Source organism: Anabrus simplex, chromosome 1, assembly GCF_040414725.1.
Source record: "Anabrus simplex isolate iqAnaSimp1 chromosome 1, ASM4041472v1, whole genome shotgun sequence".
Classification (NCBI taxonomy): domain Eukaryota; kingdom Metazoa; phylum Arthropoda; class Insecta; order Orthoptera; family Tettigoniidae; genus Anabrus; species Anabrus simplex.
In genome coordinates this window covers 1,709,180,169-1,709,252,257 of record NC_090265.1, presented here as the reverse complement: position 1 = coordinate 1,709,252,257, position 72,089 = coordinate 1,709,180,169, and positions in this window count along the sequence as shown.

The window sequence follows — 72,089 nt, the reverse complement described above, 5'->3', positions numbered from 1 at the left end:
TACGAGTGCAACCCACTATCTCCCGAATGCAAGATCACAGCTGCACGACCCTAACCACGCAGCCAAATTTCTCCGTAGTGCACGTTTGTGAGGTAACTGACGGATGATTCGTTTGCCATACAATTTCCGCAGTTTCAGCTCTTAATGTGCACTCTTTTGTGATGTGTTTGCTGCACTCTGGGAAGGGTAATTTCTGCCAGTACATCAGTTGAGCACATCGTCCTAGATCAGTTCTTATTCTGTTTACAAACACCTGTGTTCTTGGAAACCTGGGTGACATTGTGTAATTCTATGCATTGAAGAGTACAATCGCTTCCAGTCGTATATGAGACTACAATTCTCGGCCAGCTGTTGCAAGTGATGATGGCCTGCAACGAAGCGAGTTAATCTAAACTTCTTTATTGTCTCATTGTTTTGGAAAGTCTTGATTATGCATCATTTTCTTGTACTCCCACAGATGTGAATTTCTCCATTGTATCTCTGGTGGAGATATATGACTCAGAACAGAGAGAAACACGGTGATATTGAGCGTTGACTCGGTTAATTGCCTGTCCGCCAGTATTACATGAGTACTGTTAAGCCAAACAGGAGAGAAGTACTCAAGGCCTAATGCTGAGAATCGCAGAGATCAATTACTACTGATCTGCGTTTAGGACAGTGCCCAGGTGGCAGATTCCCTATCTGTTGTTTACCTAGACTTTTCTTAAATAATGGCAAATAATTTGCGAATATATTGAACATCTTCCTTGTTAAATAATTCCAATCCCTAACTCCCTTTCCTATAAACGAATATTTGCCCCAATTTGTCCTCTTTAATTCCAAATTCATCTTCATAGTGTGATCTTTCGTACTTTTAAAAATACCTCTTAAACTTATCCTTCCACTAATGTCATTCCACGCCATCTCTCCACTGACAGCTCGGAACATACCACTTAGTCGAGCAGCTCGTCTCCTTTCTCCCAAGTCATCCTAGTCCATTTACGTAATGCTACTCTTTTGTCGCGAATCACCCAGATCAAATCGAGCTTCTTTTCTTCGGATATTTTCCAGTTCCCGAATCAAATAATCCTGGTGAGGATCCCATACACTGGAACCATACTCCGATTGGAGTCTTGCCACAGGCTTATGTGACCTCTCCTTTACATCCTTACTACAACCCCTAAATACTCTCATAACCATGTACAGAGATCTGTACCCTTTATTTACAATACCGTGTATGAGATTGCCCCAATGAAGATTTTTCCTTACATTAACACCTAGGTATTTACACTGATTCCCATAAGGAACTTTCACCCCGTCAATGCAATAATTAAAACTGAGAGGACTTTTCCTATTAATGAAACTCACAGCCTGACTTTTAGCCCCGTTTATCATCATACCAATGCCTGCTATCCATCTCAAAACATTGTCGAGTTTTGATTTATTTTAATTTTTATTCTTTTTGCAGTGCTCACAATCTTGTAACTTATGCATTACTCTATACAGTAGGCCTATAACGTCACTCGCAAAAACCCTTACCTCTGAATCCAGTTGTTTACTCATATCATTTATATACGATATATAAGAAAACATAAATGTCCAATAATAGTGCCTTGAGGAATTCTCCTCTTAATGGTTACAGGATCCGATAATGCTTCACCGACTCTAATTCTATGAGTTCTATTGTTTATAAATATAGCCACCCATTCTTTCGCTCTTTTGTCTAGTCCAATTACACTTCGTTTTTCCAGTAGTCTCCCATGATCTACCCTGTCAAATGCCTTGGATAGGTCAATCGCGATACAGTCAATTTGACCTCCCGAATCTAGGGCATCTGTTATATCTTGGTGGAATCCTACAAGTTGACCTTCAGTGAAATAACATTTCCTAAACCCGAACTGTCCTCTATCGAACCAGTTATTAATTTCACAAACATGTCTAATATAATCAGAAATAATGCTTTCCCAACGCATACATGTAATATTTTGGTTGTAGAGGAACCCCACGAAGTACCGCATAGCTTGTGTAACATATTGTTCCTTATGAAAAGCTTCACACCTTATTTAGACACATCCCTCTTTAAATGCGAAGTCCTGTCCAAGATTACAAAGATATATTTTTCGTATCTGTAGTAATTTAGACATCTGTTTTCAAAGTAAACGCTGGGTTATCTTTCTTTGTAACTCTGTTATTCAGATTTTAAATGCGCAGAACATTATTTACCTCAGTAAAACAACGCATTGATAGTAGACGAACAACATAAATGAACATTTTACTGAAGAACTTGACTTCCTCGATTATTTAACATTAGACATCAATAGCAGCATCGTATTAAGTAAATTAAATAGTGACGCCAATCAAAATGTCTTTTAACACTTCTCCTAGTAATTAAGCATCTTAAGGATGAATCTTTGAAAATGAATTTCCTTATCCGATGGTGCAAGAGCACCGATAGGCTTCAAGGTCTTTCTAGGGAGGTCAAGTCACGAATGCTACTTATGGAGCCGCCATATTGGGTCTTTAAGCGAGCGTAACCAAAGGCAAGTGTATTCGAATATAGAGGATTTCGGTGCCGTACATTGAAATAAAAACAAAATACCAACAATTTTTCATAAAGAATTTAATTGGGCATCTACTGGTCATGTATATATAACCGTATAACACTCACATGATATGAATACATTCACAGCTTTTTGAATAGGAAGATAATTAAGAGAGCCTGATTTTTTTTTTAGAAACAAGAATCAACAGAAAAGCTCATGTCCTACTCTTTTACTTCCTTACAACTTTGTCCTACTGTGTTTCTTATTAATATCATCTGTCAAATACGTAATCTTATTGACAGAAACATACAAATCTGTACAGTACCTGTGTCATATTATGATTATCGGTGCATCAAATACTGAACTTGAAGTACTGTACTTAAAGTACTAAAATACAGTTGTAATAAATTACCTTCAGCGTTTTCTTTATTAAGAAGGTAATTACCGATACTGCGTTTCTAAAAGGTTACTCCAGTATGTTGACAAGCACTGATTGTATGGTAACTGTTGTTATCCATTCTTGTGGTATTTCTTTGGGTTCTAAGGCAAAAATACTCTGCACATGTGCAACAAGAGTGATGTTCTTAGCTACTCTTAACTAGTTTATTGATAACCCATGCAGCTATATAGTACAAAGTGGTGGTGGTGATTATTGTTTTAAGAGGAAGTACAACTGGGCAACCATCCTCTATAAACACTAATCAGAAGAAAACAAATGGAAGGGGTTCAATACTTCGAAAAATGAAGGTATCGGCAAAAGAAAGATGAAGACCACAAAGTGCGTGGAAATGAAAAACTTCCTAGGCCTCGAATGCGCTAATGCCATCGCGGTCGGAAAAGAACAAGTGTTGACCAGGGAAGGTCGGATGGCCTAGAATAGGTGAGAGCCTAACATAAGTAAGTGAAAGCAATGTAAAGACACAGCTAAGGGGCCTCGTAGTCACAACCCAAATTTATTTGCCCCTGTGGGCGGGGGCAATAAAATAACACCCACGGTATCCCCTGCCTGTCATAAGATGTGACTGAAAGGGGCGTCAGGAGCTCCTAACTAGGGAGCGTGGTTTGGCGACCACGGGGCTCTTAACTGAGTCCTAACAGGCATGCAAATAATAATAATAATAATAATAATAATAATAATAATAATAATAATAATAATAATAATAATAATAAAGAAAATTAAAGCCATTGGTAGACAAGATTCCATAAGAAAAAGAAATTCAGTCACTATTAAGTTGAGTTAACATAGATTAAGCTACTTTAGGGATTCCATTAGGATGTTATGTTAGGCTGCGGTATGTTAAATTACAGTAGTTGGTTAGTGCGGGTGTTGTGATCTTTAAGTATTTGTCCAGCCATATAATGTACTCCATAGAGCATTTAACATGAATGATATAGCTGTAAATAATAACTACAGTACCGTATAAGACTGCTATTAACAATTGTTGTTGTAATGATGACAAGCTGGACACAAATTGTTGGTTTGAAGTGATAGGCCAGCGAAATTAACCAATTACGGTTAAAATTCCTGACCTTGCCTGGAATCGAACCCGAGACCCCTGTGATCAAAGGCCGGCACGCTAACCATTTAGCCATGGAGCCGGACACATGAAAAGAAATTTTCACAAACATCGATCCTACCATTACACAATTCCTGTTACTTTTCTTGCTTGTTTGGAAAAACAATTCTCTTTCTTTGGAAGGTTTCCAATTATATGTCAAAGACTTGGGTGGATTAGGGACGTTGAAAATTGTTGGGATGGAATTCCACTTGAGTAATTTACGTTCACCTGCCCTCTTTAGTTCAAATTGCGATTCTTCAAAATTATGCTAGAAGAAAATACATAATAAGACCTATAAATAAAAACATCGTTCATATAAACAAATTATTATTATTCAGGAATAATACGAATGTATAAATTCCCTAACCGCGCACAAGACGGAATTATCTGTAGATTGCCATTTGTCACCCCTACAGTTTTGTACCCACTGAGCTCTCCTTTGCTTATCTCTCGGGAAGCGAAACACTCTAATTCCGTCAGTTGTCTTATTTTGACCGTTTGGTGCGGCACAGTATCCCATTTACCTTCAAAATACAAGTAATAACTCACATCATTACATCGGGCACGCCCACATAACAGCGATATTTAAGACCCAATATGGCCGCCACCGCAAAGGATTGTGGTAGCGTGACCAGACCTCCCTAGACAGACCTTGATAGGCTTGGGCTTGCCAAATGACCGCTGCTCAGCCCGAAGGTCTTCAGACTACGAGGTGTCGTGTGGTCAGCACAACGAATCCTCTCGGCCGTTATTCTTGGCTTTCTAGACGGGGGCCGCCATCTCACCGTCAGTTAGCTCCTCAATTGTAATCACGTAGGCAGAGTGGACTTCGAACCAGCCCTCACATTCAGGTAAAAAAGCCTCACCTGGCCGGTAATCGTATCCGCGGCCTCAGGGTGACAGGCAGGCATGTTGCCCATACACCACACGAATGTATGAATCTACCTCAAATTATACGGCTCTTATGACCAAACACTGAGAGAGAAAGTAATGAAATTAAATATTTAATACGATGAACAGTTCAATTCCGACCTCCTTTATTTGGGTGGATAAGTAGGTGGAAATATGCAGAGATTCGTGCTGGGGGAATCCCTTCGATGCACTGCTACCAAAATTGTTTGGAATTCTCCGGTCAACAAGTATTATACACTGATGGAAATGGAAATTGCAACACCCAAGAAGAGTGGTGCTACATTGCTGCAATTGAACATGCAGGACAAGTGTTCGGTTGTGATTTGATGATTACATTTTCAGGTCCTTCTGACTGCAAGTTTGAACAACAATCAATACAGGATGTGCCCACCACGATCTGCAATACATTGATGAATTCGTCGAGGCATGGAGTCAATAAGGCCCTGAATCACTTCCTGAGGAATTGTGGCCCAAGCTTGCTGCACTGCACGGGTCAGTTGTTCCAGAGTTGTGGGTGGCTGAGTACGGTTGGCCAGTTGTCCACCCATCATGTCCCACACATGCTCAATAGCACTGATTTCCGGGGATCAGGCGAGCCATTCTAAGGTTGTGACGTCGTGGAGAGCTTCTCTGGATATGCGTACAGTGTGAACCCGGGCATTGTCCTGCTGAAATATCCCATTAGCAATGTTCGCCATCATAGTGACAACCACTGGATTGAGTACCCTATCAACGTACTGTCGAGCAGTCATAGTGAGTAGTATAATTGGACAGTTCTGGCGCCACCGCCACCTCCGGCTCCCAGTGGCCGCCTCCACCTCAGCCAGTGGCCTCTCACCTCCACCTCAGCCAGTGGCCTCCCAGTGGCCACCTCCACCTCCACCTCAGCCAGTGGCCTCCCAGTGGCCTCCTCCACCTCAGCCAGAGGCCTCTTCCAGTGCTGCCAACTTAACCTAACTAGCGCGAGATAAACAAAGCCACGTGCTTTTTGACAGACAACAACGCACCGCTAACCTCAGTACTGCCATCTTGACGGGCCTAAACCTCAGTAGTGCCAACTTAACCTCACAAGCGCGAGGTAAACAAAGCCACGTGCTTTTTGACAGCCACGTGCTTTTTGACAGATTTGTAAACAAAGCCACGTGCTTTTTGACAGCTGTCATCGACAACAACGCATCGCAAACCTCAGTACTACCATCTTGACGGGCCTAAACCCCAGTAGTGCCAACTTAACCTCACTAGCATGAGGTAAACAAAGCCACGTGTTTTTTGACAGCCACGTGCTTTTTGACAGATTTGTAAACAAAGCCACGTGCTTTTTGACAGACAACAACGCATCGCTAACCTCAGTACTGCCATCTTGACGGGAATAAACCTCGGTGGTACCAACTTAACCTAACTAGCTCGAGATAAACAAAGCCACGTGCTTTTTGACAGCCACGTGCTTTTTGACAGCTGTCATCCGCCATCTTTAAACTACAGAGCGCTGTGCTGCCCTCTTTCGTCACCTGTCATCGGCAGTGCTGCCATCTTGGCGGGCCTAAACCTTAGTGCTACCAACTTAACCTCACTAGCTCGAGATAAACAAATCCACGTGCTTTTTGACAGCCACGTGCTTTTTGACAGCTGTCATCCGCCATCTTTAAACTACAGAGCGCTGTGCTGCCCTCTTTCGTCACCTGTCATCGGCAGTGCTGCCATCTTGGCGGGCCTAAACCTTAGTGCTACCAACTTAACCTCACTAGCTCGAGATAAACAAATCCACGTGCTTTTTGACAGCCACGTGCTTTTTTGACAGCTGTCATCCGCCATCTTTAATCCATAGAGCACAGTGCTGCCCTCTTTAGCTACTTACCTTTGAAATGTGGTGGCGGATAATTTGAAAAATGCTTTTTGACAGCAGCCATCTTGCATCGCAAACCTCAGTGCTGCCCTCTTTAGCTAGATACCTGTGGTAGCAGACAATTCCACGTGACAGCAGCCATCTTTAATCAAGAGAGCACCGTGCTGCCCTCTATGTGGTGGCGGCAAATTGAAAAATTCCACGTGCTCTTGTTTGGAAACAAACTCACGTGCTTTTTTGACAGCTACCATCCACCATCTTTAATCAACAGAGCACAGTGCTGTACTCTTTAGCTAGATACCTTTGAAATGTGGTGGCGGCAATTTGAAAAATTCTATGTGCTCTTGTTGGGAAACAAAGCCACGTGCTTTTTTGACAGCTGTCATCCGCTATCTTTAATCAATAGAGCACCGTGCTGCTATCATGCGGGCAATTTCGTCACCTATCACCCGCCATCTTTAATCTACAGAACACCGTGCTGCCCTCTTTATAGCTACTACCTTAAGCATGTAGTAGCGGGCAATTTGAAAAGTTCTGTTAGCTATCATCCGCCATCTTTAATCAAGAGAGCACCGTGCTGCCATCTTTAGCTAGATACCTTTGAAATGTGGTGGCGGCAAATTGGAAAATTCCACATGCTCTTGTTTGGAAACAAACTCACGTGCTTTTTGACAGCTACCATCCGCCATCTTTAATCAACAGAGCATAGTGCTGCCCTCTTTAGTTTGAAATGTGGTGGCGGCAAATTCCACATGGTCTTGTTTGGTAAACATAGCCACGTGCAGCTATCATCCGCCATCTTTAATCCAGAGAGCACCGTGCTGCCCTCTTTATCGCAGTAGATGTAAATTCGTCACCTGTCATACGCAGTGCTGCTATCTTTAGCTAGATACCTTTGAAATGTGGTGGTGGATAATTTAAAAAGAAAAATTCTACAGCAGTCCTCTCTCGACGCTAATTGCATAAGATGGCGGCTATACATGACTCCTTAAGGGTGCTTACGCAAGACGGCTGCTATACAAAGGTTCTTATGAGACGCCCTTGGGATGCTTGCGCAAGATGGTGGTTATACAAGGCTCCTTATGAGACACCCTAGTGATGCTTGCGCAAGATGGCGGTTGCTCTTATGAGGCGGCTTAAGGGTCCTTGCACAAGATAGCTAGAGACGCCCTAAGGATGCTTGCGCAAGATGGCGGACACAAGATGGCGGCTATACACGTCTCCTTATGAGACGCCTTAAGGGCGTGGCGGTTGCTCTTATGAGGCGGCTTAAGGGTCCTTGCACAAGATGGCTAGAGACGCCCTAAGGATGCTTGCGCAAGATGGCGGACACAAGATGGCGGCTATACACATCTCCTTATGAGACGCCTTAAGGGTGCTTGCGCAAGATGGCTGCTGCTCTTAGCTTAGAGGCTAACGTGTCGTGCTAGTTCGATTCATTAAATTTAGGGCTTAAATGCAAAATGTTAAATATCTCGAAAGCAGTGCACCGTAGAGCAAAACGGACAAAATTTTTCTGCCTAATACCTAGGTTCGCAGTATGAGGAACAAGAAAATCATAGTCTAATGATGGGATCAACGGTCCGGTTCCTACTTAGGCCCTTTGGCATTTGCTCTGTTTTAGCTTGTATTGAAGCGAGTCTTCGTAACATGATCAGGTTTAGCTATGGTAGAGAGTATAACGTGCCGTGCAGGTTCGATTCATTAAATTTGGAGGCTTAAATGCAAAATGTTAAATATCTCGAAAACGATGCATCGTAGAGCAAAACGGACAAAATTTTTCCGCCTAATACGTAGGTTCGTAGTATCAGGAACAATAAAAAACATAGTCTAATGATGAGATCAACGGTTCGATTCCTACTTAAGCCCTTTGTCATTCGCAGCTATCTATTTCTACAAGATGGTGGCTGCTCTTATGAGAAACAAGATGCCTTGAGACGTCCTAGGGATGCTTACGCAAGATGGCAGACACAAAATGGTGACTATACATAGCTCCTTATGAGACGGCCTAGGGGTGCTCGCACAAGATGGCGGCTACTCTTATGAAGAAAGCTAGCTTAGAGGCTACTGCGCAAGATAACAGCTGCTGTTATGCATGTGGTGGAGGGCAATTTGAAATTCTATGTGCTTAAACAACAGAGCACCCTGCTGCCCTCTTTAGCTGAAATGTGGTGGTGGATAATTTGAAAAATTCTCTTGACAGCTATCATCTTTAAACAATGGCGACTATACATAGGCTGTTAAGGCCTTATCATTCTCCTCCTCCTCCTCCTCCCCTCCTCCTCCTCCTTCTCTACCTCCTCCTCCGCCTCTTATGTCAAGGCATAGCTTTATATCGAACAAGTTTAAACCTGCATCGCGAAGGCAAGCGTGTGCAGCGATAACATTATTGTGCATGTTTAGAATTTCGAAACATAAGAAGAGTAGAATCAAACGCTGTACTCGATACGACATGTGATCAGAACATTGATTGATGCGTTCAGAAAACAAAATAAGTGATCAAGACTAGAATCGAACGATGTACTCAATACATCATGTGTTTAGAATATGTCAGGGGATACGCTTGTTCTAAGAAGATCAGATTGAAACATAACAAGACTAGAATAGAACACTGTAATCGATGTTGTTAACTTCAACATGTGATCAGAACATTGATTGATGTGTTCAGAACACAAAATAAGTGATCATGACTAGAATCGAACACTGTACTCGGTACAACATGTGATCAGAACATTGATCGATGTGTTCAGAACACGAAATAAGTGATCAAGACTAGAATCGAACACTGTACTCAATACAACATGTGTTTAGAACATGTTAGGGGGTACCCTTGTTCTAAGAAGATCAGAATGAAACATAACAAGACTAGAATCGAACACTGTAATCGATGTTGTTAACCTCAACATAGGATCAGAACATTTGTTTGATGTGTTCAGAGCAAAAGTACAATTTTGATGATTTGCGCAGCTAACTCGCTCGGTAAACGATGTGGCCAAAGTATAACTTCAAATTATTTACCTTCCATCATTCGTCTTGTGTGTAAAAATCAGTCGAACAAGCTATCGCATAAACATAGCTGAAAAAAAATCGTGATAGGGTATGGAACCCAGGGGTTACATCTTGTCAGAAGAGCAAAAAGGATGAAAGGACTCTTCCTCCTCCTTACCGCACATTCCTTGGCTAAAGGGCTAATGGGCTAAAGGGCTAATGGGCTAAAGGGCTAATGGGCTAAAGGGCTAAAGGGCTAAAGGTGCAACAACCTCGTCGATCGCTATCAGCAAGAACGCTTGTACTTTGTAGAAAATTAATCTTTATTTGTAAATGGTTTCATGTTCAGAACAAGGAATGGAAAATCCCCGAGGTGCGATGAGTTACGTTTTTCGAACTAGTGTTTGGAACACTGAACTTTTCAAGATGATAGCAGAGAGTTTAGCAATGTTCTGTTGTTGGATTTTAAATTCCGCGCTACAGCATGCATAAGGTGGCAGCCTTGAGGTTTACCGCCGTAAAGATGGCAAGAGTGAGGTTAACAATGTTCTGTTGTTGGATTTTAAATTCCGCGCTATAACATGCATAAGGTGGCAGCCTTGAGGTTTACCGCCGTAAAGATGGCAGCAGTGAGGTTAGCGACGCTCTATTGTCCTTCAAAGTGAGGTTAGGGTTCGTCAAGAAGACAGCTGTCAAAAAAGCACGTGGCTATGTTTACCAAAGAAGAGCACGTGGCTGTGACGTCACGGTCACGTAATCAATCCTTAGCTCGACGTCGTTAAGAGCAGTATTAGGGTTAGCTATGCTTAAAAGTCTTGGGAACAGAGCAGCAGTATGAATTGCTATGTTTCAAAGCGTGTACACATGACCTATCGATTTTACATGCATCGACCATCGAACTAAACTTCACCCGCTAGATCGTGCTGCTATCTTAGCATAACCTATACCCATTAAATTAAAGTACAATGAATAGCCATGTTTCAAAGCGTGTACACATCACCTATCGATTTTGCACACATCGACTCTTGTACTAAACTTCTTCCGCTAGATTGTGCTGCTATCTTAGCATAACCTATACGCGTGACCTTAAGGTACAAAGAATAGCCATGTTTCAAAGCGTGTACACATTACCTATCGACTTTGCATGCAACAAATATCGTACTAAACTTCTTCCGCTAGGTTGTGCTGCTATCTTAGCGTAACTTATACACATGAACTTAAAGTACAAAGAATAGCCATGTTTCAAAGCGGGTACATATTACTTATTGATTTTGCATGCATCAAATATCGTACTAAATTTCTTCCGCTAGATTGTGCTGCTATCTTAGCATAACCTATACCCATGAACTTAAAGTACAATGAATAGTCATGTTTCAAAGCGTGTACGCATCAACTATCGATTTTGCATGTATCGAATCTCGTGCAAAACTTCTTCAGATAGATTGTGCTGCTATCTTAGCATAACTAAGACGCATGAACTTAAAGTACAAAGAATAGCCTTGTTTCAAAGCGTGTACACATTACCTAATGATTTTGCAAGCATCGACTCTCGTACTAAACTTCTTCCACGAGATTGTGCTAAAATCGTGTAAGTGTGCTGCTATCTTAGCATAACCTATCGATTTTACATGCATCGACTATCGCGAGCATAACTAAGACGCATGAACTTAAAGTACAAAGAATAGCCTTGTTTCAAAGCGTGTACACATTACCTATCGATAATGTATGTATCGAATATCATACTAAACTTCTTCCGCTAGATTGTGCTGCTATCTTGGCATAGCCTATACGCATGACTTTAAAGTAAAAAGAATAACCATGTTTCACAGTGTGTACACATTACCTATCGACATTACATGTATCGACTCTCGTACAAAACTTCTTCCGCTAGATCGTGCTGCTATCTTAGCATAACTCATACACATGAACTTAAAGTACAAAGAATAGCTATGTTTCAAAGTGTGTACACATCACCTATCGATTTTGCATGCATCGAATCTCGTACTAAACTTCTTCCGCTAGATTGTGCTGGTATCTTAGCATAACTTATACCCATGAACTTAAAGTACGAAGAATAGCCATGCTTCAAAGCGTGTACACGTCACCTATCGATTTTGCATATCTCGTACTAAATTTCTTGCGCTAGATTGTGCTGCTATCTTAGCATAACCTGTACGCATGAACTTAAAGTACAAAGAATAGCCTTGTTTCAAAGCGTTTACACATTACCTAATGATTTTGCACGAAACGACTATCATACTAAACTTTTTCCACTAGATTGTGCTAAAATCATGTAAGTGTGCTGCTATCTTAGCATAACCTATCGATTTTACATGCATCGACTATCGTACTAGACTTCTTCCGCTAGAGCATATAGCAATCGCTTTTGTGTATCCCAAACCCATGTGCACGAACTTAAAGCATAAAGATGAGCTATGTTCTAAAGCGTGTACATATCACCTATCGATAATGTATGCATCGACTGTCGTACTAAACTTCTCCTGCCAGAGCGTACGACTATCGCTTGTGTGTGCACGAACTTAAAGCATAAAGAATAGCAATGTATAAAAATCTTGTAAACAAAGCAGCAGCATTACGTATAGTCAAGTTTAAATGCGTACACACATCATGTATCCATGATGCACATAGTACTAAACTTATTCCATTAGAATGTACAAAGTTCGCATGTGTTTGTGCTGCTATCTTAGCATAGCCTATGTGAATGAACTTAAAGCATAAAGAATAGTTATGTGTAAAAAATCTTGTGAACATAGCAGAATGTTTACTACGTAGTTGTAGACATTAAACTTTGCATGCTGCGGCGGTATACTACGTGACCGTGACGTCACAGCCACGTGCTCTTGTTTGGTAAACATAGCCACGTGCTTTTTTGACAGCTGTCTTCTTGACGAACCCTAACCTCACTTTGAAGGACAATAGAGCGTCGCTAACCTCACTGCTGCCATCTTTACGGCGGTAAACCTCAAGGCTGCCACCTTATGGATGTTATAGCGCGGAATTTAAAATCCAACAACAGAACATTGTTAACCTCACTCTTGCCATCTTTACGGCGGTAAACCTCAAGGCTGCCACCTTATGCATGCTGTAGCGCGGAATTTAAAATCCAACAACAGAACATTGCTAAACTCTCTGCTATCATCTTGAAAAGTTCAGTGTTCCAAACACTAGTTCGAAAAACGTAACTCATCGCACCTCGGGGATTTTCCATTCCTTGTTCTGAACATGAAACCATTTACAAATAAAGATTAATTTTCTACAAAGTACAAGCGTTCTTGCTGATAGCGATCGACGAGGTTGTTGCACCTTTAGCCCTTTAGCCCTTTAGCCCATTAGCCCTTTAGCCCATTAGCCCTTTAGCCCATTAGCCCTTTAGCCAAGGAATGTGCGGTAAGGAGGAGGAAGAGTCCTTTCATCCTTTTTGCTCTTCTGACAAGATGTAACCCCTGGGTTCCATACCCTATCACGATTTTTTTTCAGCTATGTTTATGCGATAGCTTGTTCGACTGATTTTTACACACAAGACGAATGATGGAAGGTAAATAATTTGAAGTTATACTTTGGCCACATCGTTTACCGAGCGAGTTAGCTGCGCAAATCATCAAAATTGTACTTTTGCTCTGAACACATCAAACAAATGTTCTGATCCTATGTTGAGGTTAACAACATCGATTACAGTGTTCGATTCTAGTCTTGTTATGTTTCATTCTGATCTTCTTAGAACAAGGGTACCCCCTAACATGTTCTAAACACATGTTGTATTGAGTACAGTGTTCGATTCTAGTCTTGATCACTTATTTCGTGTTCTGAACACATCGATCAATGTTCTGATCACATGTTGTACCGAGTACAGTGTTCGATTCTAGTCATGATCACTTATTTTGTGTTCTGAACACATCAATCAATGTTCTGATCACATGTTGAAGTTAACAACATCGATTACAGTGTTCTATTCTAGTCTTGTTATGTTTCAATCTGATCTTCTTAGAACAAGCGTATCCCCTGACATATTCTAAACACATGATGTATTGAGTACATCGTTCGATTCTAGTCTTGATCACTTATTTTGTTTTCTGAACGCATCAATCAATGTTCTGATCACATGTCGTATCGAGTACAGCGTTTGATTCTACTCTTCTTATGTTTCGAAATTCTAAACATGCACAATAATGTTATCGCTGCACACGCTTGCCTTCGCGATGCAGGTTTAAACTTGTTCGATATAAAGCTATGCCTTGACATAAGAGGCGGAGGAGGAGGTAGAGAAGGAGGAGGAGGAGGGGAGGAGGAGGAGGAGGAGAATGATAAGGCCTTAACAGCCTATGTATAGTCGCCATTGTTTAAAGATGATAGCTGTCAAAAGAATTTTTCAAATTATCCACCACCACATTTCAGCTAAAGAGGGCAGCAGGGTGCTCTGTTGTTTAAGCACATAGAATTTCAAATTGCCCTCCACCACATGCATAACAGCAGCTGTTATCTTGCGCAGTAGCCTCTAAGCTAGCTTTCTTCATAAGAGTAGCCGCCATCTTGTGCGAGCACCCCTAGGCCGTCTCATAAGGAGCTATGTATAGTCACCATTTTGTGTCTGCCATCTTGCGTAAGCATCCCTAGGACGTCTCAAGGCATCTTGTTTCTCATAAGAGCAGCCACCATCTTGTAGAAATAGATAGCTGCGAATGGCAAAGGGCTTAAGTAGGAATCGAACCGTTGATCTCATCATTAGACTATGTTTTTTATTGTTCCTGATACTACGAACCTACGTATTAGGCGGAAAAATTTTGTCCGTTTTGCTCTACGATGCATCGTTTTCGAGATATTTAACATTTTGCATTTAAGCCTCCAAATTTAATGAATCGAACCTGCACGGCACGTTATACTCTCTACCATAGCTAAACCTGATCATGTTACGAAGACTCGCTTCAATACAAGCTAAAACAGAGCAAATGCCAAAGGGCCTAAGTAGGAACCGGACCGTTGATCCCATCATTAGACTATGATTTTCTTGTTCCTCATACTGCGAACCTAGGTATTAGGCAGAAAAATTTTGTCCGTTTTGCTCTACGGTGCACTGCTTTCGAGATATTTAACATTTTGCATTTAAGCCCTAAATTTAATGAATCGAACTAGCACGACACGTTAGCCTCTAAGCTAAGAGCAGCAGCCATCTTGCGCAAGCACCCTTAAGGCGTCTCATAAGGAGATGTGTATAGCCGCCATCTTGTGTCCGCCATCTTGCGCAAGCATCCTTAGGGCGTCTCTAGCCATCTTGTGCAAGGACCCTTAAGCCGCCTCATAAGAGCAACCGCCACGCCCTTAAGGCGTCTCATAAGGAGACGTGTATAGCCGCCATCTTGTGTCCGCCATCTTGCGCAAGCATCCTTAGGGCGTCTCTAGCTATCTTGTGCAAGGACCCTTAAGCCGCCTCATAAGAGCAACCGCCATCTTGCGCAAGCATCACTAGGGTGTCTCATAAGGAGCCTTGTATAACCACCATCTTGCGCAAGCATCCCAAGGGCGTCTCATAAGAACCTTTGTATAGCAGCCGTCTTGCGTAAGCACCCTTAAGGAGTCATGTATAGCCGCCATCTTATGCAATTAGCGTCGAGAGAGGACTGCTGTAGAATTTTTCTTTTTAAATTATCCACCACCACATTTCAAAGGTATCTAGCTAAAGATAGCAGCACTGCGTATGACAGGTGACGAATTTACATCTACTGCGATAAAGAGGGCAGCACGGTGCTCTCTGGATTAAAGATGGCGGATGATAGCTGCACGTGGCTATGTTTACCAAACAAGACCATGTGGAATTTGCCGCCACCACATTTCAAACTAAAGAGGGCAGCACTATGCTCTGTTGATTAAAGATGGCGGATGGTAGCTGTCAAAAAGCACGTGAGTTTGTTTCCAAACAAGAGCATGTGGAATTTTCCAATTTGCCGCCACCACATTTCAAAGGTATCTAGCTAAAGATGGCAGCACGGTGCTCTCTTGATTAAAGATGGCGGATGATAGCTAACAGAACTTTTCAAATTGCCCGCTACTACATGCTTAAGGTAGTAGCTATAAAGAGGGCAGCACGGTGTTCTGTAGATTAAAGATGGCGGGTGATAGGTGACGAAATTGCCCGCATGATAGCAGCACGGTGCTCTATTGATTAAAGATAGCGGATGACAGCTGTCAAAAAAGCACGTGGCTTTGTTTCCCAACAAGAGCACATAGAATTTTTCAAATTGCTGCCACCACATTTCAAAGGTATCTAGCTAAAGAGTACAGCACTGTGCTCTGTTGATTAAAGATGGTGGATGGTAGCTGTCAAAAAAGCACGTGAGTTTGTTTCCAAACAAGAGCACGTGGAATTTTTCAATTTGCCGCCACCACATAGAGGGCAGCACGGTGCTCTCTTGATTAAAGATGGCTGCTGTCACGTGGAATTGTCTGCTACCACAGGTATCTAGCTAAAGAGGGCAGCACTGAGGTTTGCGATGCAAGATGGCTGCTGTCAAAAAGCATTTTTCAAATTATCCGCCACCACATTTCAAAGGTAAGTAGCTAAAGAGGGCAGCACTGTGCTCTATGGATTAAAGATGGCGGATGACAGCTGTCAAAAAAGCACGTGGCTGTCAAAAAGCACGTGGATTTGTTTATCTCGAGCTAGTGAGGTTAAGTTGGTAGCACTAAGGTTTAGGCCCGCCAAGATGGCAGCACTGCCGATGACAGGTGACGAAAGAGGGCAGCACAGCGCTCTGTAGTTTAAAGATGGCGGATGACAGCTGTCAAAAAGCACGTGGCTGTCAAAAAGCACGTGGATTTGTTTATCTCGAGCTAGTGAGGTTAAGTTGGTAGCACTAAGGTTTAGGCCCGCCAAGATGGCAGCACTGCCGATGACAGGTGACGAAAGAGGGCAGCACAGCGCTCTGTAGTTTAAAGATGGCGGATGACAGCTGTCAAAAAGCACGTGGCTGTCAAAAAGCACGTGGCTTTGTTTATCTCGAGCTAGTTAGGTTAAGTTGGTACCACCGAGGTTTATTCCCGTCAAGATGGCAGTACTGAGGTTAGCGATGCGTTGTTGTCTGTCAAAAAGCACGTGGCTTTGTTTACAAATCTGTCAAAAAGCACGTGGCTGTCAAAAAACACGTGGCTTTGTTTACCTCATGCTAGTGAGGTTAAGTTGGCACTACTGGGGTTTAGGCCCGTCAAGATGGTAGTACTGAGGTTTGCGATGCGTTGTTGTCGATGACAGCTGTCAAAAAGCACGTGGCTTTGTTTACAAATCTGTCAAAAAGCACGTGGCTGTCAAAAAGCACGTGGCTTTGTTTACCTCGCGCTTGTGAGGTTAAGTTGGCACTACTGAGGTTTAGGCCCGTCAAGATGGCAGTACTGAGGTTAGCGGTGCGTTGTTGTCTGTCAAAAAGCACGTGGCTTTGTTTATCTCGCGCTAGTTAGGTTAAGTTGGCAGCACTGGAAGAGGCCTCTGGCTGAGGTGGAGGAGGCCACTGGGAGGCCACTGGCTGAGGTGGAGGTGGAGGTGGCCACTGGGAGGCCACTGGCTGAGGTGGAGGTGAGAGGCCACTGGCTGAGGTGGAGGCGGCCACTGGGAGCCGGAGGTGGCGGTGGCGCCAGAACTGTCCAATTATACTACTATAGTGCCCTCAACAAGCACTAATTGTGATTTCACATTAAAGCCAATAGCTTCCCAGACCATAATGCTTGGTGTTGGCCCTGTGTGCCTCTCGACAATAAGATCTGGGTGACCCCTCTTCCCGGTACGTCGGCGCACACGATTCCGGCGATCACTGCGGGCAAGACAGAAGCGCGATTCATCACTAAAGACGACCCTATGCCATTCGTCGACCCACGTCGATCTTTCTCGACACCAGGCCAGCCTTACACGTCGCTGTTTTGGGGTCAATGGAATACCTTCTGCAGGGACACGGGCTCGTAAGCCATCTGCACGCAGGCGATTACCAACTGTTTGTTGTGTAACGTGGGGTGCTTCAGGTGCTCGAATTTGCTCTGCTCTTGCATGGGATTCCATCCGGGCTATCCGAATGATGCAGCGATCCTCTCTCACACTTGTCTGTCGCGCTGGGCCTGTGCCAGGTCTACGAGTGTGGGTACCTTCATTTGACCACTGCTGCCTTACACGATGTACCGTAGATGCCTGTCGGCCAACACGTGCAGCGACAGTCCCTAGCGATAATCCAGCCTCACACCGCCCAATTATCCGAGCCCTCTCAAACGGCGACAGTTGTTGATAGCGTGCTCTTCTCTGTCGTCGAGGCATGTTTGACGGGGAACACTTCACTGCACAGACTGCAAGTCAGCTACGCTACACAAGAGTCCGTATACTGGAGTTGATTCTTCCGCGACCAATCAAGTGGGGAGACCTGTATCAACAATCCAATGGGCCTGAAACTTTGATTGTTTACATACCTGCATGGCATCGTTCCATATCTTGAAAATCAACACAAACGACCAATGCCTTCATGGTGTTGCAATTTCCATTTTCTTAAGTGGACATTCAGTTAGCTGTCTAATTACGTACTGTGTTAAGCAGCTCACGCACTTTACTTTTCAGTCTGCATTTAGGTCCTTTTAAATAAAATACCAGTAAATTAGTGGTAGTTTAGTGACTTTTGATCAGAAAATCAACGCCGAGAAAACAGAAGGGAATAACGGGGAGAATTCACAGAAACTGAGATGGTAATCCAGAAAGAGAAACGTTAAATAAAAGAGCTAACAGGCCAAAACTGAAAGGACAGAAACGTAAATTTCTTAATTGAATTACTTTATGTTTTCCATGTTTGTTAAGAAAGCCTTTGTCTTCAAATGTTATCAGTGTTCATTAGATATTTTCCTAGATTATGTTAGTATATGTCTGCCATTTCTTGATGGACCTAGTAGTTCAGCATCTATCTCTTGGCACAGGACAGAACAAAATGTAGCTTCCACCGAAGTCCCAGTCTCATCGATAGCTGTGACAATATGGAAGCTCCTGGGGTAGGTGTCATGCTGAGTAATGGCGTTCGGAGAACAACCAGCGTGTCTTAGTGTTATGAATGGTCAGTGATGGTGCAATAGAACTTTATGGTCCAGAGAGGAAAGCAATGGCAAACTACCTCACTCCTCATCTTCCCTAGTATGCCTCATTTTGGCTCCGATATCGGTTTTTGCGATTTCCCCGAAACCACATAACCTTTGGTGGTGCTGTTTGAAGATCCAACCAGCCTCTGAGTTGACGACCTGACTGACAGACAGAAAGACAGACAGACGCCTGAACAGGGACCTTCAAAGTGAATGTGCGGACATTCTGATTGGTATTAACGTATCCACACAGACGCACACAAGATGCTGTCAGTTAGTACAATGAATTTTATTCGGAGATATACACAAATTAACACACACTTTACCTTAATCACCGTATCACAACATAACACTTCACTTAGAGACTATCAACAAAACCGCCATTATTACAAATAACTGCCAACACAGCACATAGAGGTTACAACCTTGGAACACAAATAAAACAGTTGACTGCGTACAAGCATGTCACTTCAATATGGAGACTGCGTTTTACCGCATGTCACGAAGTCACAAGTATATTCTTTGCTACACCATAACTCGTCAACCAATAACTCCCAAACAATAACTAACTTTCATCGTCAAGATTGTCCCTTTATATATGTGTCTAGCCAGACTTCTAGAAAGCTACATTGCAAAAAAACTACCTTCATGAAAATTCTAGAGTGTACGAATACACAGAATACAATGTACAGAATATTCTGCATTCTTCTCGTGCTTATACCATTCTACAAGTTACAGTGTGTTTCCCAATTATGGATTACAATTTATGTACATAGGTAAGAATAAATTATAATATTAATTTACAGGAAACTAGCTCTTTGTCAAGATTAAAAGTCGCCTGCCGAGACTACCTGCTGAGGACAGGTGACTGAATGGTTGAACTATGCATGTGTGCGTGCTTGAGAATTAGTTATTTTAAAGAGTATTTAATATTAATTACTTTTAATATTAATTCAGTTAGTAAAGTATTTAAATTCGTTTTAATTTCTATTAATTGTTGCAGTTTAAACTATTTTAAGTATCTTGGTATTTTAATTAAGATTTTGTGTAGAATGTGGTGAAGTGTAAGAGAAGGCCTCGAGTCCTAACTTCCCCACTATAAAAAGGCACTAATAAATAAATAAATAAATAATAATAATAATAATAACGTATTTACATCAACTGAACTGATATAAATTTCTATGCAAAACACATTTTGATGACATAAACTCACACACAATACGATCATTCGACTATGAAAATAATGATAATGCTAATACTAAATGGATGTACACTTCATAGCTATACATACAAATAATAATAATAATAATAATAATAATAATAATAATAATAATAATAATAATAATAATAATAATCGTAAAATAATAATAATAATTCGATATCTATTAGTTACCCATGGGTGAGAGAATATTGTTGCCAAGTTAAACCTGTTATCGCACTTGCGTCAATATGTAGGAACATAGTGAGAAAACAGTTGGTAACACTGAAATTAAGATGAAAGAGCCTGAACATCATTTCCAGCATTTAAATTTACCTATCATTAAACGTCTCTTTATATGTCATTTATAACTGCCCGCACAGAGTGTAGAATGCCTTCAATGAATATTGCTGATGGTCAGTCAAAATAACAAGGAGAAAAAAGGGAGTACGTCCTTTTCATGTCTTCCTAGATGCACGTCATCTCCCCCTAGTGGGATAGATTCTTGGGTACGCGTAAGATTAAAGAGAAACTTATACGAGTCGTGATCAATGTGGAGCAAAATGATGTCAAATTTCCCTGTGGGATAAAATCAAATGATCATAAATCTCTTATATGTCACTCGTTCATCTATTAACGGTTGCAAATTTCAGATGACCACCAACAATAAGATATACCTTGCACAGTTGCTAGGTAACATTGTCAGGCCGTACTTTATATCACAGCCTGCACGGTTGCTAGGTATCATTACATGATGATCCATTCATATTTTATACACAGCCTGCACGGTTGCTAGGTAGCATTGCTTGATGATCCATTCATACTTTACATGACAGCCCGCACGGTTGCTAGGTAACATTACTTGATGATCCATTCATATTTTATACACAGCCTGCACGGTTGCTAGGTAGCATTGCTTGATGATCCATTCATACTTTACATGACAGCCCGCACGGTTGACAGGTAACATTGCTTGATGATCCATTCATATTTTATACACAGCCTGCACGGTTGCTAGGTAGCATTGCTTGATGATCCATTCATACTTCACATCACAGCCTGCACGGTCGCTAGGTAACTTTGCTTGACGATTCATTCCTACATTACATCTCAGCCTGCAAGGTTGCTTGGTAACATTGCCTGACTGTCCATCCATACTTAACATCGCAGCCTATACGATTGCTAGGTTGCACTTCCGTAACACATTTTTGTAAATACACTATTTCTGTTTGAAGAAATTTAGGATGACCCCCAATCTAACATGTATATTAATATCAAAATATTAACTTAACATTAAAGCGTTCAGGATGATAATTGCTTTCTCAAATCCTGGACAGTAGTATGGTACCTTTAAAAGAATGCGAAACTTTAAATAGGCAATCAAGTCACTGTACTTGATCGCCAAGTTCACTTAGTATCCACGATAACAATAGTTAAGAACACATGTTAAAAACAAAATTAAAAGATAAAATAACGAAAAAGTAATTAAATGAGAAATGGTCGACTTGTCGGTTATTCCCTGCATTTTTCTGGGTGATTAGGTGATGTAATAGTCCAAGGACTCCTACAGCTCGTCCAGTGATGTCACTGTCTCAGCTGGTCTGCGATAAGCTGGCGTACAGCGTACAGAGTGACTGTGTCTTGTACAGTAGTAATTGATCCGCTTGGTGCACGTCATGTATTCTGATTTAAGTGCTGAACAGCGTATCTTCGCGTGCTCTAGATGTTTAAATGCAATTTGCACAGGATGTTTGAATATTCATGAATCTGAATTGCAGAGAATGAAGCGGAATCATCACACAGTACAACGCTTGTCTACAGTCTGAGAGAGACCATTTTTAGCTCTTTCTGTAATAGGGTTTCTTTGTTTTCCTATGTTACTTTCATTCTGAGTATCCATTCATCTAAGTATATGAGTTTCCTACGGTAGTACGGGAAAATTTTGATGGCTACCACTCTCTCGTTTACCGACACACGCATGCAGGAAGAGTGGCAACTCTTGAAGGACTCGCCCTGTAGAAGTGAGAGCATGTATAAACGGTTGATAGATGGATTAAGAATACTGCATAGGATCTGACTAGCCAAGGCGAGAAATGGAACCAAGCTGGTTCGATTCCCTGTAATGAGCCGAACATATTAGAAACGATATTTCTACTTCTGGAGACGTACGCCGACCTGAAATTTCTGAATGCAAAGATGGTCGCGTGGAGGACCAACCACTCTATAAATCATCATTTTTCAAAGGATCGTTATGGCCTATATTGGAAAAGCTTGGGCCGGTGACCTTAGTTATTAGGCCCCTTTAAACAACAAGCAAGCAAGCAAGCAAGCAAGCATCGAAAAAGCTTGGCCTTTTTCACGTATATAAATGAAATTCCTTATTCGCCATAAAATCCCAATTCTGAGTTACAATAATAATAATAATAATAATAATAATAATAATAATAATAATAATAATAATAATAATAATAATAATAATAATAATAATAATAATAATAATAATAATAATAAAAGTCATGAAGAACTATATTAGAAAGACTGAGAGAATAAAGGATGCAATGAAAAGAAGTAGAATGGTGTTTTACGGACACTTGGTAAAAATGAATGACAATACGCTAACCAAGAGGCTATCCAATCACTTCAACAAAAACAACAACTAAAAGACAAAATCCACCTGGATTCCAGAGATACGTAAATATATGAAAGAAACCAACACTCTAAAGGTATAACAGAACAGACTGAGATTCAGACAACTGAAAATGTGGAAGGGTATCCAGAAATCTACGGATAGAAACATCTCGAATGAGGAAAGGAAAAGGCTAGCAAGTGAAAGGATAAAGGAGAGGTGGAGGAATAAGAAAGCTAACATAGTTGTTTAATATGGGCCCTAGGTGGCCGGTACTGAACGAATCATAATAATTGTCATTCATGGAGGGAGAAATTCAATAAGGTGGGCCTCAATGTACGATATGGTTAGATGGGACAATAATGATGCTCCGTGGACGTGCGTTAATCACTAGCTCAAATATTTTTGCGGTGTGGAAGAAGGAACAGTCCTTCTGCATGTCAGCACCGACAATCGAACCCAGAAGAAAGAACCTTGTAATAAACGTATCGTGAGATATTCTATTAGTTTTGGATGTAGACATTTCTCTAATGAGAATAGTCACTTGGTATAAAAATTTTACATTTAACCAACGTGTTGCATGTTTACAGGATATGAATCTTTTGTACCTTTGAGCCTTTTAGGTTGTCTTTTTAATTTCCTTTTTTCTAGGGTTTATAGTAAATATTTTGGGACTTTGATGGCTTCAACGATACTCACGACTAGAGTCCGGATCTTTAGACATTTATAAGTTATAATGCAATCTTACGGGAGCGAGGAGCAAGTACTTTCTATCCCGGACAACAGTTCTGCTATGAAATTTGCATAAACATTAGGGGATCAGCCTCTGTAAATTATGTTATTTCACTACATTGCAGAAGAGCGGGCTAAACGACTCTTCCTACTAGCCAAATTAGTTTGCGTTCGAACTTATTACTGCCTTAACATCTTGGCCTATTCTCGCAACACTAACATCAGTATCACTAATCGTTTCAAAAGGTACACAATAATTTGACGTTCAGCACAATAAAAGTAATGAACCAGCACATAATTAGCAATACAGATTGAGAAGAACATACATGTGCGAATCTCTGTGGAATCATAGTTGCTATGGTTACTTCTCCGTGAGTGGTTCATTGTGACTTGTTCTCTTCTGATTGACCACATATAGTGAACCAAATCCTTTTCGATAGAAATATAATGGGACGAGATATATTTTAATTTTTCAAATCAAACATGTTGTAGGAAGTATCAACCTAAAGAAAAAATTGTCTTGAACTTAAGACTTTTATTTTTATTTTTGTGACAAAACTTGTTTTGTTCGTCACCTCCTCATATTAGCACAATGTATCGAACCCCTCACTAGAATGAAGTGCATTTCAACTACAGACAATTTACGATGAAAGTGCATGATAGGCCCAAAACCCATGTCATATTAATTCATGTAAACAGACAAACTAATAACTTCGAAGACACTTGCTCATGGTCACGGTATATCACAATCACAACGAACCTGCTCTCGAGCATTGCTTCAGTCATCTACCCTAGAGACATGATATGTTATTCTTCGATAAGACTCCACTTTACTGATGAGGTCATCTCGCTGGTTGATAAATTCAAAGGAATTGTCTGTCTCTGGTCCTTTCCAGCCTCCACGGGAACATTTCCGCTAACGAGACGGCATAACGGATGGAGCGCCTAGCGGTTAGCAGAGCCCGCATTGCTCTGCGGTCTTGTGGGACACCTAAGCAGGCTACCACGATTTACGGAAGTTGATGGAATGGACAACGTGGTGTGTTTCTAGTCAACACAATGTATCATGTTTATAAGAAGAATACTTTCCAATGCTGTAATTCTCTGGCAGTATAACTGCGACATACAGTGTTGGTTTAATACTGGGAATACTTTAGAAGATGTCTTTCTTTGGAAAGACGCCAATTTTATGTTCTCCAACTCATGTAATGTCTGAAATTTCTGTTTGTAAGGCATTTTCAGGATCACAGGAAGTTTATGCTTGCAGTAGTAGATTTACTGATTCGATAAAGAACACCATTTCAAAGTAGCAACTTGTCTCTAAGCCGGGATCCTATAATAACCAGTCTAGTTTAACGCGCTTCTCAGGCTCCATATTACAATAAGGCCCAGTATCATCAAATAATATTAAGTGTTAACACTGCTGTTAGGGATATCTAACAGATCATTTAACCAAATGACTGCCTCATCAAGAACTGTTCACACTAACAAATGTTTAATACATGTGTAAAATTAACATGACACCAGCCCTGTGTTAACCCTCTTAACAGCTGTTAAACTTTCAAAATATCACGCAGAAGACGTACGTTTGAAGCTTTAATGTTGTATGAAGACTATTTATAATCTGAATAAGGACGAACCATACTAAGAAACAACGATTTTTAGAGTTGGCAGAACAAAGTTTTTTTACAAAATTTACCAAAGCCATAACGAACAGGGTACTAGAAGAAACTGAAAATACGTTAGAGTTACTCACAGACTGAAACTTATCAGTGTCTCCAGTGCAGCAATTGCTTAGTATTATGCTTCAGACTCTTTTCTTATAATTGTAGGCGACTATGCTCATGAGTGAAAGATAAGAGTGCGTAGAATTCTGCAAAGAATTCCTGCTGCAATTGCAGCAGTAAAGGAATGCCCGAAAATCATTCAAAAAATATCAATCATCACATTTTCCTGGTGTCATAGGAGCCTTACATTGCATGGGATAGGAAAGGCCAAGGAGTTGGAAGGAAGCGGCCGTGGCCTTAATTAAGGTACAACCCGTCGTGTGAAAATGGAAAACCACGGAAAGCCATCTTCAGAGCTGCCGACAATGGGATTCGAACCCACTATCTCCCGGATGCAAGCTCACAGCCGCACGGCCAACTCGCTCGGTCACATGGTACTTTTAACCAAAGTGTTAAATTAATAACAATTGTCAGTTAACAGTTGTTAAGTAAAATTCAAGATAGGTTTGAAGAAACTCGACCTAAGCATTTCAAGGAATCTCATCAACATGTAACTGTAGTACCCGGCTTCGCCCGGATACTCTTTCGAACGTTTCCTTTTAGCATATTTGTTTTATCCGTTAATTATGTGTGAAGTTATTTTTTGTAGATTTCTTTACGGTGACGTTGATTGATATTTTTTTTCTGTAGTTTTAGATATATTGTGTCTCTAATATACTTCCTTTCTTAATCTGTTTACCCTCCGGGGTTGGTTTTTTCCTCGGACTCAGCGAGGGATCCCACCTCTACCGCCTCAAGGGCAGTGTCCTGGAACGTGAGACATTGGGTCGGGGATATAACTGAGGAGGGTGACCAGTACCTCACCCAGGCGGCCTCACCTGCTATGCTGAACAGGGCCCTTGGTGGGGGATGGGAAGATTGGAAGGGTTAGGCAAGGAAGAGGAAAGTAAGCGGCCGTGGCCTTAAGTTAGGTACCATCCCGGCATAACCACGGAAAACCACATCCAGGATGACTGATGTGAGAATCGAACCCACCTCTAATCAGTTGACCTCCCGAGGCTGAGTGGATCCTGTTCCAGCCCTCGTACCACTTTCAAAATTTCGTGGCAGAGCCGGGAATCGAACCCTCGCCTACAGGGGTTGCAGCTAATCAAACTAACCACTACACTACAAACAATAATTAGTGATAACTGTATGTATTTACGCGTCGCGCTATGGATATGATGATTATCATTCCAACTGCCATCGGGACTGTCGCCTATCAGCCTAGCAATCCCGAAAATTATGGATTCGACACTAATATCAGTCATTTCGGACATTTTCGTTTTCAACCCTTCTCGCCAATGCGGACTGAAGTTCGACTTAAACGGCATACGGATTGTTACTATTCAAATTAGCGACCCCGAAAACTATGGATTTGACACTAATATAATTCGTTTTCGATTACTTTACATGTCATCCCTCCCCACCCCTATGACTAGGAGTGATAGAGGTATCTTGACCCCACAATATTTTTTTCTATGTAGTAAATCATATGTGTACCATGTTTGGCTGAAATTGGTCCATGCGTTCCATAGCTATGTTGGAACATACATACGCAAACACCCATATATGGATCCATTTTTATATACTGAGTCCGAGGAAAAAGCCGACTCCGGAGGGTAAACAGATTAGGAAAGAAAGTACATTAAACGCACAAAAATATAGATACATTAACTCAGATCCTGACGTCCTTCGAGAAGGGTGAATAACATTGAAATTGGAATTAATTACCTTGGAACTTATTTCGTGTTTGTTGGCAACATTTGATGACTAAATATTTTCACAATTCTGTTCGTTTCAACAACGTAACAGCTATCTTGTCTGTTGCAAGAAATTCTATTGCAAGTAATGTATAATTTATTATTGTCCGAGTTAATATAAGAGTTCTCTTAATAGCAACGGGAGCACACTTCATCAGTTAGGTACTCGTCCTCTCTGCACAGGTCATGAGAGCTCCTGGAAGGGTGAAAAGTAAAGGCCTCCACTATACGCCATAACCTCCGCACATGGTGGGGTAGAGTGGTTAGCTCTACGCTCGGCCACTTTTGCTTCCAGGAATTAACCTGGTACGCATTTTTTGTGTAGGCTGATTGATCCTCAGGGCCATGTGCACCTTTGGAAGTGGAAATCTCGCTTCTTAAATTTTTGGAATTCCTGACGGGGAATCGAACCCACGTCCTTCCACTGGAACCGAGCAAGCCTTTACCGCCTCGGCCAGGCAGCCCCTCGTCTGTAAGTTAGGGTGTTCTAAAATAAGCTAATCTCAGTTATTCAGTCAGTTAGTCACTGCCCTTCTCATACTAAGATAGCGGGTACACAGTAACTGAATGAAATACATCTATCTTATTCAAATAATTTTTACTTGTTTGATGCAACCGTCAACGAGAAAGGTGTGAGAAAACTACCTGATGGCCACAACAAATCAAAAAGTATTAAAAACTTAAACTTACCCGAAGGCACTTGCTTTCCATCCATATTCGAATTAATATTCTTGTTTGAGAAATCTGGTACCATACATTTTCAGTTTCGACTACTTAATTTATAAATGTTAGGCTCTTCAGTCTGCTCAAACTAAAAATGAATAAATACTTTTATGAACTGTCTGAAGAAATAGGTATAATTCAGTGTCTTCTTGGCGTAGTTTACAAAGGGCACTAGGAAAGTTTTGCAATACACAAAAACGGTTGGCAGGACACCCCTGTTATGGTGAGGGATGAAAGGAGAGGTGAAAACCAGTCTAGAAAACAGGAAGGCGCCACCTTCACACCACTTGTTACCAAGCAGTTGGATTGAAAGCAAGTTGTCAGTGTGGTCTAAAGGTTAATATCGCGCAATTATCCCCTACAATTTTGCTCGGGAATTCACTGTTGACCAGTGCTTGTAGGAAATGACTCCTGTGCTGGGGAAATACTGTCCACAACGGACAACAATTTTCCGCTGGTACAAAGAGTTCCAGAGGGGAAATTATGGGGTTGAAGACGATCCTCATTCTGGGCGACCGTATGAATCAGTGATTGAGGAAAACATTGAAGCTGTGAGGAAAATGTTGCAGCAAGAGAGGCTGTTGACATATCGGCAGGTAGAAGAGACCCTCCACATCCCTGCACCAGCTATTCATTCAGTTCTACACGACCATCCCCATGTTAGAAAGGTTTGTTCCCTTTGGGTGCTCCATTCACTTTCAGAGGAACAAAGTGCACATCGAGTGAAATGGTGCCGAAAAATGCTAAAACAGTTTGAAAATGGGACTTCGCGTAACGTCAATAGTATCGTTACCGGTGACGAAAGTTGTATTTATTATTACGATGTCCCAACAAAATCCCAGAGCAAGGTGTGGCTGTTTGAAGATGAGGGTACTCCTTGTGACTGTGCGAAAGTCAAGGTCAGTGAAGAAAAGGATGATTGCAGTATTCTTCACTAAACGGGGCATCCTGACTCGGGGTGTGCTAGAAACACAAAGGATAGTTACAGCGAAGTGGTACAGTGAGACTTGTCTGCCTCAGGTCATCCAGACTCTCAGGCAGCTCCGTCCAAGGTCACGGCTCAACACTTCACTCTTGCATCACGACAATGCTCCAGCACATCGTGCTAATGTAACAATGGATTTTCTTGCCAGATCAGGCTAGACTGTGCTTGATCACCCTCCAAACAGTCCTGATCTTGCCCCATGTGACTTTGCACTCTTCCCAGAAGTGAATATGGAGCAGAAAGGGCGGCGTTTTGCATCCACGAGGAGCTTCTGACAGCATGAGATCAAGAGTGTGAAAATGTGGAAGGAAAGTGGCAGACTTGGTTCAGTGACTGGTTTCAACGTATGTAAAAGTGTGGTTATCAAATTAGTTACGGCAGACTGAGGAATGTTTTTAAAACGTATCCATATTAGTGAATACTTCCTTCTAACATATTTTCGCGCAGCCGTTGGCTGCCATTGTAGTACACGTCATAAAGCTACGGGTTGAAAAATACGAGGTGCGTTTTTCATTAAAGTAAGGGCCGTTTAAAAACTACACAACGAAAGACGGTTTTCAAACACCACATTTTTATTTGAATATTCTACATATGTTACTCTATTTTTCAACATAGCCGCCAAGTTTGTTTAAACACTTATCATACCTTACAACTAAGTTCTGAATACCCTCTTCACAGAAACTTGCCGCTTGCTTCGATAACCAAGAGTTCACGGCCATTTCCATTTCATCGTCATCATTGTGCCGGTGTCCGGCTCCATGTTTAAATGGTTAGCGTGCTGGCCTTTGGACACAGGGGTCCTGGGTTCGATTCCTGGCAGGGTCGGGAATTTAACCATCATTGGTTAATTTCCCTCTTACGGGGCTGGGTGTATGTGTCGTCTTCATCATCATTTCAGCTGCCTCTGTGGATCAGCGGTAGAGTGTCGGCCTCCGGATCCCAAGCTAGCGGGTTCAAACCCGGCAGAGGTAGTCGGATTTTTGAAGGGCGGAAAAAAGTCCATTCGACACTCCATGTCGTACGATGTCGGCATGTAAAAGATCTCTGGTGACACATTTGGTGTTTACCCGACAAAATTCATTAAATCTCAGCCATAGACGCCCAAGAGAGTTTCGGTGTACTCGGTCTGCTATCTAGTGGGGGCCTACAGTAAAACGGAACGTCGAAATTGAGGAGCAGACAGCCAGATGGCGTCAAATTGAAATGTCTGCACACGGTAGCTGAGGCCATACGATTATTATTATTATTATTATTATTATTATTATTATTATTATTATTATTATTATTATTATTATTATTATTATTATTATTATTATCATTTCATCCTTATCATGACGCGCACGTCGTCTATGGGTGTCAAATCAAAAGACCTGCACCTGGCGAGCCGAATTTGTCCTCGGACATTCCCGGTACTGAAGGCCATACGCCATTTCATTTCATTGTAGCGGTTGCCGCTGAGTGATGTCTGAGGTGGCGCAACAGATGGTAATCGCTCGGCGCAAGATCAGGGCTGTAGGGTGGGTGGTCTAGAACTTCCCAGCCAAAATGTTCCAATAAACCTTGTATTTGAGCTGCATTCCCACAGTTCTATCTGTTCCGCCACCTCAGACATCACCTCAGCGGCAACCACTATAGTGATGAGGACGAAGTGAAAACAGCCGTGAACTCTTGGTTACCGGAGCACGCGGCAAGTTTCTGTGAAGAGGGTATTCAAAACTTAGTTGTAAGGTATGATTAATGTTTAAACAAACTTGGCAGCTATGTTGAAAAAATAGAGTAAATTATGTAGAATCTGCAAATAAACGTGGTGTCTGAAAACCGTCTTTCGTGGCATACAGTAGTTGTTTTCAAACGGCCCTTAGTTCAAAAACATGCCTCGTATATTCCTATTACCACAATTCATGTATTCGAGGAGACCATTTACCAATAATTAAGAAATGAAGGTATACATTGAGGTGGTATCATCAGAGCAGCAGTAGTAAGATTCATGAAAGTAGAAAGGCAGTTCGCTGGTACAAACAGGTGGAAGTTGGAAACAATAATAGAAGGTAGTTCCCCTGGGGAGGTACAGGCTAATTATTAACTCAACGGACGAGGCTGCGTGTATAACTATCTACCGTAGGGGAGTCGTGATGTTTACTGTTTTAATTTGAAGTACCCTGCAACCAGACAACTACCCCTTCTTACCTCTAATCAGAGAAGAAAATGGAACTGATCCTTCGAAATATTGGGGTACCGGCAAAAATAAGGGCTATGAAGGACATGAAAATGGAAGGATACATGAGCCTCAAAATCGTAACACTCTTTTCTTCCAAAGAAAGAAATGGTTTATGAAGAGAAGTCAGAAAAGGAAGGTGACATTGAACCACCTGGTGCAAATAAGTGGAATAGTCGTGGAGGGTAGGTAACATAAAATAATAATATTCTCGGCCATGTTACGTAAGGGAAGCAAAGCAAGACTAAGGTTACGACGACTACACTCAGTTTTTAATGACTTATAGAAATAGACGAGTTCGCAGAGCTAGATGCAAATAGGTTATGGTAGAGAATCGAACTTAATTCAGAGAGGCTTGCAAATTGTACGCTATCCACTATGAATGGTGGGCTATACCATACACAGCTTTAAAGATAAAGGGATAATTGCCCTAGAACATGGGGCACCTTACGGTAACAGCATCAAAGTGATAGTATTGCACTTCATAATGCAATTTCAACTTTCGCACTATTTATCACAGGATAAAATGAGCTTACATATATTTAATTCTGAAATTCTTCTTCTCTTGTACAGCTATCTCCGACGCGGAAAACATTATTTTTGGCATTTATAATTGGCTATTTACCATTGACAATGAATTACGCAAAACATTTAAACAAATATCTTTTAAAAACGAAACAGGAATACTTTTTTTGGTAGTTGCTTTACGTCGCACTGACACAGATAGGTCTAATGGAGACGATGGGATAGAAAAGGGATAGGAGTTGGAAGCGGCCGTGGCCTTAACTAAGGTACAGCCCCAGCATTTTCCTGGTGTGAAAAGGGGAAACCACGGAAAACCATCTTCAGGGCTGCCGACAGTGGGATTCGGACCCACTATATCCCAGATGCGCGCTCCTAACCGCACGGCCAACTCGCCCGTTGAAACAGGAATACCAAAACGAAGAAGGAAATTACTGAAAATTTTGTGACAGATCCTCGCGCACCGAAGAGCAACACAATCACCTCCCAGCAACTGGCTGGTATGTGATACCTCCATGATAAGCACACAAATGTAAGTGAAAACAAACATTATTCTTTGTAACAATTAGCAACTGAAATGAATAAACGCTCCTTGTACAACTTGACCTAAAGAAAGTCCTCCCTCTCCATGCACCAAAATAGTAAAGAGGTATATAATCGTCTAATTAATGCGTACTACCCCTAGCATGGATAACACCCTCACAATGCCTTCTCATGATTTTGACAAGGCGCAGAATGTTCATTTGATGCAGACGTCCCCACACTTTTAAAAGGGAATCTTCAAGAACTACTAGTGTTTGGGTAGATGAATTTCTAGTTCGGAGGCATTGTTCCAATTCCTCCAGAATTGTTCCTTTGCATTCAAAACGGGACGTCCGAAAGGCCCCTCAATTCATAGCACGTGGTGCTCTTGCAGAAATTTCCGAATGATGGTGGTATCACACACTCGAGCATTAGCATACATGAATAATGCATTTTCTCCAATTTTCTCACGTCGAGCAGTTAAGGAACCATTGCGAAAGATCAAGAGATCGGTTTTCGTGTTAAGACTTAACATAACAGATAACTACAACAGATCCAAGTCAATATGTAACGGTAGATTCTATAGCCGCCAGATGAAATAGTTCCCCACAACTTCTCCAGACTTGCAGATGACCAGCTGAAAGATATAACGCGAAACAGGATTCATACGAGAAAATCCCAGAACGCCAGTGTCTTAACCACTAGTACAAACTTCAGTCTCCTTCTGCGATATTGTCTATCCAGTGCAGCGATTTGAGCGGGTCATCAGTATCTTAAATTGGCCTATCAGAGTATGTTCTTCACTGTTTCGTCATCAGCTCGTACTTAAGAATCCTTCTTTAGATCTGCCTCTAGTGCTCATGGTGTAATTCGACTCGTTCACAGAGCTTATAGACGCACGAGACTACCATACCGTTGATTTTTTCCTTTGGCGGCAAGTGCCAGGGTGCCTGGAAACGTTTGCACAGATACCAATTCGTATTCGGAACACACTATAGCATTCTGCATGTAGCCTTCCTTTTTGAACCAGCGTGTCCAGCTCCATGACTAAATGGTTATCGTGCTGGCCTTTGGTCACAGGAAACCCGGGTTCGATTTCCGGCAGGTTCGAGAATGTTCACCATAATTGGTTAATTCTGCTGCCACGGGGGCAGGGTGTATGTGACGTCTTCATCATCATTTCATCCTGACCACGACGGGCAGGTCGCCTATGAGCGTCAAATCAAAAGACGTGCACCTGGCGATCCGAACATATCCTCGGACACACGCGGCACTAAAAGCCATATGCCATTTTATTGAACGAGCGTAAGTGCACGAGTAGCTCCATTCAACGACAACAGCTTGACCCCCGTTGCCTACTTTGGTCCGCGCAATCAGCCGTGACTCGTAAACACTCTACTCAACACGGACCAAACACTAGTACACACTTTGAATTTATGCACTCGCAAATTTCAACTGGCACTGACATCTTCCAATCATCCGGATGACTATGGAGTCCTCCGTTATGAAAACAGGGCATATTACAGACATACTAGTCCAATCCACATTCCACTATGCATTCGCCCAATGTAGTTATGAACATCTAAATGCATAACTAGATTCCTTTTTTGAGCACTATAAATACTGGATATGTGCTCATATGATACCTCGAACCGGGAGAAGCAGGCAATGGACTCTCTTCGCTTGCGAGAAACCGGATCCTTAATGATGAAGATCTTATTTCCAAAAGAAGCAACGAGATACTACCTCACTCCTCATTTCCCTAGTACGCCTCTTCAGTGATGCCTAGGCCATCTATGACAGCTGATGGCAGAGCTGTTGAGGATACACCCAGCCTTAGGGCTGAGGACCAAAACATACAACATATTTCCAAAGTGACGCATCTCCAAGAAAATGTTTCAGGAAAAGACATATTTTTATAAATTGAGTTCCTAGTAAGATAGAGACATAATTTTTTCTATACAGCCACATCACTTTAAAGAAAATCTGCTTGTCATGGCGGCTAAAATTCTAGTGCAAAGAATGTCATAAAATGGAGGCAAGTGTTTTGGATTTATGTCACTTTGGAACTAAAGAGGGGAAGTAAAGGAAAGGCTGGTAGGATGTCCTTCACGTACACCCAGTTTATCGAGGAGCCTTTTAACATCCTTAACTTTGTCTTATGTTAATAAAGTGCTCACTGGTCCTTGTTCCACTTAAAGAAACGACCATTTACTATTTTTTCAGCAGGCTGTGTTTGCACGCAGAAAAATTACGAGCAAAAGAGCATAGTCCCGCGACAACCGGCATGTGGTCACGTGATATGTGTGTGCCGGGCTATCGGTCTCTGGAGTTGCGGCACTTTAGAAATAAAAATAGCGATGAGTTGCGTCCCTTAAAAATAAATGCAAATGTTGGATACCATTCTAACCACGATATACTTCACTTTCGAAATAAATACGCGACCACATGATAAATTACTATTGTAGGAGTAACATTTACACGTTCAACTTGAAATCCAAGGAAAGTAGAGTTGCGTCATTTTGGAAATAAGCCTTTCAATTTTTCTGGTATGGTGTTCGCTAAATTGCTCCCTCCTCAAGAATTCAGTTCTCTCCTATCCTTCTTCTTATTATTGTACAATATTCTCATTGGATGTCGGCTGTCAACAGGGCGATCTGGTTCTTGTTCTCAGCAACTCGGAGAAGAGTGGGGACACTGAGCCCATACCATTCTTGTAGATTCCGTAGCCGAGATATTCTCCTTCTTCCCCTACTTTTCCTTCCTTCAGTTTTACCTTCTAAGATAAGCTGAAGGAGTCTGTATTTACATTTCGTATGATGTGGTCAAGTCCGCCCCTGTGGTGTAGTGGTTAGCATGATTAGCTCCCATCCCCGGAGGTCCGGGTTCGATTCCCGGCTCTGCCACGAAATTTGAAAAGTGGTACTAGGGCTGGAACGGGGTCCACTCAGCCTCGGGAGGTCAACTGAGTAGAGGTGGTTTCGATTCCCACCTCAGCCATCCTGGAAGTGGTTTTCCGTGGTTTCCCACTTCTCCTCCAGGCAAATGCCGGGATGGTACCTAACTTAAGGACACGGCCGCTTCCTTCCCTCTTCCTTATCTATCCCTTCCAATCATCGCCATCCCCCGCAAGGCCTCTATTCAGCATAGCAGGTGAGGCCGCCTGGGCGAGGTACTGGTCATTCTCCCCAGTTGTATCCCCGACCAAGAGTCTGAAGCTCCAGGGCACTGCCCTTGAGGCGGTAGAGGTGGTATCCCTCGCTGAGTCCGAGGGAAAAACCGAACCTGGAGGGTAAACAGATGATGATGATGATGATGATGATGATGTGGTCAAGATACTCAAGTTTCTTATTTTTGATGTTGTGCATGACCTCTGTCTCTTTGTTCAGGCCTTGAAATACTTCAGTGTTACGTATTATGTCAGCCCATGGCATTCTAAGCAGGCATCTGTAGCACCACATCTCAAAGGAACGAAGTTTTTTGGTGGTGTTCTCTGTCAGGATCCAAGTCTCGGCACCACAAAATAAGACATAAAATACATAACATCAAAGAAAACGGAAACGGGGATTGGTCTTGAAGTCCCCATTACAGAGAATCTTGCTCATTTTCTTGAATGCAGTCTTTGCTTGATCAATCTAATTTCAACATTGTTCCAGCTGTGATCAAGTACGCTGCCGAGACACTTAATGCGTTATACTCACTCCAGTGATGTGCCAGCTATTGTCAAGTTAAAAGGTCGAATGATATGTTTGCTTATGACCATTACTTTGGTATTTTCCTCCAGCCATGGTCCTAAATACAGAACAAACCTTCAACACCTATAACACCACATTGCTGAGTCTCCTATTCCTTTATCTCCGCTTACAATCTCTACGTTGAAAAATATTCAGAAATGATTCTTCAGTATGTCAGCATTATATATTAGTAAGATTTTTTTCTCCAGAATTACACTCTAAGGATAGGACCATAAATCAGCTGGAAGGGTCACTCGACATTTTTTTACCGCCCTTCCACTGCAATTCGGAAAGTTCTTCTCAAGGATGGAACGTGATAATTTTGTAAAGTATGTAAATAATCTGTAGAAAACATGTGAAGATTTATATGTTTTTTATATATATTTGTATACATATTATGTAATTTATTTTTTAATTAAATTATTTAATTTCACTTAATTTTTAATCTAATTTTCTATTACATCATCTGTAATTGGGACATCCTGTAGGTGATAAATAAATATATTATATTCTAGTCTATATTTTACTGTCCCCAATTATTTACGATCTATACAGCAAATGCAATATATGAAAGCGGGATTTTTCGTTACCTTTACACTAGTTTCCTTGATGAAGGAGTTGAGCCCTAACGAGAAGATTCGTGGTCTCGTACTCGGGTTAACTCAATGGTCTTTAAAACAAATCATAAACTGTGAAAGTATTTCAATCAAAGTCTGGTAAACGTCCGAAAGGAAATGGAATAGTCCATAAATTGTGGTCGTTTACGGAAGAAGCATAGACATAGAAATTAAAACGTTATTATAGAAGAAACTTGAAATGGTATCTTATTGTGTTTTTCAATTCAGATTTATGATCAACGAGGTCGGCTGTTGCAGCGAGATTAGACATCTCTTGCACATTACATGTGGCAAGTCATAACTTTATCCCATCGGCCACAGTCGTTCGTACTGGCTCCAGATATATTGCATGGATAAGCCAGATTTGTGTCGCACATTTATATCATTTTGTTGTTGCGCTCTCTAGCATTGCCTTTTTTTATTCACTTTCCCTCTCCCCAGTTCTTCTTTCTGCTTTGGGATGAAAGATATCTCTCATTTATTTTATCAGAGGAAAACTCTCTCTATCACTTTCCAAGTCTATTCTTATATCCCGTCTCTTCTTATACTTCACCGACAAAGTCACTTGTTATCAGTAAATATACTTCTCATTGCTCAAGTAGTTTCGCAGAAGGAAAATATATGAATTTTGAAAGCTTGAAAAACTGTCGGTAACTACAGTTAGTAGCATTAGAAGTTTCATTGACAGAACCTGAGATAAATGTCCCGATTCTATTTCTCTGAAATATTAATATTATTAATCAAATGCAGGTTGTATCACAAAAATAGACATTTTTATTAAATGACTGTGGGTCGGAAATCAATAGTTGAAGTACATTTTGAAGTGGTTGGAAATAAAACTTTATGTTTTTACGATTTGCTTTAGGTTGCAACGACACAGGTAAGTCTTAGGTTAATGATGGTATAGAAAAGGGCTAGGAGTGGTAAGGAAGCTGCTGTGGCGTTAATTATTAAGTGGTGACATGACTGAAATTTTGAATTTCCACAATTTGTCACTCATAAAAACCATTTATTTTTGGCTTGGATAAGGTAAGGGGCCGTGGTCTTAATTAAGGTACAGCTCCAGTACTTGCCTGGTGTAAAACTGGGAAACCACGGGAATGCATCTTCAGGGCTGCCAACAGTGAGGTTCGAACCCACTATCACCTGGATGCAAGCACACACCTCCGCGCCCCTAACCGAACGGCCAACTCGCCCGCTTAAAAACCAAATTTAAAACATAATTACATATTAGTAAGATATAAGGCCACACGAAATTTGGAGTGGTTAAGTTGTTGTTTGCAAAGTTATTTTAAAAAATTCATTTTTATTTGTTACACGGAAAATACTCCTTGCGGCACATTTTCAAATTTTTAGGCTATAATTTTGCAGAGTTGTAAAAAATACTCATTTAAGAACAACTCCGTGTTTTGTAGTCAGGTATAATCTATTGGAGATTTCTTTTTTTCAATTTCTCATTATTCATTCAACAGGCAAAAATATAGTTTCGTGTTATTTCAAGAAAATATGAAGAAAATTTTTAAATGATAATAAAAAGCAGAACTACTTTTAATTCCTGTACATATTCTCCGAGAATTCCAGGAGATTCCGATAGGAACTCTGTTGTAAGGAGCATTTTATGCGTGGTAAAGAGCTGAAAAAGTTTAAAGGTTGAAAGCTGAGAGTTTTAACAAACATACTTGTTTTAAAAGTGTCCTAGACTGTAAATTACTCCCACATATGTATTTTTGCACCTTGCGCACAACTAAGGCCTACTGCAAGGTAAATATATTCCAGCGGTATTATTAAAATAGTAGTCCGAAAGAACTTTGAAGCTAATTTTGGCTGACGGCGTGAAAGAAAGGAGGTGGCCTTGCTGCATATACTCCGAATCACTGCCCTTTAAATCTGAAATTTAGAGCTTTAAAATGGCGTTAGGGGAAAAGTGATAGCGGGTTGGAAGGAGGAATAACTGGGGAAATTTTTAAGATTATGGAGGATGTAAAATACTGCAACATTTCAGACAATACTCTCATTAAGGTACCCATCCAGCATTTTCCCGGTGTGAAAATGAGAAACCACGGAAAACCATCTTCATGGATGACGACAGTGGGATTCGAACCCATTATACCCTGAATTCAAGCTGATGGCTACATGATTCAAACCACGCAGCAACTTGTTCGGTAATAAATTTAATATATGCCACTTTCTTGTAAACTTTATACAGAAACTGTTCTAAAGTACGTTTTCCTGCTTCACACACGCTCTACAGCGACGTGCCGTAGATGTTGAAAAGAGTCCAGGCATGAGCTCTAGATAGTACGCAGCTGCGAGTGACAAGCTAGTCCTCTGATTCAGTTTGAGTCTCACTCTGCTCTCAACGAATGAAGATATTGAGTGCTGTTACAGCACAGACATCATTCAATATATTGAAGAATGAAAATCGTAATTTATGTCCTTACAGTACCGTTTATAATCGAGTCAGTGAATAATTCGATTCAGTCCCATCGTTACTTCCTTCCTTCCTTCCTTCCTTCCTTCCTTCCTTCCTTCCTTCCTTCCTTCCTTCTTCCTTTCTTTTTTCCTTTCTTTCTTTTTTTCTTAATCCGCTTACCCTCGCGGGTTGGTTTTTCTCTCGGACTCAGCGAGGGATCGAACCTCTACCAACTCAAGGACAGTGTCCTGGTGCGTAATACTTTGGGTAGAAGGATACAACTGAGTAGGAGGACCACTGCCTCGTCCAGGAGGCGGCATCACCTGCTATGCTGACCAGGGGCCTTGTAGAGGATGAAAAGATCGGAAGGGATGGACAAGCAAGAGGGAAGGAAGCGACCGTGGCGTTAAGTTAGGTACCATCCCGGCATTTGCCTGGAGGAGGAGTAGGAAACCACGGAAACCACTTCGAGGATGGCTGAGATAGGAATCGAACGCCCCCCACGACTCAGTTGACCACCGGAGGCTGAGTGCCCACCGTTTCAGCCCTCGCAGCACTTTGCAAATTTCTTGGCAGAGCCGGGAATTTTGACCACTAATCACACTAACCACTACACCACAGAGGCGGACCCCGTCGTTATTTACCAGAAAAATAATCGTTAATTTCGTTCTCCTCTATCATCCCTGGAAGTTGGAGTACTGAGTTTTGGAACATCCTGAAGAAGTGAAGTATCCCGTTCACCTTCATACGACTTTCTTTACTTTGCTCTGACGGTGGTACACTGCTGTATAGGAGTGAGTTAGAGTGGAAACTAAGATTCATAATGTTGAACACGGGCCTTTTAAGCTACGAACAATCAGAAGGGTTGGTTGTGACTAGTGATATTCTAGTCCCCCATCAAACACGTGCAAGTAACTTACTTACTTTTTCATTCATCACAAAGCAGTTGAAATGGTCAAGCGTTTACTCAAGATTACGTTTACCACACATCGACCTTGAAGCACTTGGCCCTTTTCCCCATTATCTCGCTCTGTAATTAAGTTTCCGAAATGCGATGATTATGATTGAGGAGTTGCTGAAGAACTCGTAATCCTGACCAGATTTTTATTTTCTTTCATCCCTCGAACATCTTATCCCCAGATAAAAACTAGAACATACTTCTATTAACATAGACGCTGGAATGCAATATTATATTTGCCGATTATTTGGGAAGTTATTGCATGCAATTGGTGGCATGTGACTAGTGAGAGAAAAATAGCTTGAAACCAAATTTTTTAAAAATTCTTTCAAATATTAAATTAAATTTTCGTTCATGAAAATATTATTTCAAGTAGATTAGAAAAAATACTTTTTCTTGTAAGGGATCCGAAGGGAACTGCTTACTGTAGCTTGGTGGATTATCTCCTGGCTGAGGTTCGCATCCCGCCCGATACCCGGTTGAGATTTTCATCTCAAGAATCACGTGGCGTCAGGAAGAGCATCCGGCCTTAAACTTAAAAACAAATGAGCTTCAGTAGCTCCAGCGACCACAGAAATAACTGAAGAAAGTGTAGAGTTTTAAATGAAAAATAAAATTCCGCAGCCTGCCTCCAGTTTTAACCGGGTCAGGAGTGGAATGACTTACGCCCCCATCTACCAGCGAGGAGAGGAACACTGCCGACTCCCGCAGCCTGTCGCACTCCTCTGGAATTCTGACTAATGACTGACAGGCGAAGTTAAATTATATTGGAGAGTGTTGCTGCAATTAAAAATGACAGGTAAGACCAGATTACCCGGAGAAAAATCTGCCCCACCTCCGCCTTGTCCAGTACAAGTCTCACATGGACTTTTTGTTGTTGTTCTGCAAATTTGTTATAAAATGGACATTTAAATTGCGTTTTTTAATTCTTAAAGACATCGCCAAGGGAAGGAATGTAAACTTTATAACATAGAATTTTTATCATTGTTTATAGTTTGTAGTGTATTGTTCTTAAATTTATCATGGGTCGATGACCTTCGATGTTAGGCCCCTTAAAACAACAAACACAAGCAAATTTATCATTGTAGCTGAAGATTCTCTAAACAAAAGAACGAAACTAGTTCTACTGTAAATGATATATAATAAATGAGTACAACGCTATTTGTAAGTGTTTATTAGTGGAAGTATCCAAAACAAAGTTAAAGCTACTGAAACTGGTAAATCATGAAAATAATAAATTACTGTGAGGTTTCATACTATCTGAAGTTTCTAAAGTTTGAGCTCAGATAGGCCTTCTGCAAAGGAAATGTTTCAATGTCACATACATCGTTCCACTTCGTTCGTTGATGTGTATGGTGAAGTCGTTCTCCTTTTATTTATGCCAACACTCTGGAAAACGGAAAGCAATAATTTCTTAACTTACGTAGTGTAATATAATTTCGGTTCTCCGATCAGGATATCGAGCTACAGTTGGACATGGTTGCTTTGAATTAACACCAAAGCTACTGTATTCGTATTTACATTGTTATTCCATTCTGCGTTCAATAGTTATCGCCTGCTGCTCTTGCTGTACAGGCAGCTAACCACCGTTCTGCGGGATTGCCGGACTTGCAGGCTGAAGTGCAAGATATTGTGAGGAAGGTAAAGTTATTTTATTACTCGGAGAAGTATGCAAGCAATAAACAAGGGCAGAGGGGAAGGAGTTTTATTGGAGGCTCTCCTCTAGCATTCGCTGCTTACTCAATTTTATGGACTACTCCGGAACCTCGTTTAATGCGCTAACAACGAGAAGAGTGGCACAGTACTTGCCTTTCGTGGGACAGAATGGCCTAGATCAAGTTCCATATCCTGGGAGGCCGTTGCCTTGTATTGATAAAATCTTGGCCTTAAATAGGAACAGGATTTTATGAGGAAGTCAGCAAATGTAAGGAAAATGTTATGTCGGAGGATGATTAATCTCTGAATAAACATTAATTCAAAATTTCACAGTTCTAACCCTCCACGCAAACAACTCAATGTTGAAAACATCCCAGGGATATGAGCTACGAATTTTAGGTAAATAAAATATAATAAAGTATGAGAATATATTCCTTATTTATTCCTAAAATTTACAACCAGATTCTATCAAATCACGTTCAATATTTGGAATACCAACTCTGTTACCACTCCAGCATAAGAGCAGGTGAAAAACAGGGATTAATTAAGATAAGCTCCAAATTTCAGATTAATAGATGATTGGACAGAGATAAACATACATATTTCCAAAATGAGTCGACTATGAAACGTATGGCTTCCTTCTTAACAAGATATCTCCTATCTATACAAAAATCAGTCTGCAGTAATAAGAATCGACGGTTTTGAAAATGAAGCAGCAATAAGGAATGGAGCGACACAGGGTTACAGTTTGACCTTCTCCTTTTCAATGTTTATATCAGGGCCTCTCAAACGCACAAAATCTTACACGTGAAAACTGCGGCGCAGAGTTCCTGTGCACACTACATCGGTCCAACTCGGCTCAGCTCGAACCAACGCTTTGTCTCTGGGCTATTCGGCTAAGCTCGGCTCAACTCGGCTCGGATTTGGAGCGCTACAGAACAAGTGAGGAAGAGGGAAACAGGGGGAGCGAGCGAGACAGGCGTGGGGAAAGAGAGAGACAGCGCAATTGTTCCAAATCGAGGAGTGGGGGTCTGCACTCTGGTCGACCAAGCGAGTCGTCTTTTGCACCGTGCACAGTGCATGCACTAGGTGCATGCAGCCTGGGAGGCCCTGATGTATATAGAACAGGCGGTAAGAGGAAACAAAGAGGAATTTGGAAGGGAATCATAGTTCAAGGAGAGGAAATCAAAACTCTGAGATTTGCTGATAATATTTCTATTTTATTTCAGTCTGCAGATGAGAATGAGAAATTTTGGATGGTATTTATAGAGCCTTGTGGAAGGAGTACAAGTTGAAAATAAATAAGTCCAAAACAAATGGAATGGAATGCAGTCGAACGAAGTCAGGTGATGCAGGTAATATTAGATTAGGAAATGAAGTCTGAAAGGAAGTAGTTGAATATTGTTACTTGAGTATTAAAATAACTAACGATGGCAGAAGTAAGGAGGACATAAAATGCAGACTAGCAGAAGCCAGGAATGCATTTCTTAAGAAAAGAAATTTACTCACTAGAAATATTGAAATAGGAATTAGAGGGATGGTTTTGAAGACATTTGTCTGGAACGTGGCTTTGTATGGAAGCGCAACATGGACGGTGACTAGCTCATAAAGGAACAGAATAGAAGCTTTTGAAATATGGTGTTACAGAACAATGCTGAAGTTGAGGTGGGTAGACCGAATCCAGAATGGAAGAGATACTGAATCGAATTGGTGAGATGAGATCGATTTGGCTAAATTTGATGAGAAGGAGGGACAGAATTATAGATTCCTTGCAGCGGTAAGAACAGTAGAGGTACAAAGTATAAAAAGGAAAAATATATTAGAGCAGATATAAGATGTAGTAGTCACGTAGAAACTGAAAGTTTAGGACATGATATGGTATCATGGAGAGCTGCGTCAAACCATTCTGTGTTCAGGTGAGTCAAACAACAATGTTACTACTATTATTTGATTGTAATAAACAATTATTCTGTGCGCTAACAGTGTTTAAATGCACAGATAGAAAAACTAAACATGTAAACTCTCACTTGATAGCCTACGACAGAAATCTTCATTGGTTATGATACACAAAATTATTCGTAATTTGGCACTCTCATGTACACGAATTAAAACACATTTCGTAATTCACAATTATAATACAAGAAATGTCAATAATATCCACTGCACTGTTATCCACTCAAATAAATATGGAAATAATTCCTTGCAGCAATATTCTGTCAGTCTCTACAATAAACTGCCCAAATATATAAAGAACGCTTCTTCAATACAAATGTTCAAAAAGAAGTTAAAGAATTATCCTAAGCAGAAAAAGAATTGTAGAATTAATAAATTTTGAAAGTGACTGTTACACATTCCTTCTTTTATATATTTAATAGTTTGCTTGTCTGCTTGTTTACTCTTACAGGGTATCATTATGAAGTAACTTAATTATATAAAACAAAACATATACATATGATTATATTTCTGTGATATATCAATATTTTATTATACTAACGTAACTTATATGTGACATGTAGTACTTAGATCTATTCATGTAACCAAAATTATTGTTAGCTGATTTGATGTAACAACCTGATATTACTGGAGTGTATTAATTTACTTTTAAATTCCCTATAGACGTGATAATATTAGAATGTACTGCACCACAGTGAGCTTTAGCTCAGGTGCCTTGGCAAATGAAAAAAAAATAAACACTTAAAAATAGTAAGTATAACCACGACAGGCGCTAAAGGACTGGTCCTGCGTCGCTGTTTATGAAGTTCTGTAAATCCACCGAGAAAATGCATTAGACTTTAAGGTAACATTGGTAAAACATATTATCCATTGGTTGAAATTAACTAATATGCTATACCACTACGATAATTGTCGGTTCATTATTTCAAAACATTTACTGTAGAATGAATGCAATGTGTTATACTAATGAAATCATTATCCCACTAACAGAAGATCTCCGTTTGAATCCTTGAAAATTATATTAAGAATTCCAGTAGAACAGTAACATGATAATATTCTTCTTCTCCTACCATTTTTCCAACATCTGTGGGGTCGCGATTGTGAACACGTCTGTTTGGCCCTGCCTAAATAACAAAACAAATAACCTTCTTCTTCCTAGCACTTCCTCAGTGACTTTTAATGGTTTAGTCGAGTCTTACTGCAGGATGCCCTTCCTGACGCTAACCCTATATGGAGGGATGTTATCACTGTTACCGAGCTAGTGGCTAGTGGCGCGTAGCTATCGGAATGCATTTGTGAGATAGTGTATACGAATTCCACTGTCGGTAGCCCTGAATATCGTTCTCCGTGGTTTCCCATTATCACACCAGGTACTCTACCTTAATTAAGGCCACGGTCGCTTCTTTGCCACCCCTAACCCATTCCTGTTCCATCGTCGCCATAAAACCTATTTGTGTCGGTGTGATGTAAAGCAAATGATAATAATAATAATAAACACTATTGCGTGTTTCTGTGATGGTTGGCTGGGTAATATTGTGTCTGAATAAGAAGAAAAGAGTGTTGGAACAAACACAAAAATCCGGCCTTCGGTTCAGAGGGTCCCAGGTTCGTTGGCGAAGCCGTGGATAATTCCGCTAGCTCAGAGGTGAGGCGTTTCGTCTTAATAAACATATACATACAACACATCACACGAGAAACCACGCAATAGTGAGTACATTTCTATTAGCGTCAGGAAAGGAATCCGGGCATAAAACAAGCCTAAATGAATTCAAAATAAGTGGGGAAATGCTAAGGAGGTTATTTGCATTATTATTTTGGCCATGCTACTTCCAGTATTTTTAGCTACAGAGTCGTCAGATCACACAATTTAAAATTGGCAAATCAAAATTTGAGTGAAAGAGGAGAATAATTTTCATTCATATCCCAGGTCACCAGTAAATGTTACAACACCTCTTTTTATAGGCATAATGGTCAGGAAGGTCCACTTTCTGGCTTGCAATGGTAGGTATAGTATATTGGCATTAAGGAGTTTTAACAAGCCACGACTAGAACGTTTTTAAATATGACTGAGTAGCGTTCCATTGGAAATACATTTGGCAGTCTTGTATCGACCACTGGCGGAGTAAGACTGTTCACAATATTGCTACCCAGCCAAAATAGTGGGATTATCCACCAGGGACCACTCCGCGCATATCGCGCTCTTGTTCCGGCGGATCACCCGGGGATTACATTAGTATAAGTAAAACTCGATCTCATCTGGTAATGGTACTTCACGAAAAGTGTAAGTCTTCTACATTCGTGATTATTTTCCGACAGTAAATTGTTGCTAACAAGAATGTTTTTATTTTAATCATATAAGAAAATGAAGTAACTTACTAAACAACAGCCATTCTCCCGGAATTCCTCAGAGTGTCTGTCAGTAAACAAATCAAAATTCGAAAGACAGAGAAGAATTTCATTTTCATACATTTCCCAGGTCACCACTGATTGAAAACTGCGAGTCGGAGAGGAATTCTCAGAAAGAGCCTACGCCCGGAGCTGCAAGCTGTGGAACAAAACGAAATGGCGTATGTCTTTTAGTGCCAGGAGTGTCCGAGGACAAGTTCGGCTCGCCACATGCAGGTCTTTCAATTTGACTCCCGTAGGCGACCTGCGCGTCGTGATGATGAAATGATGATGAAGACAGCATATATATCCAGCCCCATGCCAGCGAAATTAACCAATTAAAGTTGAAATTCCCGACCCTGCCGGTAATCGAACCAGGTACTGTAACCTTTCGTGGTATCAGTACATCAATAGACCATAATATTCCCGCAACATGACGTTAAAAATGGAACACCTTGGATGAGGCCTTCGACCGGGCGCGGCGCCGAAGACCCCTTCTCCCCTACTAGCGTTACAAGGCACTAGCTGAGCCGGTAGAGACATACGGGTCGCAGTCTGTCCTTACTGGGCAGTAATCTAATAATTTACAGTAGGGGAATCATAATAATGAGAGGAATACTATTTACCTATGAAATGAGAAGAATGAATTAAGTTTCTTTTTTTTTAACAAAAATTTAATGCCTGAGAAAACACGTAGATAATTTATACATGGATATGCCACCATATTAAACATATAAATTAGACACCGTAAATTTTCTTGAGTGTGTAACTGTCCTCTCTAGTCCTTTCCCTAGAGTTGCAATTCACTCTGAAGATATTCAAACACATTATGCACTAGTACCGTTGTACACAGAAATAATTGGATGATGGCGTATCTTGTATTACTCGCCTTATTTACATTATTACACTATATATTCAAATACCAAGTCGTAGTCCTATTGGCGAGAATTAACCTTAGCTATCGAATGAACCAGGTGAGGCGTATTTGATATACGAGCTTGTCTAAAATACCTGAAAGTCGTCTCACTTATTAGAAAGAAAAACACCTATCTCGCTATCTCATGAGATAAACAAATAATACACATCGTATGTTCCAATGGGATGTCACTTAAATATATACACGAATTCGACACTTGTACAACGATGATCCTTAAATGAATTATATTTAGCGAAACAGAAAACAATACAGTGTTCAAATACATATCACACCTGTGGATAGAAGACAATAAATACACTCGACATTTACAATATAAATCACGGACCGGGGCATCCGCCCGTATCTGGTGGCATCAGCATAACTGCCTCTGGTGCTGATGAGACATGAACTCATGTCCCATGACAATTGTAAAGTGTGACTTCCACCCTGAAAATCCCTAGTCGTTATAATTAACATAAAGAAATGGGGGAATTCTCTCATTTATTGGAATTGTAGGTCTAACCAACGGTGTTTATTTCTGACTGGTTGCATGTAATATCGATGCCGGAGAGAAAGAGAACGAGCCCTCTAACACTAAGTTCCTCTCACAGCGGTGATAGTATTTCACATCCCTCCTTACCTGGCCGGACTTTAAATCTCACCGGCCAGCTGTTTACACTGTCCTCACCCTGCACTTTCACTTTCAACACGAGGGAACTCGGTCCCGTTATCTAGCCACCTCGGCATTTCGCTTCAAAATATCATTATTCATTGGATGCCACACGCATCAATTAAACACATCGGCTTGCATCTAGCCTACTTTATACCATTAGCACGGGATAAACAACCTTGCGCATACTTTGCTTATATTTCATCAACACCGCATTCGATCTATTCCTTATCAGCTGGAGTAGCTCGATCTCACTTCTCGGCATAACCAATACACGCATATTATGGAAGAAAGAAAAGCCCTAGCATTCGGGACAAAGTATGCTAACACTCGCGTTCTAAATAAATTCACATATTATCACACTTCACTTGTCATATCGAGGTTTCTTCTTCGCCATACTTAATTTATACAGGGGATGACCTAACACATTACGTGAAGCATCTACTACAGAAAACCTTGAAATTTCCAGATGACTCATATTACTCGTATCTTTTTATCGATGGTACAGGGAATGATTTTCAAGAATATTAAATAATCCCTTTTAATTCCCATAGTGCTCCACGGTAAATCAAATCTAGGGTCTTAAATTATCATGCATGAATTCCCATATTAAATAAAGAAATACGGTCCCCGACCGTGAAGAAACATAAACACTAGCCCTATCGATAACTACTGCCATCCCTTTGAGAACAACGAAATCCTACCCTACATTTCTAAAGAATCTGCATGCATTAAATATTTACATTTTTACAGGAAATAGACTTTCAAATATTTTCACAATACTCATCTGCCTGGATCACCCCACAGCTCACCCAAGAAGGCACATCTAGTCGTTTAGTCGTCCATTACGACAGTATCAGCAACCTGGAGTCCGGTGTTCGGCTGCCGCTGGGTGGATGGCATGATGTCTTGATTCGCCGTACACAGTAGGAAGTCCTTGAGGTTCCACGGCGTCTTGATTAAGTGCGGGCCTCCCGTTGATTCTCTTCTTTCTCGGAGACTGATGTCACTGGCACACAACACAATGAGGGAATCTGACTTAATTATAATTGTGATAATTGGCAACACATTATAATTTTCTATGATCAGAGAGACTCATAGGCTCGAGTCCTCTAACCAAGCACCGGTAATGTTTGTAGCCCGTTGCTTTCCCTATTGGCTGTCTATCCCACTGTCGGCAGTTTAGGCCCTAATTATCACGTTCGCACTTTCACTGTTATTAGAAGTCCCAAAGCTACCCTTACGAACGTGGTTTGACCTTGCCTAATTCAGCACTAGTTTATATGGGAGTACAGATTAGCTACTACGTCTGGGATTTTGGTTTTTTTTACCGATATCGCCCTGAGTTTACGCGTCGCCACTGAGCCGCACTTTCTCCTACACCTGATCATTCATCATTATATGGTTACTGGATCTCCCATGTTATTTCTTCGGCAGTTAATACACTCGTGAATTTACTTACACGATTTCACAGCCTACTAGCGTTTGATTTGCGTTCTCTTTACTCATATATTCGTACACATAAGCACTCTGCATATCATATGACCGTCATGGTTAGGGTTAAATATCGCACTCTGTTAGTATCAATAAATCTTCACTCCACTGTTACATAATCATATCACTGATAGAATTTCAGCTACATAAACACTATTCAAATGATTATTGACTGGTCACACTTTGTAGCACTGCAGCAAAGAATACTGAAGAGTCACTCACATTAGGTACCACTTCACTATGCCACTGGCAGAATAGAACAAGATGCTTGCCTCAGTTCGCACCCCCTTTTATCATGAAACGTGTCAGACTTGAGAGAGAGGGTAAGACTCCTCCTACCTGCAGAAATCGGTCCGGTGGCACGTGGTTTCCAGGATCGATCAATGCATCAAATAAAAGCTCAATTGCGCGAGTTTCTACTGATCACTTATCATTTTGATCACTTCACGTGTTTTGCTTTAATCTTGAAAGCGTCCTTTGATATCCCAGTGAGGGAGGGGCTTGCAATTTGGCGGTTCCGTGGCTTCGGTCACCCTAACAGCTTTCTCCAGATGGTGAACACCTGTGGGATGTCCACAAACTGCGTAGATTATCCCATTAGAATCATGTAAAGGACTTCTTGGTGTCAAAATTTTCTATAAAATTCGCCGCTTTTAATGAACCTTGAGTCATGAAAATCTGCCTTGTAGTATGCGAGTTATGGTAATTTCTCTCCTGAAAACAATTGAAGACAGGTTTCTGGCAGCGGTGTTTTCCGCGGGAAAAGGAGCGGAAAAGTGATATTTGCCAACGCTGGGCACGACCTCCGTGACCTACTTGCTGTGGGAGTGTTTCTTTCTCTGTCGCGCCTGAGTGAGAGCGCTTCTGGCCGGAGGCGAAAATATGTCTCGGTACAGTACTTACGCGCAAAGAGAGTTTGGTGTGTGGGGCTGACAGCTCGCCACTCGCACCCCGTGGAGGGTGGACGTGCGCTGACTTGGGCGCTAATTAACGTATGAAAGCGCAGAAAACGGCATATTTGAGCGGCGGAATGCCACAATATAGTCTTGATGATGTGATGAACGGTCACAGTACCCCTGTGACCAAAGGCCAGCACGCTAACCATTTAGCCATGGAGCCGGACGGAAAGCTGGGGGAGGTCTGAGACAACATGATTCGGAGCTCTACTCCCAGATAGAGACACTGACGATAGGCTACTATAGTGTTGTAGCAAAATCGACTCCCAAATGACCTGGTCAACTTCTGGCGAAACAAGTAAGTCCACGCCAGATGGTGAATTAGAAAGACATAAAATACTCAGGCTGAGAGACTTACAGAACGTACAGTCTGTGAGGCATATCCTGAAGAAGGTCCGCAGTTTTCAGATAAAACATCTGATGAAGAAATGTGCCCATTGGTCGGAGGAAAGGAAGGACCTACACGGGAAGGTGATACGAAGATGGAAGCCCGATAGTTGAACAAACATGGTCTCATGTAGACTTATTGGGAAGCAGAAAAAGAAGAAGTATTGTTCATTATTACGTCGCTAAATACCAGCTGCACAAATCTTTTTACGTATTTCTGGATTTTTTAAGTTTTAATTATTCTTCCGTCTGCGTCTGTGGTGTAGTGGTTAATGTGATTAGCTGTCACCCTCGGAGGTCCGTGTTCGATTCCCGGCTCTGCCACGAAATTTGAAAATTGGTACGAGGGCTGAAACGGGATCCATTCAACCTCGGGAGGTCAACCATCCTCGGAGTGGTTTCCCGTGGTTTCCACATCCCTTCCCTTCCAGGCAAATGCTGGGATAATACCTAACTTTAGGCCGCCGCCGCCGCCGCCACCACCACTTCCTTCCCCGCTCCTTTTCCGTCCCTAGCAGGTGAGGTCGTATGGGCGAGATACTGCTCCTCCTCCACAGTTGTATCACCGATCAAGTATCTCACGTTCCAGAACACTGCCCTTTAGGCGGTAGAGGTAGAAAAACTAACCCTGGAGAACAAATGGATTATTTAAATAAATAATAAGTGAATTATTCTTCCTCAAACGCTTGAGTTTGTCAAAAGGGACAAAGAATACCAATGAAATTCTCTTTGTCAGGGTTCTGAAAACTAATAAATAAGTACATAAATAAATAAATACATAAATACATAAATAAATAAATAAATACATTAAATAAATAAATAAAATTTGATACAAGAAGATGCAAGTAAAGTTTAAGGATAAATTGAATACAGAATAATTAGACTATTACCAGGTTTTTAACTGACGGAATGTCGTAAAATAGAAATGTGGGGATGCCCCAGTTAATTGTGGTTTCATTCCATACAGCGAGGCCTGTCATCGTTGCAACCAGCAATTTGGGAATATTTCCCTTCGCTTCCGGCATAATTTTCATGATCACAAGTTATCTACCTTTTAATTGTCGATGTAATATGGAATGGTAGGCACCAATTTACCTTTCTCTTCTTCATCCACGTCGAGAGCTTGTTGTACAGAGAACTGCGATTTGAGAATGAAGTTCTTCTTGTCACCAAGTTTATAGACAATCATATTGATTCCTGAGGTTCCGCCGCCACTTACCAGATCGTAGACTTAGTGCACTGTGCACTCTTTTTGCCCGTAAAGTGTCAGCCATAGACAACCAGATGCTTTACAGTCAATGTTTCGATCTCACCCAATCACGCTGGATCCTCATATAACAGCTCATAAGGGTTCAACGTTTGTCGTCATCTTTCCATTGAGTAAGCCTGCCCTGCTATCATACCCATTTATTAGCAGGAATGAACTTCTGACAGAGGTGACGCCTCTGAATTCCCAGCTCAGGTAATCTACCACTATCGCAATACTGACAACTCGGAAGTTTGACGTGTGTTAATTATTTAAATTACTGAAATTAATGTTTCCTTCGAAATGAATTATTTAATCAAATCCCCCTGTGACATTTTTCACTTCATCATAAATTTCATGTGGCATTCAGTTCGATGTTCAATAGTGCTGTAGTTTGACTTTTTCCTTAATGAAACACCGCGGAGCAGTGTTTGTAGTGGGCAAGTCAGAACTTTCTGGTGACCAGGTTAGGTCAATGGAGCCCATGGTAGCTCCGATCCGTTCCCAATCTGCGTATCTGGAAAATATTCAGTAAGGCATTCTCTAACACTAGTAGCGAAATGCGCAGGGGCTTCATGTTGTTGCAGGATTATGGCACCTCCTATTCCTGCTTCCATCAGCTGCGGAGAGAGACATTGTTGCAGTCTTCTTTCGCATGACTGTCCGTTAACAGGATCAGTACTTAGCCCAAAGTACGACATCGGGATTTCTTGAACTTTGATAAATTGTTCACTCATATGCCAACACGATCAAGTTCCGAATAGAATGTGCGGAGAAGGGAAGCGCACACATCACATCAAGCGCCCATATCAGCATCACTCAGTTCGTTAACTGACAGTGGTCAAAACGGTTTTAAACCATGATGTGCCATTATTGTTCGGAGTATGCCAAGTTCAGTTCAGAGTTCACCTGTTTATTTAAGAAGGGATGAAACAGAAAATATATAACTAAGTTTTAAAATGCACAGAATCCACGATTTGAAGGATAGAAAACTGTGACTTTGCTCAGGTAAGTATATAATCTTCACATATATAGAACCGGGCGAGTTGGCCGTGCGGTTAGAGGCGCACGGCTGTGACCTTGCATCCGGGAGATAGTGGGTTCGAATCCCACTGTCGGCACCCCTGAAGATGGTTTCCCATTTTCACACCAGGCAAATGCTGGGGCTGAACCTTAATTAAGGCCACGGCCGCTTCCTTCCAATTCCTAGGCCTTTCCTGTCCCACCGTCGCCATAAGACCTATCTGTGTCGGTGCGACGTAAAGCCACTAGCAAAAAAAATATATAGAGGAGTACAGTCCCTGAGTGAAAAAGTGGAGGCCGAATAGTCGTGGACAAAATTTAATTGCATGTCCTGAAATAGATTCATATTAGTGCGTAAGTACTGTTGGTATTATATCAATATTTCTCAGATTTAAATTATATATGTTTATATTGTGAGATTCGCAATTAAAACCTCCACCTTTTCAATACTGATATTTTGAATTTATTCTTCAAGACAACATTAATAATTATTGGGACATGTTTCTTCCATTATTGTAGACATCTTCAGTCGATTTTACACAAGGTAAATTCAAAATATAACAAGAACATTAGAAACACATTAAAATTAAAATACGATTCGTGTTCCTAATGCGTCAGTATAAAATACGACATGTTTAAAAATATCGAAAGGAACATTCAAATTGTAGATCAATGATAATAGCACAAACTATCAAGCTAAAAATGATGGTATAAGTTTTAATAGCTCACAAAAGTTTCGTTGAACATCTGGCTATTGGACAAGTTCTTCATGTATCAAACACAAAAGATTAGTACAAATCGTTTGCTTCGCCTTGATGCAGGGCAATGAAAGGGCGGAATGTTTGATTTGAAATGCTCAAGAAGGATATCAGGTTTTGCCAAGACTTGAAAAGGTGGGCGTCTTCACCTGTCCCAAGTTGCACAGCTCGACTTGTGTCCCAAGGCTAACTCTCGGTACTGTAAAGTTGGAGTTTGTGATTGAAAAATCTCACAATATTTTACTATCAACAATACTGGCTTTAAGATGAAATTTTTTCGTGCATTTATTCATGTTTGTCTTAAATTTAGTGACTAATTTAGAAAAAAGCCAAAAATAAAATTCCGAAGGTAGTTTAAATTTTGGAAACAGGAAAATGTAATAAATTATCAAAATGATGTATCGAATAATCTATGAATAACTGCATAAACACACAAACCTTCACAAACATATTTATTAACTCATAATTTACAATCGCTGAAAATTTCAAAGAATTATCACGTAATTTCAGAATAAAGTGTAGGGCGTACCTGTGTGATGAAAAATTGAAAGCTTAGAAAGTACTTAAATTTCGTAATGGCATGGTCCTATTAATGTCGCTCCAAAAATGTCTGCATATTGAAGCATGTTTCCTTTCTCGTTACGCGTGTTCCACTTCACGCTCGGTCATTCACAATCCCTGTTTCAAGTGCACGCTCTCTTGGGAGCGATCCATAACGTCAACACAATTACTTCATGAAAGAAATTACATAAATCGTTGTCGTGAGAGGTTTTTGTAAATTAATAATGTTATTTGCTTTACTTACTTCTTTAACTACGTTTACGGTTTTCCGAATCTTCTAAATTAAAAATTACAACCATTTTTAGGTGTTAATTTAAACTCTTGAAAATGCTCTCATTTTCTCAATATCGCTGTGAAAGACAGACAAGGATTTCTAACATAATGAGGGATCGAAAGGTGGGTTATTTTGAAACTTATTCAATTCTAGGTAAGAGTCTCCTTCTTAGACAGGGTGCGAAATCGCGGGGGGAAGGGAGGGATTTTCCCCCCACCGACGATTTTATCTCAAAGGTTCCCCCCACCCACTAAAATTGCCCGGGGGGGATTCTTTCTTTATAAAATGACGAGGAAAATGTAGAACACATCTAATTTATGACTGAAATGAATGATTTTTACTGTACATATTTTTATGAAAACACGAGCAATAATTCAAGTGACTGCCAGACCTTCAGCAATAAAACGACGCAGCAGTTGCAATCCGGACATGCAACCTATTATTCATGTTTCACTCTAACAAGTCCATCTGAAACCCGGGCAAAAATATAAATAACTTGAAGCTCTCGGTCATTTCTCCAAGTAGCTCGAGCTTACACCCCTCCTGTACTTCTTGGAGAGGGTGTGTTTCCGATAGGTAACCAATAGCACAATATTCACTTAAGCAGTGTACAAACCGAAAATTTTTCAGTCAAAACTTAGCACTTATAGAGGAAGATTTCACTAATAAAGCAATAAATCAGGAAAAATAGCGCCTCGTCTGGCCTTTCCTAAGAAAGCGACAGTCTCTCAAAACTTCTCAGCTGATTGGAATAATGTTCTAATGTTTATCATAGTCGTTATAACGGAATAATGTTCTAATGTTTATCATAGTCGTTATAACGGAATAATATTCTAATGTTTATCATAGTCGTTATAACGGAATAATATTCTAATGTTTATCATAGTCGTTATAACGGAATAATATTCTAATGTTTATCATAGTCGTTATAACGGAATAATATTCTAATGTTTATCATAGTCGTTATAACGGAATAATATTCTAATGTTTATCATAGTCGTTATAACAACAAAATTCAAACAAAAAGATCAACAATTTGCATTTGTCTGCGGGGAGGGGGTAATTAAATTACAGGAGAAATTTAACCACCACCCCGCGAAGTACTCCCTGAAATAAACACTACTAGTTAAGCCGTATGTCCCTTCCCCCCACCATGTTTTCTGATTTTGCACCCTGTATCTTAGGCTATAGAATTAGTAAAGGACAGTCAGAGATATGCGACGTGGCTGGTGTTAAACTACCTGGATAATGTCTCTTTTTCGTTAAAACAGCTTTAAGTGGCCCTTTACATCCACCCAAATGATATTCTAACTTTGTTACCCTCAGCAGAAACACACTGGAGTGGCGCTAACATATAAAGCTTAGAAAATCTTAGGAATGTACCGCAGATTTTACAAAATTTACAAAATTCCTCCCGTATAAAGAAGATCAGTGGACAGTAAAAATGTGACAAGTTAAGCACCTCACTGTACCCGAGCAAACCTCTGGGTTCTGCTAATGAACACATTAGCAATCAGATCGTTTTTTTATAATTCCATTGTTTCATCTCGGTTCGGTTAATAACAGAACTAATGTTATGGACATCAGAGCAGACTGAGAAAAGAAAGTCTCTACTCCAGTGAGCACAAAGGCTAGTGACTGCTTTTTAAGGCGAATAAAAGTTTACACCCATCCCCATTGACTCTGACCGTAAAAGAAGAGAGTCACGTCGAAGACCAAGTACAGACAAAGAAAAAGAGAAGGCGTGAAATTGAAAGACCTCCGAGGATTCGTGAATCTACTTACCCGTCTAAGTATGTAGGAATCGACCAAGGACAGTCAGAAGAGAACAAGAATTGTAAATACTAACGCGTACGGCCCGGTACCGGCAACAGCCCCAAGCGAGTCAGCTATTAAGTACAATCAGATAAGGCATCCACCTTAAGTCTACACAGGAGAAATATGAAGAAATGAGAAACTTCGAAAAGTACTGTTATTAACAATAAAAACTGACTGACCGAGCTCGATAGCTGCAGTCGCTTAAGTGCGACCAGTATCCAGTATTCGGGAGATAGTAGGTTCGAATCCCACTGTCGGCAGCCCTGAAGATGGTTTTCCGTGGTTTCCCATTTTCACACCAGGCAAATTCTGGGGCCGTACCTTAATTAAGGCCACGGACGCTTCCTGCCCAGTCCTAGCCCTTTCCTGTCCCATCGTCGCCATAAGACATATCTGTGTCAGTGCGACGTAAAGCCAATAGCAAAAAAAGTGACTGCAACCAAATGACCATAACAGAAATATATTTGCATAACATCTAACTTTATACATTGCAAAAAGTTTATTAAATTAGAACTTCCTAATATACTAGTACATAAACCTTTCTCCGACAATCTGAGTTACTGTGTATAAATGAATTGGAAATTCTAAATAAACTATGACAAGTGTGAAAACTATCTCACCATTAGTTTAGATTCTCATTATTTACAGAAGAATGGAAAGACAAGTTGAAATTGAGTTGGGATAAGATCAGTTTAGCTTCAGAAGAAATGTAGAAACACGTGAAGCAATCCTGACTTTACGTCTGATGTAAGAGGATCGAATTAAGAAGAACACGCCCACATATATGGAGTTCGTACATCTTGAAAAGGCATTTGATAATGTTGATTGGACCAAACTATTTGAGTCTCTGAAGGTGATCGGAATCAGATACCGAGAAGGAAGAATTATCTACAATCTGTATAAAAATCAGTCTGCAGTGATAAGAATCGAGGACTTTGAAAAAGAAGCAGCAATCCAGACAGGTGTGAGACAAGGTCAGGTGATGCAGGAAATATTAAATTAGGAAATGAAGTCTCAAGGGAATTAGATGAATATTTTTACTTGGGTAGTAAAATAACGATGGTAGAATTAAGGAGGACATAAAATGCAGACTAGAACAAACAAATGAGGCCTCTCTTAAGAAAAGAAATTTGTTCACTTCGAACATTGATATAGGGTCCGGCTCCATAGCTAAATGGTTAGCGTGCTGGCCTTTGGTCACAGGAGTCCCGGGTTCGATTCCCGGCGGGGTCGGGAATTTTAACCATAATTGGTTAAATTCGCTGACACGGGGGCTGGGTGTATGTGTCGTCTTCATCATCATTCCATCCTCATCACGACGCGCAGGTCGCCAACGGGAGTCAACTCAAAAGACCTGCATCTGGCGAGCCGAACTCGTCCTCGGACACTCCCGGCACTAAAAGCCATACGCCATTTCCATTTCATTGATATAGGAATTAGAAAGACGTTTTTAAAGACTTGTGTCTGGAGCGTGGCATTGTATGGAAGTGAACCATGGACGACAACTATCTCAGAAATAAAAAAGAATAGAAGCTGTCGAAGTGTGGCGTTACAGAAGAACGCTGAAGGTGAGATGGATGGATAGAATCACGAATGAAGAGATACTGAATCGAACTGGTGAGAGGAGATCGATTTAGCTAAATTTGACTAGAAGAGAGGATAGAATGATAGGACACACCTTAAGACATCCAGGACTTTTGCAATTGGTTTTTGAAGGAAGTGTAGGCGGTAATAACGGTAAGAGTAGACCAAGATGTGGATATGACAAGCAGATTAAAGCAGATGTAGGATGCAGCAGTTACGTTGAAATGAAAAGGTTAACACAGGATAGGGTGGCATGGAGGGCTGCATTTAAACCAGTTTATGGAGTGATGACTCAACCAACAACATGAATAAGAGTACAATTTCTACCTTTTATACGGCATTCGAATTGAATCAAAACAGGTATTGTATAACTTCCTTACAAACCATACTGAGTGCAATTGTAGCTCGGGGTTGTTCTTTGACGTCTATGGATTGCGTACTCCTGAGAAAACTATATACAACTGTCCAAAACGAATCACTGCGTCATATGCCCTTACTCCATATGATGAGCACTGCGTAGAGGTTTGGAATTCAATCGAAGCTTTCGGCCCGCACTCTAGTGATTAGAAATTCTATAACACCATCTCCCTTAACCTGCCGGCCAAAATTACACAACTCGAACTTACAAACCACGACGTCATACGTTATAGACTCGACGCGTTAACGACTATGGACACCAGGCTGATTGCTTCGTAATAGTGCTTATCAATAGAGATAAACCCCAGAATGAAGAAAATAGTTTCATTCATTTCACTGAAAGATACTACTTTCCAGTGAACAGGTATGACGGTCATCATTACATTGTTCTTGTAACCCAAAACTGCTACCAGTTTAAGTCTCTCAAATATATCTGTGGGAGGCAAGAGAAGACAGGATGTACACAGTTCGATATCATGCCGATAGATATAATAATGTATTCGGGAGATAGTAGGTTCGAACCCCACTGTCGGCAGCTCTGAAAATGTTTTTCCGTGGTTTCCCATTTTCACACTAGGCAAATGCTGGGGCTGTACCTTAATTAAGGCCACAGCCACTTCCTTCCCACTCCCAGCCCTTCCCTGTCCCATCGTCGCCATAAGACCTATCTGCGTCGGCGTGACGTAAAGCAACTAGAAAAAAATAGATATAATTGTGTACCAACGTCATCATGGCGAATATGCGACGACTTCGCCAATGAAATGAAATGGCGTGTGGCTTTTAGTGCCGGGAGTGTCCGAGACACGTTTGGCTCGCCAGGTGCAGGTCTTTTGATTTGACACCCGTAGGAGACCTGCGCGTCGTGATGAGGATGAAATGATGATGAAGACGACACATACACCCAGCCCCCGTGCCAGCGAAATTAACCAATGATGGTTAAAATTCCCGACCCTGCCGGGACCCCTGTGACCAAAGGCCAACACGCTAACCATATAGCCATGGAGCCGGATACTTCGCCAATAGAAACGTATTTATCTTCAAAAGAATACAAAACTCTGCGTCCCACACCTCTGGAAATGCACGCGCCATAGTATTGTATAATTGACCTTTTGGAGGGAGTGGCACTTTACTACACACAGAACAACTTTTCGCAGTCGTTATATATCCTATTGGTGACATCTTTGCGAATTTTAGTCTCTGGTCCAAAATATCGGAGGGTATATCCCCTATTAATTTCTAATTTTGTAATCCTTCAGAACTCTGTCAACTCTTGGAGAAATTACAGTGTAGATGCTCTGATTGTCTGCCTCTGTGGTGTAGTGGTTAATGTGATTAGCTGCCACCCCCGGAGGCCCGGGTCGATTCCCGGCTCTGCCACGAAATTTGAAAAGTGGTACGGGGGCTGGAACGGGGTCCACTCAGCCTCAGGAGGTCAACTGAGTAGAGGTGGGTTCGATTTCCACTAAGCGGTTTTACGTGGTTTCCCACTTCTCATCCAGGCAAATGCCGGGATGGTACCTAACTTAAGGCCACGGCCTCTTCCTTCACCCTTCCTTGTCTATCCCTTCCAATCTCCCCCCCCCCCCACAAGGCCCCTGTTCAGCATAGCAGGTGAGGCCGCATGGGCGAGGTACTGGTCATCCTCCCCAGTTTTATCCCGACCCAGAGTTTGAAGCTCCAGGACACTGCCCTTGAGGCGGTAGAGGTGGGATCCTTCGCTGAGTCCTAGGGAAAAACCAAGCCTGCAGGGTAAACGAATTAAGAAAGAAAGAAAAATATAATAATAATAATAATTTCTTCAAATATCACTGGACTGGGCTCTGATTAATAATAGGTATTATGAATGGGGTCTAACTCAGCGCGGGTTCTACTTTACCAAGATGGCAAAGTCCTCGCAAACGTGCTATGACTCTAAGGTGGATACAGTGCAGTTTTACGGCCGACTGTCATTTTCTGACGCCTAGTTTTACGGTCGGCTGCCCTACCCAACTGGAGGTCGTGGATTTTTTTTTTTTGCTAGGGGCTTTACGTCGCACCGACACAGATGGGTCTTATGGCGACGATGGGATAGGAAAGGCCTAGGAGTTGGAAGGAAGCGGCCGTGGCCTTAATTAAAGTACAGCCCCAGCATTTGCCTGGTGTGAAAATGGGAAACCACGGAAAACCATCTTCAGGGCTGCCGATAGTGGGATTCGAACCTACTATCTCCCGGATGCAAGCTCACAGCCGCGCGCCTCTACGCGCACGGCCAACTCGCCCGGTTTGTGGAATTTATTACGGCTGATTGCCCTTCCCTGTTTGTGTAAAATAACAGCGTTATATTGTACAGTGGGATGCCCTTCCCTATTTAACTTTATGGATGATGCTTGGTTGCATAAAGGGTTGCCCTTCCCTGTGTGAGTTTATGGATACTGATTAGTTTGACGGTTGGCTGCCGAACTGTGTTTGCGTTTATGAAGAAATAATTCAGTTTGGAGAGACGAAGAAAGCTCCAGGACGCACTGTTTCCAAGATATTTACCGTTTTCCAACCCTTAACACAAAAATATTTATAGCTCCTAAACTTTTTAATACAAACTTGATTCTTTTGCCTCAAATCAAGTCTTGGGGAGATCTTTCAGGTGAGATTGTGACAGGGAATGTGAAGGGGTGAAAACCGCTTGATTTGGAAAAATTAAACTAAAACTTATGAACTGCTATGTATAAGCATAAAAATCGTATTTCCTCCAATGTGAGTAAAATTATAGCCTAGGCTGTAGTGCTTTATTACCTGATTTTAAATACCGATTTTCATTAAATTATGTTTATCCATTTCTAGTCATTTGGCGGTGATATGGACTTAACAATAAAAACCGAGATTCATGAATATCTCTGTTATCGTATCCGGTACGGTAAAAATGTGTAAGACATAAATGATCGTAATTGGAAATATAATTCTATATATAACTGAAGTTATGTAGCATTTATCGATAGGACCACAAGTAACATAGATATTTGAGAATTACATTTTAGCCCTTTCCCTAAACTACTATTTCACTCAGAGTGAATAAAATTATTTCTAACCTAGATTGTAATGCTTCATTCCCTGACTTAACATACCGATTTCATTCAGTTCTCTTGGGCCATTTTCTCGTGTTACGCGTACATAGGCTACATGCAGATCGACAGAGATGGCGGAAAATTGAAAAGTGCGTTTCCTTGTTACTATAGACACGATCGATACAGAAATACCATTCCTTTTAAATTCTGAGCTATGTAGAGACAAAACCCTTATTTTATATAGGCCTACATATATATACAGAGAGACAGATCCACGATTTGACCGTGTAAGGCCCGGGTTCAACAACGAGGGTTATACCTCGATCTCATGTTATGTAATTTTAGATCTGAATTTAACTATTAATTCTATTTCATGAAGGAGGATTTGTTTTAGCTCTGGCTTAAGTTTTGGGTTAAGGTAGCACCTGCTTTCACTAACTCTTAACTCAAGGCAGGACGTAAAATGACCGCTTTAAATCATGCGTTAAGTGAAGAGCTACTTTATTTAGATGTTTAAATGGTGTTACTGACAGAAATAGGCCTATTAGGAGGAACAATTTTCAAAATCATTCTGGCAAACAATGTCTGAAGAGGTACGCACCTACAGACTGTGACAAACCGTCGTCAATGAGATCATCGATTGGAATACACAACAGAAATTAAAAGTCTCTCTCTCTCCTACACTCTCCAAGTATTGATTGCATTAAGATTTAACGCCACAGTGTTGTTTCATACAATGGCGGGAGACAACGCTGGGGTGTCAAAAGCTGGACTCAGCAGAATGGTCTCTAAAAGTGTCTGAAGAAGTATTTAAATTGCTTCTTACTTTGTACTATCTTGTGGACAATACTATTAAATTCCCCTCTAATGTAATGAGAGTAATATACACTCCAGGGTCTCTAATAAGTCGTATCCATAATTTGTATGCAAATCTCTTAGCATAACCGTTTTTCAGGCCAGAGTATCGATTGAAAACTTAGCAAATGTCATGGGATAGTCACCTAATAGCGTATGTGGCCTCCTCTGGCCCTGCGAACTGCAGTGAGACGCCGTGGATATGAGTCGACAAGTCCCTGGTTGTCCTCTGGACGCAGTTGACACCAAATCGTTTGCAGAGCGGCCGCCAATGCTGGTCTGTTCGTGGGTGCAGGATCCATTGCACGGAGCCTGCGTTCCAGGACATCCCAGATATGCTCGATAGGGTTCATATCGGGACTCCTGTGTGGCCATGGCAGTCGTTGGACCTCCGCTGCATGTTCCTGGAACCATTCCCGGGCGACGTGGGAGCGATGTGGCGGCGCGTTATAATCGTGAAACACCGCAGAACTGTCCGGGCGCTGGAAGGCCAAAAATGGGTGGAGATGGTCTCCGAGCAGCTCAACATACCGCGTACCATTCAAAGTCTCTTCCAGAACAACTAGGGGGCCCATTCCATACCGGTAAAATGCACCCCAGTCCATAGCAGAGACACCAGCTCCCTGGACCACACCTTCGAGGCTGGCGGGATCCATCGCTTCATGTGGTCTGCGCCATACACGGTGCCTCCCATCGGCATGGTGCAGTTGAAATCGTAATTCGTCCGACCATATCACGTTACGCCATTGATCCAGTGTCCATCCCTGGTGACTGGCGACAAATGGACGTCGTTGTGCCCGATGACATTGGGTTAACAGTGGCACCCGTGTGCGGCGCCGGCTCCCATATCCCATAGGACCCATGTTCCTACGGATTGTCCACTGGAAGACGTGTGTAGCACGGCGTGTGTTGAATTGAGCCGTGACCTGTTGCACGGTTGCCCGTCTGTCACTATTGACAATCCGTCTCAGATGTCGCCGGCCACGGTCATCGAGGGTGGCTGGACGGCCGGTCGTTCGTCTGTTGTGGACGGTGACACCCGCATTCAACCATTCACGATACACCCTGGACACGGTTGATCGTGTGAAGCCGAATTCATGCACCATTTCCGAAATCGCACTTCCCATCCGTCGGGCACCAACCAACATTCCCCGTTCGAACGGTGTCAGCTCACGACAACGTTCCATGTTACACCTGTCACATGCACAGCCACTGCTCACAAGGTCTCCTATACAACTGACGCTGGCACAGGGTGCGTGTGGTGCGCAGACAACACACCTGCGCATCAGTGCTCCGCTATCCCATGATATTTGCTCTGTCAGTGTACTTGTTATTCAGTTCAGTAAGTTTTCATTCTAACTTATTCCTGCCCATGATCCACTTTTCCCCATCTCACACGTTCCGTCTTCTTCCATTCAATAATGCTTTGACACTTACTGACTGAGTGAGTAACGTTTTATCTATTTTTTTTTCTTCTGAATATTTCAATTTTTCGATCACTGCTATCAGGCGAATATTGTTAAAGAATAATGTATAGGCTAGCACGGTAGTGTGGAGCAAAAAAAGGAAACAAAAACGCTTGAGAAGTGTTGATATTCTCTAATTTTCAGGCAGAACCCCCTTGATTCGTATGGAATTGGGAACATGCATCATTTTCAAAAATATTTTTTTTGAAAAGTACACCAATGAAATAGTACGTAAACGTATTACATTGTGGTATGTTGCCTTGTTTTCTACCATTAAAAAAATATTTAATAGTGCCTTTCCGCAAGGCGAGTGAAACGGCCTCTGACGTAAGCGGCGCGCTGTGACGTCACGATCCCGTATCGCATGGAGCTCTACCAGCCGTTGTGCATCAGCCGTTGCTAAAGCCGATTGTTTATTATTCATGATCGCGAATAACTTCAGAATGACAGAAGAAAGGTTCAAAACAGCACAATCAGACAATCTATCATGTGTAGATGTCATCATTCTTGAAAAATAGTGACTTTTGTGGCCGCAGAATTTCGCGGATAAAAAGCAAGTTTGTAAGTGGCATCTTTTATATACGTGCAATGTACTGTAACCCATAGTATTAGGATAACAACTGAACCTGGATAGATATCACATCACTTTCAACATTTCCTTCTAGACTGATTCCCCTATTAAAGAATAACATTACATTTTCGGGCTTTCAGCATTAGTAAAGTAAGAAATCGGATTTCAGCACTAACATAAACTTATAGGTAGCATTATAGTACTAGTCCGCTTCTGTGGTGTAGTGGTTAATGTGTGCCATTCCCGGAGGCCCGGTTTCGATTCCCGGCTCTGCCATGAAAGTTGAAAACAAATAGTACGAGGGCTGGAACGGGGTCTACTCAGCCTCGGGAGGTCAACTGAGTAGAAGGGTTTCGAATCCCACCTCAGCCATCCTCGAAGTGGTTTTTCGTATTTTCCTACTTCTCCTCCAGGCACCTAAGGCCACGGCCGTTTCCTTCCCTCTTCCTTGTCTATCCCTTCCGATCCTCCCATCCTCCAACAAGGCCCCTGTTGAGCATAACAGGTGAGGCCTCCTGGGCGAGGTAATGGCCCTCCTCACCAGCTGCATCACCATACTCAAAGTCTCACGTTCCAGGACACTGCCCTTGAAGTGGTAGAGGTGAAATCCCTCGCTGAGTCCGAGAGAAAACCAACCCTGAAGGATAAACTGATTAAGAAAGAAAGAAAGAAGGAAAGAAAGAAAGATCATAGTACTATAGGGCTATAATCTATCATTCCCCAAAAAATATATATTTATGGTTGGGACAACTGGCCTACCCACTTCCGGGGCCCATGAAAGAGAATTAAATATCTTTGTGGAGGGAAAAAGTTAAACATGATAAAGGTAAATATGACTTCATCTAGTTTTCACAAGTCGGGCTGAGTGGTTCAGACTGTTGAGGTGCTGGCCTTCTGACCCCAACTTGGCAGGTTCGATCCTGGTTCAGTCCGGTGGTAGTTGAAGGTGCTCAAATACGTCAGCCTCGTGTCGGTAGATTTAATGGCACGTAAAATAACTCCTGCAGGACTAAATTCCTGCACATCGGCGTCTCCGAAAATCGTAGAAGTAGCTAGCGGGGCGTGAAGCCAATAACATTAATTACATTTGGCTTTTAACAAGCTGAGCATATCAGGAAAGAAAAGTGTCCTGGTGACATTTTAGTCGTTCAATACAGGAATGTCTTTGGGTGCTGTGACTTTAATTTTTTTTTCTGTTTGCTTTACGTCACACCGTCACATAACGGCGACGATGGGACAGGAAAGGCCTAGGAATGGGAACAAAGCGGCCGTGGCCTTAGGTACAGCCTCAACATTTGCCTGGTGTGAAAATGGGAAACCACGGAAAACCATCTTCAGGGCTGCCGGCAGTGGGGTTCAAAACCCACTATCTCCCGGATGCGAGCACACAGCTGCGCGCTCCTAACCGCACGGCCAACTCGCGCGGTATTTTTACCCTTCGGTTTATTGACTTGGCTTGTATAACCTAAAACTTAGGCTAAGTTGGATTATATTTTAAACACCTACATCACTATTTTCACCTGTGTGCAATTATGTTATTTATTTCATTAATATTATGATAATTATTATAATTGAGCATTGTTAACTTATAAGACTCCAACAGACAAGCATTGGTTTTGTGTAGAGTTATACATTTGTTAAATTCACGTCGTTTCCTTTCATGATGTACACGCCTATTCTTTGCTACATTATAGGGTATTTAGATATAGCCTGAATTTCTTTACCAATTAAGCTCTTCAATAAAGACATACATAACTGTCCCATGCCAAGATATATTGGTAGAATTAGAGCTGTCAAAATGGTTCATAACCCCTTTGATTTATTATCTTGACATGGATCACCCAAAACATAGGTTAGGTTTGGAGAATACTTTAATAATCAGCATTATTTAATGCACCGTTTATTACTTTCATATTCCAAGATGTAATTGAAGCATTTAAATAAAGCATCATACATTAAAATTTAAAGTTTTACCACTAGAACAGCTAACATGGAAAAGTGATTTGAAAATTCAAACAAATTCATCTTACGTTAAAATTTTCAAAAAAATAAACTGTAGACTTTTCCGATATATCACCAGCATTTCTCCAGCTCGCCAAAATCCATTTCTCCCTAGTTTTAGCGTCTTTGGAACGTTTATAAACAATTTGTTTGGGATGGTATGCGATGTGCTATTGCACATCGGAACTCTACACCATTTATAAGTTTTCTGCCTCACTGTCTGCACAGGATTCATTTTAAGTCTAAAATATACCACTCAGATTATTATCCAATGTATAGACCTCGAATTTAACCATACTAGACACCAACGTAAAGTAGAAATACGCGAAGTGTATCCTGCTTCTCACAGCACACTGCGTGTTATTTCGTCTGCTAATTCAGTCAACCTGTACGATGACGTCAGGCCAATGAGATCGCGTACTTGCGTGACGTGACATTTTCGTAGATTTTTATCATGTTTGGAGTTATTATTTGTACATTCTGATCACATTTTTGAATTCTGCATGCAATTTTGTATCAGATTAGCATATTTTTAATTAAAACCCCGGATCATGCATGTTCCCTATTGCTTCCAGCAAGGGTTAGTTAACCCTCTACCGAAATAGCTTGGCGAAACGCGTGGCTCACAAGAACGAGTTAATACAAGTTAACAAACCCAGGTTTATAATTGATTGAACCCTCCTTAGTGGAACTGGGCCTAAATCGCAGCTTCGACGGCTCGTGTAGGGTACTGAGAGAAATACCTCTCCCAGCCCGATATGACGGTTTCACAATGATTGCCTTACGACCCCTAGAGACAAAGGTGGAGGTTGAAAATGAGGGAAATTCTCAATAAATTGACTCCATATCGACTTCTTAATATATCACTACAACTGCAGTTTGCTCGTCAGTGAATAAAGAATCTTACGACCGACATAACAGTAGCATTATAGTAAACTTAAGGCCCGGTTTATACAGTAATAAGTCTGAATGGAAAGAGTGACAAGTACACTCTACTGGATCAGTTTTTTATAATCATCAGGTGTACAGCCTATCAGAAGACGTACAATTTATGTTACTGTCGCTAAATTAGGGAAGAGCAGACTTGACGGCATTCCTTACTAACCAAATTCGTTTACATTTTCTTCTTCTTAATCTGTTTAGCCTCCATGGTCGGTTTTTCCCTCGAACTCTGCGAGGGATTCCACCTCTAACGCCTCAAGGGCAATGTCCTCGAGATTCAGACTTTGGTCCGGGGGATACAACTGGGGAGAACGACCAGTACCTCGTCCAGGCGGCCTCACCTGCTATGCTGAACAGGGGCCTTGTGGAGGGATGGGAAGATTGGATGGGACAGGCAAGGAAGAGGGAAGGAAGCGGCCGTGGCCTTAGGTTAGGTACCATTTGCCTGGAGGAGAAGTGGGAAACCACGGAAAACCACTTCGAGGATGGCTGAGGTGGGAAGCAAACCCACCTCTGTTCAGTTGATCCCACGAGGCTGAGTGGACCCCGTTCCAGCCCTCATACCATTTTTCAAATTTCGTAGCAGAGGCGGGAATGGAACTCGGACCTCGGGGGTGGCAGCTAATCACACTAACCACTACACCACAGAGTCGGACTCGTTTATATTTTACTACCTAAAAATCCGATATTTACTTAGGACAATCAGGGCAGAATTTAAACGATGAAATTACCAAATGATTTGAAACATGTGTCACTAGTCGATCAGCCATATCATTTAGATCGAAATAAATAGTATGACAGCAGTAAGAATAAACTCAGTTAATAATATTTATTTATTTATTTATTTATTTATTTGTTTATTTATTTATTTATTTATTTATTTATTTATTGACGTGAGACTTGCTCTGTATGATGCCATTCGTCTCTTACTGTGGTCGTCATCAGCCACTTGTAAACAAAAATTGTATTGAATTTACCGTTTACTTGTTTTTCATTTCACTCAAGGCAGACTTGCGTCCCGCAACGTTGTCATGAAATCCCAGTGGAACATTTGCTCGCCTGTCCCCAGCCGTAATTTAATGCCATTTCTTTCCTACACTTCCTGACAAATGTCAAATTTACACCAACATAATTAAATTACTGTGACTAGTAGTAATCCTTACTAACGATTCCGGCCAGACACAAGCAGAGCTGCCAACTTATATTTTCAAGATCCACTAAATACTACTAAAAATCCGCTAAAATTGCGCCAAAAAACCGATCTCAAATAATGAACAATAAAATGAGTGGTAATAACAAATATTGTTTGTCCAACCATTGTCCAGTTTCCCTAAGGGGTCGGGTATGAGGTAAGATGAATCTGTCGTGGCCGGTTTTTATGACCGGATGCCCTTCCTGACGTCATCCTCATCAGAGGAGTTAATGAGATGAAATTAACGATGTGATAGCAGAGAGAGGATGAAACCCGGTGCCGGCACATAGCCTACTCCTGTCGAATAGCACCAAGAGGTCTGCTCAAGGCTTAACGTCCCCATCTGACAGACGAATCACAATCAGCAGCGTCGTATGAGCACTGCGGAGAGGTTTGGAATTTAATCCAGGCTTTTGGCACGCAATCTAGTGATTAGAAATTGTATACCACCACCTCTCCTACCCTGCCGGCCAGCATTCTGATGATAATAATAATAATAATAATAATAATAATAATAATAATAATAATAATAATAATAATAATAATAATAATAATAATAATAATAATAATAAATGTCTGCACTCACCTCATCTGTGACTTTCACTGGGATTAACCCCCTGCCTGCGAGCCGGCGAACTAAAACTTGTAGGCGTTTTACTGCTAGGTACCAACTAGGTGAATCCCCTACCTCAAGGGCCACACACAGAACAGAACAGGCCAGTTCATTGAACGGTCTTCCTTCATAGCATAAATATAAATGCTACTCTCTCACAGTTTCATTATCTGTCGTCATTCGTCAACTAAGAAATAAGTACCCTTTCTCCACGCATTACAAATTTATGATACCGTGATGTCATAACATCAAATCCAAATAACAATTTTCCTCATGTGACTGCTAGCTCCTGACAACAAATACGGAATAGCTCGAAGACAGACTGGAGTACAAATTTTTATAACCTAAAATGGATAAAACGCTAAATTACGCTATAATAAATCTAGAATTCCGCCAAAAAAATCCGCTGTCCGCTAAATGATGTATTTCTCCGCCGACAGTCTTCTAATCCCGCCAAATTTAGCGGAAAATCCGCTAAGTTGACAACACTGGACACAAGGAGTAGCTGCAATTCTCCTTACAGAAGACGGATATTTCTCCATAAGCTTATTGGAGTATATTTTTATAACTCATCCCTTCCTCTCCATGCTATATTCGAGGAGGTCGATAAAAGATATGTCTTAAGTTTTTATTGACTATTTCAGTAATGGTTGGAACCATTTAACTGGGAATAAGCAACTTGGCAGACTTTTATAGCCTCACATTCGATATATAGGGATGTCGTTAATATTTTATATTCGACTAACTTTCTGGTTTCCATTACACTCGCGTTACTTGTCAATATATCCCTCTCCCTGAATAATGGATGCCTGAAGCACAGATTTCTCAATACGATAGCGTGGGCGCTTCTTTATCTGTTTGTGAAAGAACTTCCAAATATATAAGAAGTCCAGGTAACGACTACATCACTTTCGCATCGGATCAGTGAGTGACATTTTCCGCTCCCTCGGTTTACACCTCTTGGTTGGTCACAGAATTCATGCACAGTACGTCCTGCTTACATCACTTACATGCTCTTGAGGTGTCCTCAAATGGATACTCCCAAAATAGTGCAAAAGAAGCGAATATAGAGATAGCGAACCTCATACTGTCTCAGTGTCTCCTCTTGGCCGATGACTTAGGTGTTCTTCTTCTTCCTCTTCCTCCATCTATTCTTCCCTCCATCACCATCTCTTCAAGATAATTTCTACGTAGTACGTGACCCAACTAGGATATTATCCTCTTCCTTATCATCTTTAATCAGGTGTCTCTTCTCTCCTATTCTTCTTAGCACTTCATCATTCTTCACTTTATTGGTCCACTTCATTTTATATTCTCCACAACCATATTTCAACATTTTCCAAATACTTTGTATCTCTTTTCCTTAATTTCCGTGTTTCAGCTCCATATGGCACCAAAAAAGCGATCTTGTGAACCTATTTCTTAAACTAATAAGGATTGCATTACACGTCAAAAGAACTCTTACCTTTCCGAAAGCTTCATTTTCCATAGATATTCTGCTTCTTACTTCTTCTGTACAGCTTCCATTCCATGTTAACAATATTCCTAAATATCTGAATGACTTTACTTGTTCCAATTTCTTTCCCTCTAGTGTTATATTAACAGCAGTCTCCTCCTTTTCTATTCTCATCACCTTGTTCTTCCTAATGTTGATATTCATTCCGAACGCTTTGCCCACTCTCTCAATAATTTCCACCATGACTTGTAGGTCTTCTCCAGATTCCGCTAATACCACCACATCATCCGCATATGTCATGGTCCTTATTGGTTCCCCACCCACTACAACGCCCCATTTATTTATTTATTTTTGCTATTTTCTTTACGTCGTACTGACACAGATAGGTCTTATGGCGACAATGGGATAGGAAAGGCCTAGGAATGGAAAGGAAGCGGCCGCGGCCTTAATTAAGGTACAGCCCCTGAAATTGTCTGGTGTTAAAATGGGAAACCACGGAAAACCATATTCAGGGCTGCCGACAGTGGGGTTCGAACCCACTATCTCCCGATTACTGGATACTGGCCGCACTTAAGCGACTGCATCTATCGAGCTCGGTAAACCCCTTGTTGTTTCCACGTCTTTCTATAACCGTTTTTCAGCATATATATTGAACAAATCCGGTGACATGCAACCTAGGTGTTAGGCCCCTTTAAATAACAAGCAAATAGGGGAGGTGAATGGGGCAATTATAAGAAGGATTGTAAACTAAGAAGACTAGTTCTATTACACTACCACTGTTTGGTAATTAGAGTTTATCAAAATCGGAGGAGAACGCACATAGCAGTGCATTGCCTCTAGCGCGCCTGCAAAAATCGCTAGATCCCGGACTTTTAGACTGCAATCGGGTATAATGCAAACTAATTTCTTTAGTAGGAAGTGTCGTCGAGCCTACACTTCCTTAATATAATGAGAGTAAAATAAATTCTAGGGGGTCTAATAGGCCGTATCCCTAATTTGTATGCAAATCTCTTAGCATAACCCTCATGTAGGGCAGAGTTCACTTGTTACTTGCTTCAGGAAGTTTGAATTCTAACCTGTTTCTACCCAAAACTCCGGTGTTAGAAGTCACTTTGAACAACTGCTGTTACGCTGTTTGTCGCCCGACACAGGTAGACCCTGCTACACGAGGCGGACTTATCAACAGTCTGCCCACAGATGGCAATAGACACCCTCTATTCATATTTGTGCACGTTATGAGTGCTACTGAGAACTGACAGTTGCTCTAGCGTCACCAGATGCGCATTTGCTGTCTTAGAAGTAGTGCAATTGGTTGGATTCTCGTAAGTACGAAACTTCATCAACTTGCCGATTTAAAATTGCATGGTTTAAGATGATCCTACGCAAGGGTCGAAACTGGTCCCATGCATCCGAAATGCTGTAAATTTTAGTTATTCCATTTAATTTTGTATTGAAAGGTAGATAATTCTTATCCTATTCTCCTGGCTGGATTCTAGTAACAACATTATCACCTCCTTACTTTTTTCCCGTAGAAGAAGGACTCATCCTGTATAGGAATTAATCAAGTACAAACGCGATTATAGTAACGTGGCATATTGTTCTTGCCTAATTCTGGTTTGGTTTCCCTTCTGGGAAGCTTTCAAACTTTTGAATACAGACACCTTTGTCTCAAAGGCCCTGGATCCGATTCTCAGCACTACCAGAGATTAATGCGGCTATGATTGTGTAAACTCAGTTACGCGAGAGTAGTGAGAAGAGGCAGGTTGATATCCGTATCTTCGACCGTCTTCTAAGTGATTTTTTTATTTAAACCGCAAGGCAAATACTGAGATTATGACCAATTTCTTTTTTTGCTAGTTGTTTTACGTCGCACCGACACAGACAGGTCTTATGGCGACGATGGGACAGGGAAGGGCTAGGAGTGGGAAGGAAGCGGCCGTGGCCTTAATTAAGGTACAGCCCCAGCATTTGCTTGGTGTGAAAATGGGAAACCACGGAAAACCCTTTTCAGGGCTGCCGACAGTGGGATTCGAGCCTACTATCTCCCGAATACTGGATACTGGCCGCACTTAAGCGACTCCAGCTATCGAGCTCGGTATGGCCAAATTAAGAATCCAGACACTCTTCGGAAAATTAAGGCCACGATCGATTCTT